This window comes from Ailuropoda melanoleuca, chromosome 3 (genome assembly GCF_002007445.2).
Source record: "Ailuropoda melanoleuca isolate Jingjing chromosome 3, ASM200744v2, whole genome shotgun sequence".
Classification (NCBI taxonomy): Eukaryota; Metazoa; Chordata; class Mammalia; order Carnivora; family Ursidae; genus Ailuropoda; species Ailuropoda melanoleuca.
The window spans coordinates 56627220-56699308 of NC_048220.1; the positions used below are offsets into that span (position 1 = coordinate 56627220).

At 38.4% G+C, this 72089-nt stretch overlaps 1 protein-coding gene and 1 long non-coding RNA gene across 5 annotated transcripts; one reads left to right on the plus strand and one right to left on the minus strand.

Annotated features, from left to right (window-relative positions):
* Positions 1-13585: 13585 nt before the first annotated feature.
* On the plus strand, positions 13586-42843 carry ATP6AP1L (ATPase H+ transporting accessory protein 1 like). 4 transcript variants are annotated; one of them, XM_034656454.1, is made up of 9 exons: positions 13586-13644; positions 14283-14428; positions 14898-14943; positions 22863-22906; positions 23162-23223; positions 24788-25023; positions 30762-30812; positions 33416-33656; positions 38025-42843. In XM_034656454.1, exons 5-9 carry the CDS (start codon positions 23182-23184, stop codon positions 38328-38330), a joined length of 876 nt encoding a protein of 291 aa, XP_034512345.1. In that variant the 5' UTR covers positions 13586-13644; positions 14283-14428; positions 14898-14943; positions 22863-22906; positions 23162-23181; the 3' UTR covers positions 38331-42843. The 4 variants fall into 4 exon arrangements, 3 of the variants coding, with proteins under 3 accessions (XP_034512345.1, XP_019651967.2, XP_002916277.2); XM_019796408.2 differs by lacking the exon at positions 13586-13644 and having other exon boundaries at positions 14003-14428; XR_004624121.1 differs by lacking the exons at positions 13586-13644; positions 14283-14428 and having other exon boundaries at positions 14849-14943; positions 38025-41579; positions 42395-42843.
* LOC117801526 lies at positions 23186-33566 on the minus strand. Its single transcript, XR_004624122.1, has 3 exons — positions 33428-33566; positions 24955-25166; positions 23186-23252 (listed from the first exon to the last, which is right to left on the minus strand). It is a non-coding gene; the product is annotated as an uncharacterized LOC117801526 (long non-coding RNA).
* Positions 42844-72089: the final 29246 nt, after the last annotated feature.

Here is a 72089-nt window from a genome sequence, read left to right on the forward strand (position 1 = left end):
GAATATTTTTATTATCCCCGTTTTACTGAGGGATAGTGCCTCAGTCCATTCATGCTACTATAACAAAATACTCTAGATCGGGTAGCTTATAAATAACGGAAATTTATTTCTTGTGGTTCTGGAGTTAGAAGTCCACAATCAAGGTGCTGGCAGATTTGGTATCTGGTGAGAGCTTACTTCTTGGTTCATAGACCGCTCTCTTTGCTATAATCTCAAATAGCAGAAGGGCCAAGTCAGCTCTTTGGGGGGGCTATTTTTTTTGTTTATTTGTTTTTTCCAGTTTTATTGAGATATAACTGACATATTGGGGTCTTTTTATAAGAGTCCTAATCCCAATTCATGAGGACTGCACCCTTCTGACCTAACCATCTCCCAAAGGCCTACTCCCTACAGCTACTAATAACATCACTGGGAGTAGGTTTCAATATATGAGTTTTGCCTCCTAATCAAGAAGTGTATGAGGATAGTTTGACAAGACAATATAGGGATGTTGAACAGTTCTGAGGGCCCATTTGACACTGTAGTTAGAAAGTTATATCAGTCAGCATGATTTTGTGTATCCTTCAGATTCATTCAGTATAATTACTTAGTAGGTGGAGAGTTCGTTTTAACAGGGCTGGCAGTGGGATCTAGTCAGGTAAATGTGATGGAACAAGGGCAAGGGAGTTGGGAGTGATTGCAAGGGAAGGTTGCAGTGAACCATGAGATTGAAGCTGGAGGAGTAGAGAGCCAGGAATAGTCAGAACACTTCTGAAGACCTGGCCCTACCAGATATGAGAAATTTCTATGAAGCTAGGTAAGATAGTGCAGTTTTAGTACAGAAGAAGGTATGCTGACCAACGAATAGAATAAAGAGGCCAGCAAGAGACTTACGAATGTAGAATACTATTAACTAACGGAATTAGATGTCAGATCAGTGTGTAAAGGGAGGATTGGTGGAGCTGCACAAAATCCGGTTACTCAAAGTAAATTGGATCACCATGTCAGGCTAGAAAGGAAATCAACTCCAGACAGTTTGAGAACCTACATGCCAACAACAAAAATTTTAATTTCTTGATAGAAAACAAAGATGAATATCTTTATGAACTAGGGAAAGAAAGGTATTCCTGAACGGGATAAAAAGAAATGAATTACTGCATTACGTACAGTAAGGGACAAGGAAGGACTCAGCTGTATTGTTTAGGGACAGAATTCAGAATAACTATTATACTATAGTGTTTTCTGGGAGGTATTTTTTTAAAGATATATTTATTTATTTTAGAGAGAGAATGAGAGAGTGAGGGGCAGAGGGAGAGAGAATCTTAAGCACTTCCATGCTCAGTGTGGAGCCCGACACAGGGCTTGATCTCACAACCCTAACATCAGGACCTGAGCCAAAATCAAGAGTTGGATTCTTAACAGGCGCCCCTCTTCTGCTTTTAATAATTGCTTCATAAAGCTGCTCAGACATTCTATTATGCGTGAATATATGAATGTTTCTATATGTTGTTGGGAGTTTTTTAACTATAAATTCAATTTCATTAGGAAATGTAATACTGTATAGATTATTTATTCTAGAGTGGGTTTTGATAATGTGTACCTTTCAAGGAAAGCGTCCATTTTGTCTAAGTTGTCAAATGTATGGCCATAAAGTTATACGTAATATTTCTTTATAATCCTTTTAATATCTATAGATTCATAGTGATGTCTCATCTTCCATTCCTGATACTGGTAAGTTGTGTCTTCCCTCTCTTGTTTATCTGTTCAAAGAACCAGCTTTTGCTTTAACTGATTTTCTCTATTTCTCTGTTTTCAATTTTATTGATTACCGGTCTTTTCTGTATTATTTACTTTCTTCTGCTTGCTTTGGATTTAAATTTGCTCTTCTTTTTCCAGGTTTTCAAAGTGAAAGCTTAGGTCATTGATTTGAGACTTTTGTTCTTTTCTGTATATTTAATGGTATAAATATCTAAGCACTGGTTGAGCTGCATGCCGTGAGTTTTGGCATGTGATATTCTAGTTTTGTTTTTTTTCCCCAAGATTGTATTCATTCTTTTGAAAGAGAGAGAGAGAGCACAAGCAGGAGGAAGGGCAGAGGGAGAGGGACAAGCAGACTCCCTGCTGATCAGGGAGCCCGACTGATCCAGGACCCTGAGGTCATGACCTCAGCTGAAGTCAGATGCTTAGCTAACTGAGCTACCCAGGCTCAGTTTTCTAATTCTTGAATTCTAGTTTTAATTGAATTCAAAATATTTACGAACTTCCCCTTTGAACAATAGATTATTTAGAATTGTATTTCTTAATTTCCAAATATTTAGGGATTTTCCTAATATCTGTGTTGTTCATTTCTAGTTTACTTCCATTATGGTCTAAGAACAGACTTTTTCTTTTATTTTAAAAAATTTTTGTTGAGGTTTGCTTTATAGTCACGCAGGTGAATGTATACTCAAAAAGAAAATATTTCTGCTGATATTGGGAAGAATGTTTTATAAATGTTAATTAGCCCATACTGGTTGATAGTGCAGTTCAGGTCTGCATCCTGTGTTCAGGGTGATAATAGTGATGAGAGGTGGAAGTGGGGGGGGGGAGTGGGGAGTGGGGATCATTGTTGGATGTTGGGTTATGGTTTATTTTAGGTAGTGAGTTTTAGTTATTATATTATTATAAAAACAACAAGGCATAAAACAGTGGTCAGAGTGTGTTACGAATGAAGGATTTTGATTACTATAGCTAAGAAAAGGAAAAACAAGAATTTCATTTTTGTTTTTGGAGCTTTGAGTTTTTTGTTTCCTGATAAAGCATTTATTACTTAATATGAAGCCCAAAAAGGAAGGAATTTTCTTTGACCTTGGGCCTAAATATCTTAAAAGGGCCCTAAACAAGAATCGGGTTTAGGACTCAGAGGGAAAAAAAGAAGGCTACCATGACTTGAAGCATAGCAAGTCAGCAGGAAAATGGAGGAAGGTGAAGTTAGAGACTTGGACAGGGCCAGCTCAAGTGCAACATGTAGGCCAGGATAAGGAGTTTGCACTTTATTCTGAATTTGATGAGAAGCCATTGGAGGGCTACAAGTAAGAGAATGACAAGATCTGATCTACATTTTTTTTTAAGATTGATTTATTTATCTTAAGAGAGAGAGGGAGAGCATTGCAGGAGCAGGGGGAGGGGCAGAGGGACAGGGAGAGAGTGGGAGAGAAGCATAATCCCCACTGAGCAGGGAGCCCAATGCATGGCTTGATCTCATGTTCTTGGGTTCATGACCTGAGCTCAAATCAAGAGTCACACACTTAGCTGACTGAGCCACCCAGGCACCCTGATCTGATCTACATTTTTAAAATATCGCTGTGCCTGCTAAGGAAGGGTGCTACGAAGGGGCAAGAGAGGACTTGGTTTATTCAAGGAAGGAACTGATGCAAATAGCACAGGTCATTGGAGATGAGATGTCATAAAATTCCGAATATAATCTGGACTTAGATCATGATGGAAAGAGCAAAATCATTGACATCACCAGCACCACCATCTCTAATAGGTTTTGAGAGCTGTTTAGGTGCCAGGCATAGGACTTCATGTGCTGAATTTTTTTTAGTCCTCAAAACAACACCTGTGCAGTAGGTGCTATTATTAGCCCCATTGTACAGAGAGGAACTTGAAACTTAAAGAAGTTATCTTACTTAACCAGAACATGTTTGTTTGTTTCTGGATTAGTTATAAAAGCAAAATCTTGATTTTTAAGGAATTTAGAAAAGATTTTAATGTTAAGTAAATAAGACACAAAATTAATGAAAATAATTTTCTAGCCAGCAAAGTAAAAGTAAAGGGTACAGTTCTTAAGATAACAGTATTCTTATTATAAGTTGCAACATGATATCTATAAGTTACCAGAGGTATATGATAACTGATAGACACTTTATGAAAGAATTGTGTTTGGTAATTCTTGAAATTTTGGAGAAGTAGGGTAAGAAGGAGAATAAGTGTTTCCGTTTTCTAGTATTTCCTTCTGAGTAGAAGGAGTTAAATTAGTGTAACTCTTTATTTCTCTGCCAATTTACCCATTCTGTGCCAGCTAAGGATGACATCTGTGATAAATTAGGAAAAGTAGTCTAGGTATGTTCAGCTCTTTTTTCCTTTTTGAGACCCAGCCTCCCCATGGAGTATACCTTTCCTGTTTCATCTGGGATGGGCCCACTGCTGCCATGACAGGCAGTCCTGTCCATCTTCTGCGGGGAGGGGTTTAATTACAATCCATTTTGCTCTGGCACTAAGCTTTGTCTGCCTTCTTGGCATTTCACAGTAATGAGGGTGGTATTTTGGTCTCCACTTGTCTTACCCCTTGTTTTATTTCTCAGTTGGTTTAGCACTCAGGTGAGTCAGAGAGGTATTATTATTTGACTTATCTCAGAGTTCCTCCACCCTCCTAGTTAAGAAAAAAGATTGGTCTTCATAAATTAGATCAGTCAATGAGATTTAGGTCAAGGATGATGCTGAATCTTTGTACCGAATGAGAGAGAAGTTAGCTTTTTGGCAAGAACAGCCAAGGGTTTTAACAATGTTGACGATTTATATTGGAGCATATAGAATAGTTAGAAATGACTCCAAGTGTTTTAAGTATAAAAATTGAGGTATTAGTTGCTATGGAAATGTGATGAGTTGAAATAACAGTTTTAAGTGAGAAAGAGGAAGCAGTAAGAATAAGACCGATGATTACGTGCTCTGTAAAACTACTAGTGATGAATGTTAAGTGCTTCATTTTACCTGATTAAATTATTAAACACAATTTTTCCCTTATCCAAAATGAATGAGATTTCTTATCCTCTCGTTCTAGCTACTTTTGGTGCAGTGAATATTTCTTCTCCTATCTATTCCAAGGTGGAACTAAAGAAATTTACCATATAAACTTAACAATATTCAGACCTGGTCTTTAAAATCTTCTTATTATAATTAAACCTCTGTGTAGGATCTAGGGGAAATTGACAACACTGTTCTTTGATGCCCTTTGTGAAGTTCCTGGAAGGGAGTTACCATTTTAATATGCATATTGAAAGTTATTCTCCAGGTATTCTCTAACTTGGCTGAAAACCAAACGAAAGAAAATAGGCTTTTATTTCACCAGGGACCTTTGATTTGTAAGGAATGATAAGAGATAATTTTTCTCACTAGGAAAAGAAAGATAATTTCTTTCACTCAATGGAATATTAAGTTTTAGAATCTCATTCCCTGAAGAAGTTTGAAGAATCTGGTAGATGGGCCAGATCTGTTCTCTCTGAGTTCAGTGAGGACCAGCTGATTTTCACTTGATGGGGAGTGGCCAGGAGTCAATCTTTCAGCTTTTGCATTCCACAGTAAAGTGAAATTTCACTAAGACTATTTCTAGATTATTTAAATGAGATAATATGTACGTTACTGTAATATAAATATAAAAACTAAAACTTTTTTATATCACTAAAACTTTATTGCTTAAAGGACTTTAAATAAGGTAAAACAGGATCTTTCCCCCTTAAATTAAAAGAAGAAAGAACAAGAGAGAAAAAGGAGTGAGGAACTAGAGGAAGAGAGGAAGAAAAAAAATGAGGGGTTCTGGGTTTACATAGGTACAAAAAAGACAGGAGTAATTTTTCCACTGATTTAACACTGTTGGTTCTAGTAGTCATTACTGATTATTAAGATAACCCAAATGAATGAATCTTTAACCATTTCATAGATACGGTCATTTTTCTTTTTTAAAGGAATGTTTATTCAGTTTATTTAAACGAAAAACAAAACAAAAACAGAAAAACACAGTTTACCCATTTTTCCCATGCTCCACTACCCCGTGCCCCTTGTAACCACCAGTCTGTTCTCTGGATCTATGAGATTCGTTGTTTTGTTTTGTTTTTTACATTCTGCATACAAGAGAGATTATATGGCATTTGTCTTTCTCTAACTTATTTCACCTTGCTTATAATGTCCTTGAGGTCCATCCCTGTTGCTGCAAATGGAAAGATTTAATTCTTTTTTATGGCTGAATAATATTCCATTGTGAATAATATTCCATATAAATATATCATAATTTACTTTTTTAAAAGGTTTTATTTATTTGACAGAGAGAGACACAGCGAGAGAGGGAACACAAGCAGGGGGAGTGGGAGAGCTTCCCTCTGAGCAGGGAGCCCAACGCGGGGCTCGATCCCAGGACCCCCAGGATCATGACCTGAGCCAAAGGCAGATGCCCAACGACTGAGCCACCCAGGCGCCCCAAAATATATAATTTCTTTATCCATTTATTCATCATAGTTAAACATCTTCCAACAACAAACATACAGAAACATACATAGATGTGTGTGTTAAATTAGGTGCCTGACCCTCAGGTCAAGGTTTTAATACAAGCAGGGGAGCTTCCTTCACTTTAAGTCTGGATGTGATCAGCTTCCTCTGAGCTGGGCCCTGGGGTGAGTCCGTCTGAGCAAGAGAGCCCTCCAAGGGGTATTTCTTAGATCTCTACTGTCTTGTAGGTTTCGAAAATGAACCCCATTGTTTTTCAAAATTGGATGTTTTGGGAGCTCATCTCTCAACTACGTGTCTTAAAGGTTGAGATGTCCAATGTGGAATTCAAACTCTTCACTACTCAGAAAGAAATTCTGGGTTTGAGTCCCCCCCCGCCGCCCCCCCCCCAGTTGTGGGTTACCACACCTGGGGTGAGGTTTATGGTGAGATGGTGTCCCAGCTTCTCCTACACATTTTGATTTGGCGTTCTCCTTGTTTGCCTGATGCGTAATCATCACTCAGCCAGCCTTTAGGTTTTTTTTTAAATAGGGACTTCTTTCGTATGTAGTGGTATACTCAGCATGTTTGTGGGAGGAAATGAGTTGAAGATCTTAAAACATAACCATCTTAAACCAGAACCCCACTATGAGTATCATTTTTCATAGTATGTAATGTTCATTTGCCAATGAGTATTTAAAATTTACTCGGATAGGTTTTTTAAGTTAAAATTTCCAATGAATATTAAAATTTACTCACGGAAGTTTTAAGTTAAAATTTCTGAACTTATGTTAACTATTTAGGAGACAACAGCTTGGATTTGTAGCAGGTAGTTACATACAATGCTCTCTTTGAAACTAAGTGTGCTGATTAATTTTTCTCCAAAGAGTCTATTTTGTGTTTATTATAAATGATAGCCTGAACTGTAGGGCAACATTAAAATAACACATATTCTCAATATGAGTTTTACTTAAGTGAATTAAAACTCGGTCTCTGTTGAGGTGGGGATGTGCATGTTCCCAGTGAGTATTTTTGAGAGTGTTGGAGGCCTTTTCTTCCTTAGGACCCAGGTCTGTTAGGTTCTCCCTACTATTTAAACCTCCCTTCCTAGTCCAGGCCTCTAATTATCACACCAAGTTTGGTACTTAGCAAACCCTTCTAATGTTTTCTGCACTATAACTAACAGAAGCCCATTTCAGGCTATGTTAAGAACAAAGCCAAGTTTCTGGAAGGACACTGGGATAAGTCACAGACTTCAGTAGCAAGAGATACATACTGATCTCATTGAGAGAGTAATATCAAGAATTGGAAAGCCACATTAAACTCTTCAAAAGAGTTAGTTATGTCTCATCTCTTGTCTCTTTATTATATAACTGCCTCCCTCTACCCCTCAGCCATTGCTTGGAGCGGAGGTGTGGCCAATATCAGTGGAGGTCACTAGATTGCTATGTGAAACATCCCTAAGGTGTTTACCCCAGCAATTATGTGTTCACATTTCTTCACGTCACTGGGCTAGGAGCCTCATGGGGGTGAGAACTGGATCTTTTTCATCTTGTATTCCTGGCATGTAGTATATGGCGGCGAATATTTGTCTAATGGACAAATTTATGAAAGCGCAGGACTTTAGTCTCAGTTCAGCTTGAGAACCAGGAACATAAATATATGCCACTAATTTGGTATATTGTTTGTGTTCCAAGAAGTCAAAGGGGAATCAAAAATAAGAAAAATTAACATTTAAATCAAAAGCACTTATAAGTATTTCATTTACTAACCTGATTCTAATCAACTCAGAAGTTGATTGGATGAAAATTAGTAGAAATCATGGCAGCAATTAGGCTCTGAACTTAATAAAGTGTCTGTATTAGTCTGTATTCTCCAGAGAAAACAATATATATATATATATATATATATATTTCCATGTNATATATATATATATATATATATATATATATTTCCATGTATGCATATATGACATTAATCCTAATTAATCCCATATTAATCCTATATATGATTTATTATAGGAATTGGCTCTTGCAGTTATAGAGGCTGAGAAATTCCTCTGTCTGTTGCCAGCAAGCCAGAGACCCAGGAGAGCCAATGGTATACTTCCAGTCTTAGTGAGATTGGAGGCAGGAGAAGACTGAATTCCCTGCTCCAAGACAGGTAGAAAGTGAAGTCTCCCTTATTCCACTTTTTTATTCTACTCAGACCTTCAGTAGATTGATTGAGGCCCACTCATGTTGGGGAAAGTGATAAGCTTTACTCAGCCTACTGATACAAGTATTAATCTCATTTAGGAACACTGTCAGAGACACAGCCAGAATAATATTTAACCAAATACCTGGGAACCTTGTGTCCCAGTCAAGTTGACATATATTAACCATCACAGAGTCATACCCCTCTACAAGGGGCAAGAAGTACATAGTCTGGTATTTTGCTAATGAACTGATGTAATTTGGATTTTGTATATTTACGTTTTCAAGATACAGAATTTGATGAAATAGTTGAATTAGTAGATTTTCTAGTTATGTTTGCCTAAATATTCAGGTCCTAGGAGTCATAACCATGTGGCATGAAGTGAGAAGTATGTGACGTTTTTGATATGCTTATTCATTACCCTGTACATTTTATTGAGCATCATCTAGGACCAGCAGTACCTTAGGCTCTAGATGTATCTGTTAGTTAGATGCAGTCCCTGCTGTCTTGGAGCAGGCCTTCCAGTGAAGAAATACTGTAAATAGGTAACAAGAAAATAAATGTCTCATACTTAATGCTATGATGAGGGTAAACAATGCAGGGAGAGGTAGGAGGGTATGAGGTGATCTCTACAGATGGAACAATGTATACAGTTACTGAGGTGCAAAAAAGTTGGCATGTGGAGGGTGTTGAGAAAAATCCAAGCCAGTGTGCTGGAACGTGGTACGGAGAAGGGATGACATAAGATGAAGCAAGAGAGACCAACAAGGGCCAGATCATGCAGGGCTTTGAAGGAGGTGGATGGATTTGGATTTTAAATCAGTGTGCAAAGACCATTGTGAGTGATATAACATTTGTCTACCGTGATTTTTGGTCTGAGAACATTTGGATGATTAGAGTCTGTGGTCTGGCAAATGTTAGTTGTTCCTTCAGGAAAATATTATAATTAAGTTAGGGCCATTTTTTCCCCTTACTATAATACAATTCTATATGGTCACATATGATATTGGGAAGATAGATCTGTGATATTCAAATTTTCAGGTAACACTTAGTAATATATTGTATATCAGAAAATAAAGCAAGCACAAGGTATTTTCAGTTGGAAAGGCAGCAGTATGGATGTACAATCTCCTGTTCTCTCATGAAAACTGTTGGGATATTTTCTACACCCCTCCGCATTTGCTGCATATCTTATGCGGGAGTCACTAACTGTTTTTTGTTTTGGAATATCTTTAGGATGTATGTATAGTGAAAAGCCTGGATGGGTAGAAATAGTGTCTTCGTCTTACAAAGGGCAGATTTACTTATAGCCTTGGAAACTTAGGGTTTCTCTCCCGAAATGAAACCCACTGTGTTTACAAGCAACCATGTGGGCCCAGCTGTATTGCTCCATGACCAAGGGAAATTGACACAGTCACTGATGCTCATGCTGCTTGCTTCTGTGGTGAGTAATAAAGTTCTTTGTCTCTGACCCTGGAGTCCTGTGTCTTCTGCCAGCATCCGTGAAACTGGCAGCTACCTTGTTAGCTTTTCAGTTAGGTAAAATGTCAGACTCTTCATAGTTCTGGACAGGGACCCCTCTGCCATCTGAGCAGGGAGGCATAATGCCAGGCAGGTGATATCCTAGCGCTTTGCAGCCTGCAAGTTATCACATTAACATTTTTGTCACTGCTTTTCTCCTCTAAAGTCACAAGATGAGCTATTCTCTGACAACCACATCTTAAGTGTGATTTCTTTTTTAAAATACATGTGTGAAACCTACTAGCTACTAATTATTTTACCTTAAATATTCTTAACCGAATGGAAGAAAGTGTCAACAACAGAAAGATTGCTATGTTGAAATTTTAGGATTATCAAGTCATAAAATATATTAAAATGAAACTTGATTTAAAATTAAAAATTATGTATACATCTGTGTGCCTGAAGATATAACTGAAACTTATTTCCATGGAAGGATTGTTACATGATAAGCGCTAAACTATGGTTTCTGAGTGTTAATAGAACCATTATTATCACAGTACAGGATTCTTTATGGGCTTGGCTTCTTACCTTCCCCTGACCAGGAATTTGAGGAGCACTGGGTCAGACATTGCTGCTGCTGCCAAGAGAGATTCTGAAGTATTGCTCTGGCAGCTGGAGGAAAAGTTTTATATTTGCACTGTCCAGTACAGTAGCCCCTAGCCACCGGTGGTTACTGACCACTTGAAATTTTGGTTAGTTTGAATTGAGATGTGCGTAAGTATACATTATATACCAGATTTCAGACTTAGAGCAGAGAAAGAAGGTAAAATATCCCATTAATAATTATATTTGAAATAATATTTAAATAGGATAAATATTAAAACTAATTTCACCTTTTTTTTTTTTTAAGATTTATTTATTTATTTACTTGACAGACACAGAGACAGCCAGCGAGAGAGGGAACACAAGCAGGGGGAGTGGGAGAGGAAGAAGCAGGCTCCCATCGGAAGAGCCTGATGTGGGGCTCGATCCCAGAATGCTGGGATCACGCCCTGAGCCGAAGGCAGACGCTTAACGACTGAGCCACCCAGGCGCCCCTAAAACTAATTTCACCTCTTGATTTGTACTTCTTTCATTGTGGCTACTAGAAAATTTTAAATTACATGCGTAGCTGTCATTATATTTCTGTTGAACAATGCTATTCTAAATCCTTGCTACTCACAGGACAGTCGGTAGGCAAGCAGCATCAGCATCATGTGGAAGCTTGTTAGAAATAAAGAAGCTCTTGGCCCACCCCAGACCTACTGGATCAGAATTTGCATTTTAACAAAATCTCATGTGATTTGTATGCATGTTAAAATTTGAGTAGCAGAAATCTCTAAGACTAGGATTGCTAGATTTAGCAAATAAAAATATAAGATGTACAATTAAATTTAATTTTGGATAAACATGATTTTTTTAGTTTAGTATGTCTAAATATTGCATGGAACATATTTGTTATTAAAATTATTGGGTTTTTTTTGAAATTTAGATGTTACTGGGTATCCTGTATTTTATTTGGTAAACCTGCCTAGGATTAAACTTCTCCTTTCCAGACCTGTCTTGCTACTTGAAATTCCACATAATCAGGAAAAAGACAGAAAGGTAAAAGACATGGGGGGTGGAAGTTGGGTAAAATGAAGGAACAGAGAAGAAAAGGAAATACGATGGGAAGTAGGAATAAGATGGGCATGGAAAGGCCACATTGATAGTGGTACCTTTTCTGTTTTATAATATTTCTTAGCATTTTTCTTCCTTAATTCTCCATTTCCATTTCCACCCCCAGCCCCCCCTCCTGAGCCCTAGTCATCGTGCTTTCATCTCCTCTTCTCATTTTCTGTAGGGCTCCCTAGAACCACATTAGAAGATGGTTTGTGTGCAAAGGTGGATAGTAAGGAAGGGGAGAGTGTCCTTAGTTAGGTTCAAGTCCCCAGACTTCCTATAATCCATCATCTCTGAAATGTCACTTACAAATAGCCCCTCTCAGCTACCAGTACTTTGCCATTAAAGAGATCATGGTTATTAAGTGCCAAAAATGCTGATGCTTTCGTTTTGGAGGATTTTCTTTATGATGGCATTTTAATTGTATTTTTTTAATGTAAAACAACTGTTAGGGATTTTGTTGTTTGGTTTGTGTGTTTGCATACATTTTAGGTGGCAGGGGAGTGGGAGTGGAGGCTGGCAAGCAGGGAGTAACAATGGATAGTCTTTATTTAACTAGACATTGAAGTAAGAAAAGGCTTTCATCTATTATATTTATTTATTTAAAATTTTATTTTATTGTGTTACGAACACTTAGCATGAGATCCACCTTTTAACAAATTTTTAAGTGTACAATACCGTATTGTTAACTGTAGGTAGAACCTTGTACAGCAGATCTTTAGAATTTATTGATCTTGCATAACTGAAACTTTATGCCCATTGATTGGTAACTTCCTATTTTCTCCTCCCTCCCCCACTCCCTAGCCCCTGGTAACCACCATTTCACTCTTTGAGTCTGTGCTGTGCCTATTGTAGATACCTCATATAAATGGAATCGTTTGGTATTTGTGACTGGCTTATTTCAATTATAATACCATCCTTAGGGTTCATCCATGTTGTCACATATTGCAGAATTTTCATTTTTTTTAAAGGCTGCATAATATTTTTTATCCACACATCCATCTACAGACACTTAGGTTGTTTTTACATCTTGGCTATTGTGAATATCAGTGCTGTAATGAACATGCAAGCACTAATATTTCTTTGAAATCCTGATTTCAGGTATTTTGGGCAAATACCCGTAAGTGCAATTGCTGGATCATATGGTAGTTCTATTTTTAATATTTTGAGGCATCTCCATATTGTTTTCCACAGCAACTGAACTGTTTTGTATTCCCACCAACAGTGTACAAGGATTCCAATTTCTCCACATCTTTGCCAACACTGTCTGTTCTTTTTTTTACCTTTTTTTCTTTTCTTTTCCTTTCCTTTCCTTCCCTTTACCTTTCTGCTTGCTTTCTTGCTTTCCCTTCTCCTCCTCCTTCTCCTCCCCCTCCTCCGCCTCCCCCTCTTCCTTCTTCTTCTTTTTGATAATAGCCATGCTGACAGGTGTTAAGTGATATCTCTTTGTGGTTTTGATTTGCATTTCCCTGGTGATGAGTGACATTGACCACGCTTTTATATATATGTTTGTAATTTGTATGTCGTCTTTGGAGAAATGTCTTTTCAAGTCTTTAGCCCATTTTTAACTTGGGTTATTTGTGTTCTTTCTGCTCTTGAGTTGTAAGAATACCTTATATATTTTGGAAATTAATGATATTTCATTTGTATGTTTTACAAATCCTTTCATTCTGTGGGTTGCCTTTTACTGTTCATTGTTTCCTTTGCTATACAGGAGCTTTTTAGTCTGATGTAGTTCCACTTTTCTATTTTTGCTTTTATTGTCTGTGCTTTGGTGTCATATCCATGAAATCATCACCAAGAACAGTGTCATGAAACTTTCCCTATGCTTTCTTCTTCTTCTTCTTCTTTTTTTTTTTTAAAGATTTTATTTATTTATTTGACAGAGAGAGAGAGAGAGAGAGAGAGAGAGAAGAGAGTGAGTAGGAGTACACAAGCAGGGGGAGCTGCAGAAGGAGAGAGAGAAGCAGGCTCCCTGCTGAGCAGGGAGCCCAACATGGGGCTGGATCCCAGGACCCCAGGATCATGACCTGAGCTGAAAGCAGATGCCCAAACAACTGAGCCACCCAGGTGCCCCTCCCTTTGCTTTCTTCTAGGTTTTAAGTCTTTAATCTATTTTTAGGTGATTTTTGTGTCTGGTGTGAAGTAAGGCTCCAATTTCATTTTTTGCTTGTGGATATCCAGTTTTCCCAGCACCATTTGTTGGTGAGACTGTCCTTTTCCCACTGTGTGTTCTTGGCACTCTTGCTGAAGAGCAGTTAACTGTGTATGTGTGAATTTATTTCTAGGTGCCTGTATTTTATTCTGTTGCTCTATATGTCACGGTTTTTTTTGTTGTTGTTGTTGTTTTAAGATTTTATTTATTTATTTATTTGACAGACAGAGAGCAAGAGAGAGTGCACAAGCAGAGGGAGCAGCAGGGGAGAGAGAGAAGGAAGCCCAGTGGGGCTCAATCCCAGGATCCTGGGGTCATGACCTGAGCTGAAGGCAGATGCTTAACAGACTGAGCTACCCAAGCGCCCCTATATGTCAGTTTTTAATGGCAATACTGTAATGTTTTAATTACTGTAGCTTTACAATGTATTTTTAAATCAGGAAGTGTGATACTTCTAGCTTTGTTCTTTCTCAAGGTAGATTTGGCTGTTTAGGGCCTCAATATATCTTCACAACAGTTCTTTGAGTTAAGTACTTTTGTCCCCACTCTGCAGATGGGGAAACTGGAGCTTGGAGTGCATTTGAGGACTATCTAACCCCAAAGTCAGTGCTCTTTACCATTACATTCCAGAGCTCTTAGCATATGGAGAGTCATGAATTTAACAGAAAACTGTGAAGTAGGACACATATGTAAAATTAGGTAAGTTTCAGAGATTTTTACTCGTTTATTCGCCTGAAGAATGCATGTAATAATGTATACTTTGTAAATTTTTAGGAGAATTTCATAACTTCCTGAAAAGCAGTATGAGATTCTTATTAAGAGAGTATTGAAACAATGCTGGTTTCTAAAAAGAAGTTAGTTGAAAATCTGCTCCCTAATAATCTTTCATGAATAAGCAAACATCCTAAATAGATGCACTGCTTTCACTCTATACTCTAAATTAAGCAGTATCAGGCCCCTCCCTCCACCCTCTCCCATGCATAATACATTCTGGGAATGTGGTCTTTTTATTGGTTGAATATGTTGTCAGTCACAAGACATGGAAAATACTGCCTCTGCTCTGTTTGCGTTTATGATTTAACAGATGTGCTTGCTTTGAAGAAACTGAATCATTTCTTGATGGGAAGAAAAATCGTGTTTAGTTTTTCACTTATTTTTTTATGTATAGGATTTTCGCTAACTTTGGACCAAATACTTGCCAGGAAGAATGTAAGGTGAGTAATTGCACATTTTTTAATTCAACGCATCTGTGAACTTCAAGGCAAGTGTGAAATTAGATGGTTCTGTAATGTCTTTATATTGTTGCATAGCTATATTTGTTTATAATTCAAATTAGATAGATTAGATCATTGAGTAGCTAATAAAATCATTGAACTAGAGTTTATAAATAAGAGATGAAAATGCAGTCTTTATTAGAAGAGGCAGGAGTTATTCGAAATGCTCAAGAAACATTTGTATTATGTATCGAAGTATGTATCTATGAGAAAATGACTCAAATCAGTGTTCAGGTTTCTTTTATACTTAAAAGTAAATATTAATTTCATGATTTTCTCCTGCCATTGTTATGAGAAAAGAGAGCAAAGAAAAATTTAAAAACCTCAGAAATATATAACCTGTCCTTCAAAGAAAAGGTGTTGAATCATTTTAACTGGTAGGAGACAGTAATTGTTTGGAGTCCGTACTGTTTAAAAATAACAAGCAAAACTTCTATTCCTGTATCCTTTGTTTTTTGGCTCTTCCCATACCGTATAAGGGAAACTATAGAGATTTATCTATAAGGGAGAATATTCAGAATCTGAATAGCAATTAACTTATGTTATATGTCCTAATTGCTCTTTATGTGCCGTCCCAACAAATATATTAGGGGATTTAGTGTGAACACCTAGCACTGACTAGGATGGTCTGCCAAAACTGTGTTCAAGGATCTTGAAGTCACCAGCTGATAAAAACTATTAAGTATAGGCATTTTCTATTTGTTTTTCCCACTGTTTCTAAATCAGTTAATGCTTTCCTTCAAGTTCATTTTCAAATAATAAGAGACCTATACTCCTTAGGTTGTTAAAGCTTAGTAAGGTTTCCTTACTTCGTTTGTACAGAAATGACTGATTTGTTTATTATACTGATAAAATGTACAGCAAATACTATAAAAATCCCAGTTCTGCTTTTGAAGCAAGGTTAATGGGTTTAAATAATCTCAGCTTCAGAAGGGACCCTAGATACCACATCAGTCAATGATCGTTTGAATCTAATAATATAGCATTTTCATTTATATTAATATTGTTGTTTTGTGAATGTCTTTCAAATCATGGATCTGCAATTTAAAATAGCTTTCAGTTTTATGGGTCACTTCAAGGTTCTTAAGTCTCTAGGAAGGATGATTGTATTGTAAGCTTAATACTTGTTTCTTAAGCTTAGAGAGAATAGGGGTCACCACTCTTTCTTTACATATTTCTTCCTCAAATTGGGTTTAAACAATTCCTTAAACAAAAGGAAATATTTTCCTCTTACACAGCGTCCTGTGTGATCTCCCATTTTCGACTTTCCTTTCAAACTTTGTTCATTCATTAATCTGTTCGTTCATTCATGCATGTAGCATGTATGTTTTAATACTGGGTACTTTTAAATAGCTAAGCACTGTGCTAGGTACTGGGTCTACAGTGGTGAGCAAAACAGATATAGTCCCTGCCTTCATGAAGCTTTAAGTCTAATGGAGGAGGTACTCTCATTAATCAAATGTGAGTCATGCTGTGAAAGAAAAGTATGGGAGATTGTGTCCACATATAATGGGCATATCTGAACTGGTCTGAGATGGTAGGAATAGTGTTCTTAAGGAAGTGACATTTAAGCTGTGATCTGTAGCAAGGGTAGAAGTACCTAGGAGGTAGGGGGAAGGGAAAATAGAGAACATTCTAGGTGGAGGGAGCAGCAAGCACTAAGACTCTTATGAGAGAATAGGGAACATGAAGCATTCAAAGAACTGAAGTAAAGACTGCTGGTGTAGCTAGAGCAGACAGGGGAAGAGGTCAGATGAGGTGAGCACACTTAGCAGGTCTTTCAGGGCCTCAGAGACCATGGTGGGAATGTGGTCTTCATCCTGCCCAGAACCATGACAGAGCTGTTCCGCCTTCACCTTCATGAAAGTATTACTTTGCAGACTCATGAGGGACTACCTCATAGTTAAAGAATACGGCACCAGCCACTGCAAGCAGGCTCTTGATTACTTTTCAAAGGTATCGCAGAGATCTGTTTTATTGGACAAGGATTGGAATATTTTAGAGACAGTATAGGTCTTATTTCCTTATTTTTTATTTAAAAAAATTTTTTTGACCAGTGTTTCTCAGTTTATTCACATAGACAACTTTACCAGTTAATTCTCTACAATTCTTACTTTAGTTCAGGGATTATGTAGTGATGTGAAAATGTGTATATATTTTATCTTCGGTTGAGATTATGGTTTCCCATAAAACCTTGTTAAATCAGTCTTATGGGTATGGGAAAGCACTATCTAAATTATAATTTATTTAAAAAAAGAAGTATAGCAGCATTATTGTATGTTCATGATGATAGATTCATTGAGATGAAGATAAACCTTTGTAGTCTTCTAAAAGCTTTTCATTTGTGAACACATGGAAATTTTTCATGAGTAGAGCACAGTTTCAATCTAAGCGTATTAATCAGTTTGGTAGCTCATTTTTCCATCTATCCATCCATCCATGTATTCATTCATTCATTCATTCATATACTTTTATTCAGGAAACCTTTATTAAACTCTACTGCTAACTAGATAATTCCAAATGACTTGATAAATTTTTATCTTATTTAGATAAAATATATCTCATAATTTTCTGTTTTTGTTCACTAAGACATTTTAAAATTGAATACTTAACCCTGTATCATGAAATGTGATTTTTGGATGAATGAAGTTTAAATTAAAGAAATTTTAAAAGTCTCTGTGTGTATGATGATATTATTAGAAAGCTTGAAGCTCTTTAAGAAGTTGCCTGGGTATTAATGTTTCTTTCATGTATTCAGTGACTTTGTAACTTGAAGTACTGAGTTTGGAGTTTAGGTAAGATAGAGATGTTTTAGCCAAAGCACATCTCTTTGTCGTTACATTGGAGCCTCACTTTTGCTGCTCAGGAAATTACATATCTTAGTGCTTCTAGGTGTATTTGGCCTCTGAGAACTGATTTATGCACCCTACTCACCAGAGACTTAGTATAAATCAGAATGCTAATTTATAAATTTTTATTTTTAATTTCTTTTTTCTTTTTTTTTTTTTAAGATTATTTATTTATTTGACAGAGAGAGAGACAGCCAGTGAGAGAGGGAACACAGCAGGGGGAGTGGGAGAGGAAGAAGCAGGCTCCTAGCAGTAGAGCCTGATGCAGGCCTCAATCCCAGAACGCCAGGATCATGCCCTGAGCCGAAGGCAGACGCTTAATGACTGAGCCACCCAGGCGCCCCTAATTTCTAAATTTTTAAAGGAAGTTATCCTTTTTTTTTCTTCTTTTTTTAGAGAGAGAGAAGGAGAGAGAGTGGGGGTGGGTAGGAAGGGGCAGAGGGAGAGAGAGAGAGAGAATGTTAAGCAGGCTCTATGCCCAGCATGGAGCCCTGTGTGGGGCTTGATCCCATGACTCTGAGATCATGACCTGAGCCGAAATCAAGAGTCAGATGCTTAACTGACTTTAAAAAGGTGCCCCAGAAAGCACCTTTTAAAAAAGAATAAATTAGAAAAATCCATCAAGGTAATGTATGTACATGGTTTTAAAAAAATAAAATATTACTAAGACACATCATAAATTATAGAAAAAAACTGCCTCCCAGTTAGTCTGCTTCTCTAGTAACAAACAACTCCCGCATTCCAGAATCATATGATCTCAAACATTTATTTCTCATTCTTGTTACATGTTGATAGCCGTTAAGTGAGCTGTTGCAGACCTGCTCCAGCTGCGTTTCCTATGTCTTGTCATTCCAAGACCTAAACTGAAAGAATAGCCCCTGTTTGGGCACTCCATTTTCGTGGCAGAGAGAAGAGGACAAGGAGGTGGCAGACACATGCAGCACCTCAGAAAGTTTCTGCAGAACTGGTACACTATTGCTCCCACTCATGTTCCATTGACTCGACCAAAACACATAGCCGAGACTTACTTTGGGACAGGAAATATTCTCTACCTATGGGAAGGTGCTGCAAATCCTATGGCCAAGGGCAGGGATATATATACATCTCGGATTGTTTCCAGGGAGTTGGGAACAATCATACAATCCACCACACTGCCACAGTATTTAAATATGTGTAGAGGATTTCTCAATTTACACATTTAATTGTATTTTTTTAAAGAATTATTTGACAGAGAATGAGTGAGGGAGAGCATGAGCGGGGGCAAGAGGCAGAGGGAGAGGGAGAAGCAGACTCCCCTCCAAGGAGGGATCTCGACCTCTATCCCAGGACCCTGGGACTATGACCTGAGCTGAAGGCAGGTGCTTAATTGCCTGAGCCACTTAGGCGCCCCTTGATTTTTTAAAACCATGTACATACATTACTTTGATGGATATTTCTAATTTATTCTTTTTAAATAAATTTTACACATTTTTGACACATTGTCTAACAACTTACTATTATTGCTGACAAGGTTTTTGCCTCCAACACTGCCCTCACTTTTCTTTTCTTCATCCCCCACACCTCTAATGTATAGTTCATTTCTACTTTCAGTTAAATCTGTGCTGGCATCAGTGTGACTATACCTATGTTGTTCGCTGACAAGCCAGGTAGCATAATATAATTGTTTCTTTTTTCTTTGTACAACTCTTTCCTTTTCTCTTGAGTTAAAAATTGCCCTTTTTCATTTGCAATATTCAAAATATATATATTCTTACTTCTTTTCACAAGTCCGCTCATCTAACATGTACTGTAGTGTCTCAAATCCTTTTACCTAGAGCCCTCCCTCTAGGTCTCCTCTTTGGAGCTCTTTTGTCCTCCTACTGCAATCTGGATCGATGCTCTCTAGTCTCATGTGCAATGGGCATTTTGAAGTCTCTCTTCCTCACTCTTTTAAGTTAGAGCCTCTGTTAATTAGTGCCTATGCTTTCCTCCTTCTTGGTTTCCTCTCACTTTGCTGGAGAACATCTTCCTTTAGCTTCCCATGAAAGGGTGTGAGAGATACATTTTCTGAATCCTTGCATGTTTCTTGTTTTTCGTTTTTTGTTTTTTTAATTTCTGGAAACTAATAGGACCTTTACTTTATCCTATTCTCTAAAATGCTACAAGTACCTCATCTCACAAATATGACTCAAAATGAATGACAGAGCTAAATGTAAAAGCTAAACTTTAAAACTTCTAGATAAAACACAGGAGAAAATTTTGTGACGTTATGTTAAGAAAATGGTTTAGACCCGAAAACATAGACAATAAAAGAAGAAAAACAAATACATTAAACTTTATGAAAATTAAAATGTCTCCATTTTGAAAGTCGCCATTTAAGAAAATGAAAAAGCAAGACAGAATGGAAGAAAATGTTTTCAGTGCATATATCTGACACAGGGCTTGTATCCATACAAAGAACTCCTTGAACTTAATAAGAAGAGGACGGTTAACTTAATTAAAAAATTTGATAAAAGATTTAAACATATAATTCACATAAGAAAATGTATGAATGGTCAATAGGCACAAGAAAAGATGGTAACTATCGTTAGTCATCAGGGAAATGGAAAAGAAAACTACAGTGTGAAAGGAATCCATGCCTATGAGAGTGGCCTAAATTAAACAGATTTATAGTACAAATATTACAAGAATGTAGAGCCATAGAAAAGATCATATAGTGAAATTGATTGACAGTTTCATTAAAAGTTAAACTTTTACCGTATGACTCAGCCATTCTTCTGGGTATCTATTCAAGAGAAACAAAAAAATATTCCACATAAGCCCTGTACACAAATATATTTATTTGTAGTAGCTCCAAACTAGAAACACCATAAATGTCCATCAGTGGATGCATAGGCAAACAAAATGTGGTATATCCATACAGTGAAGTATCTCTCAGTAATAAAAAGGAATGAGATATTGATATATATATAACAACATCAGTGAATTCCAATCATTACATTTGGACTGAAAGAAGCCAAACACTAAAGGATATATATGATTCTATTTGTAATTCTAGAAAATGCAAACTAATCTAAAGTGGCAGAAAGCAATTCTTTAGTCTTCCTGTGGCTGAGAGTGGAGAGAACATTTCTCTACTACAAAAGTGCGTGGGGAAACTTTAGTGGTTTGTAAATATTCTGCATCTTTATTATGGTGATATGTCATGGATATATGCATATGCCAAAACTCATCAGATTATGCACACTGAGTGGATGCAGTTTATTGTACTTAAATTATATCTCAGTAAAATTGATAAAGTGAGAATAAGTGTATGCATGCATGAATTTATTAATAGCAATGAGTAGACGTCATGGTCACCAACTTGTCATCTTCAGAAATTCTCATTAGATAATAGAGATCATATTACCAAGAGAATGGTGCATTCAATGTGTAATTGGTTCCATATAATTTATTTTAAAGCACTTTATGTTACAGATTTAGTAACTCTTTAGCTAAAATTATTTTGCATATGGATCATGATATGTAATATGTATATATATTTCTCTAATTGTATGTAATACACTTTATGTAATAATTATACTTATAGGTCTTGGATATTAATTTCTTAAATATAGAGTTTGATCTGCATTTTTATATACTACAAGGTTCAAGTTCTGAAAAATTTTAAATTTTAAACAAAATTTTTATGACATTTATGACACAATTAGAGATTCAAGCACTGACATGATAGTTAATGTTAAAGAAATTATTAATATTTTCTAGATGTAATTGGGCTGTTATTTTAAAAAGTCCTTGTCTTTTAGAAATACATCCTTAAATCATATAATTTCTGATACTTCCTTCAAAATAATACCAGAGAGGGGAAGTGGGTGAGTTCATAGGTGAAACAAGATTGCTCATAACTTGATATTACTAAAGCTAGGTGGTGGGTACAAGTACATTGGGGTGGGAAGAGGACTTATGTTTTTCTGTTTCTATTTGTATGTGCTTACAATATTCCCTGATAAAAAGGTGTGTAGATCTTCTAAGTTAGCAATTTCACTACTAGGAATTTGTCTTAAGGAACTTCTTGGGGGTATGAACAGATAATCCACAATAATGTTCAATGTAGTATTGTTTGTTAATTGGAAATGACCTAAATACTAATAGGAATTTGTTTGAATAAATTGATAACATTTGTATGTTGTAATGCCAACATGGAATTCAAAATTATTTCAGAAAATCATGTTGAGCACCAGGTGATGTATGGAATTGTTGAATCACTGTATTGTACTTCTGAAACTATTATAGCACAGTAAGTTAACTAATGGGAATTAAAATCAAAAGTTAAAAAAGTTGTTTCAGAAAAATATATAATTACATGAGAAAATATTTGTGATATATTTTTTGTTGAAAAAAAATTTTGCAGGCTCCAAAACAGGATGTTTAACATACCTGTTTTTGAATTTTATAAAAAGTATATTTATGTGTGTTGTGTATTACATCTGTGTGTTTGTGTGTGTGTAAAGTGAAACACTGGAAGGATATATATTATAATTTACATCCCCATAATTTTCAGAAATAGCTTTTTGGCAATAGAGTCTGTCTTTTTTTTTAATAAAAAGCAAATATTTTTGCTTTAATATAGTAACAGTACAAGGAGTATAAAATTTCAGTATAAAAGATTTTATTATGTTTCATTATTTGATTATTTGGTTTATTATTTGGTTACTATTTATTTTGGTTAGACCTTAGTGTTTAGCACATTACTTGGCACATGGTAGGCCCTCAATAATAATTAATATTCAATGGATAAGAATTAGGGTTGATATTTACAAATTAAAAAAATTCTGACTTTTTATTTTCTTTGAAGTACATGTATTACTTTTTTAAATCAGAAATTCACTATGAAAAAGTGGACAGTTTTGACGGGTAAGGTTCTGTCTTCTACTCTTGAGATGTAGTAAACTGAAATATCCTCCTTAAAACTTCCTATGAAATCTGAAATATAGATATTTGTTCAGCATCTTTTTATTTTGTTTTTTCTAGTTTCATCTCTCGAACATCTTCAAATAAAGAAGTGGTTATAAACGGTAAGACCTGTATTCGCGCTTATGATTCCTTGAAGGGTTGAGGACAAGGGTGTTGCCTGTGGTGGGCTTCCCTGAATACTGGTGCTTGGAGCAGGAGTCTCTCATGTAAAAATCTCTTTAACTGGTGTATTCTAAATTATGAACCAGAAGGGGCTCAAGCCTGGTATATTTTACAGTGTTTAGCATTTTAGTATCATTCAGGTACATTAATAAATCAGTGACATTTAGCTTTTGTACTCATCATTTATTTGACAGATCACCAGAGTAACGGAGATATGAATCCAATCCAGAATTTCACAACAATACCAATCACACAGGTATGGATATGTGAGGAAACTAGGTTTATCTGTAAAAAAAAAAATTTTTTTTAAAACACTTTTCAATCAGTTCAGAGCAACTGTGAAAATATAAATAATATTTTTGTTAATAACTAACATTCTTGCTTAAGCTTTGGGTGTGGAAATGTATTATGGTAGTCTTCTAGTAAATAAAAAACTAAAGTTTTACTTGCTCTTGTATATTTTCATTCCAATGCTCAGTTTTACTTTTGTTGCTTTCCAAACGGGATCACTATAGTAACGGTTTATCTTTGGTTACTGGTAAGCTTGGATTGCTGCTGTCTCCTTAATTTCTCTTTTATCTGTACTTCTATTGGAGTAATTTGTATGGAATAGTTGATCTAGATAAGTGGGTCTTCTTTCAGATATGGACCTGCCTTTGTGACTTCTGGAGTCAAGTACTGAAGTGCATTGTCTTGGGCTTCCTCAGGTTTCATAAGACGAAGAATCATGTTAGAATACCCTGCTAATTTTTGTATATTACATGATCTGGAGCTGCACTGTCCAAGGCAGTAGCCACCAGCCACATGGGGCTATTTAAATTTAAATTCAAATGAAATAATGTTAAGTGAAATTAAAAATTAATCTCAGGTGCACTGGCCCCGTTTCCAGGGCCATAATAGCTTCAGAAATCCAGTGGCTGCTGCACAGGACAGTGCAGATATACAACTATCCAATATTGCAGAATGTTCTTTTGGATATTAGTGGCCTGGAGAATTAGTCTAGATATCTAGAAACCTCTTGTTATGTTTGTTTGCTTAGCATGTTAATTTCTGTATTTTAAAATCTTGCCTTATGTGGGTTCCTATTTTCTGAAGAGATTACAGCCATTAATTTCATGGCATGGTCAATTTTTGGTTTTGATTACTAGACTTTTTGTTTTTTTTGAGTAGTTTTAGGTTTGCAGAAAAACATGAACAAAATAGAAGTTTCCCATATGCTCCTTCAATCCCTCTTTCCTCCAGTTTCCCCTTTGTTTAACGTCTTGTGTTATTGTGGTACATTCCTTAAAGTTGATGAACCAATATTGATACATTATTATTAACTAAAGTCCATAGTTTGTTTGGATTCACTCTTTGTGTTGTACATTTTATGGGTTTTAACAAACGTATAATGATATCTACCCGCCATTACAGTATTATACAGAATAACACTTTTGTGGCCCTGAAAATCTGTGCTCCACCTGTTCATCCCCACTCTTTCTCCCAGCCTGGTAACTTTTTAAAGTCTATATTGCAAATATCATTATTTGCAAACTCAGCTTTTTAAAAAAATTTTTTTTTTATTTTAACAATTTGGTCCTTCCCAATTTGGGTGCTTTGTGGAACTAGGTTCATATACCTTTCAGGTATACCTGTCAGTTTAGGCTTGTTAACTGATTAAGATGGGTCCCACTATCTCCTTCGTCCCACAGTAGCATGGACTCTGGAGTGAGAGAGATCCAAGTTTCAACAGGTTGTAAATTAGTCCTTTTACTTCCAAGAAGCCTTTTGTGCCATGGAAACAAGCCCATCTCTTAAATTTTGTTTATTTGGTTAACTAGACTCTCAACTACACTCTGAGCAGACAAGGACATTTAGAAAAAGAACCTTGGAATGCATTCAGCCATCATAGCCCAGTTAATGTCTCCATGGATGGAATTCCCTGCATTCTTTTCTGGGCCAAAGGAATAACAATAAAATTTAAGAATCAGACCTGGCTGGACCTTACCGATGAAGCTTTTGGCCAGAAGGCGACAGTGGACATTAACAACTCAAATTGCAGTGAAGAAAGTGCCACGTAAGTTGACTGCTTTGCTGGAGGAGGCCCTTAGGGCGATTGTAGTCTGTTAACTGAGTGGTCAAGTTTTCTGACATTTCAGAAGATGAAGTAGGTTCCTTTGTAGTGAACTTGAAACACATCTCTGATGAAATGTTTAATGTCTAAAATGAAAGATAAAAAGTTAGAAATTAATTTAAAAATTTTTTTCCACAGCTGTTTTCCTGTTACAGTACCTTGAGGAAAAATCAGGGTTGTGAAAGTGAAGGTTTTCCAAATTCATTCTGAAAAATGAACAGGATTCCAGGCTTGGTATCAACTCTAAATGTGAAGTGTCAAACTACTTTTGTCCTAGCAGGGAGGAAATCATGTGTCAGCGAGCAGAGCCATACATCTTCTGGTGGGTGAAACAGAAAAGGCTGACTCTAGCCAGGGCCTGTTTCTGGTTCTAGGGAGTGTTCTGAAGTTGTGGAACGTTGCCAATTTTCAAATGTGCAAGGGTACATTTGAATGGCCATATTCCAGCGAATTCTTTAGAACATTTGTTCAAAATGATTTTAATAATTCCTTTTGACTTGAGATAAGCAGATTAAACAAATGTCCTTTTTGAAGAAGAAATCAATTTCCAGTACCTTTCTCTGTTTTCTAGTCATCCAAGCAAAAATTTTTTGCTTTTATTTGTTTTGGTCAAGGAGGAGTAAGTCTGGTGTATCCCACTTGCTTTCTATAAATCTCCTTGCTTTCAACATTTGCTGGTATAATGAAAGCTTTTGGAAGATTTTCTGCATTTGTCCTGGCTTGGTTTAGATGGGCAGAATGCTTTGTATACTGTGTACTTGTGTGTATGTGTGTGCGTATTCATTTTACATACTTTGGCTAGAAATAGTTTTTTACTCCTGAGCTTTACCCTTCATTTAAAAATTATTGATGATGGGTAAAAATGGATTGTATTAATATTACAAGTTTAGTAAGTATCTTGCTATTCAGGATGATTATCTCTTATTAGGGAATTAGGGAATTGTAAGTATAAGCATCCAGAGTCCTCCCAGATTTGTTTATTCTGTTGCAGCACAGACTACCAAAGAGACTCCAGCACTGCTGAGAGCTCAGGACTCTTTCCTTGGGCTCTAATTAATTCCCTACAGGGCTCTTTATTTGTGGTCGGCTGCCTGGAGAGAGGCTGATTGCCTGGGGATCATCTTGCCTGTCTGTGGCTGACCGGCCCGCCTTGATTCCATTTATTCTGACCCCAGGATATTTGTGGGGAAGATCAGAGCACTACAGTTTTTTTGTTGTTGTTGTTGTGTTTTGGTTTTTTTTGCTGGGCTTTAGAAATCTTAATGATCACTGGGAACACAGAGACAGAAAGAATGAAAACTTGGCTTTTAGTCCCAGTTCTGCTATTGAGCTTTGTGACTTTACAAATAGGAGCCCATAGGATCATCATCTATGAATGGAGATGATGGCATCTATTAATTGTAACAGGCCTGAAGCACTTGCCATGGGCCAAGCTCAGTGCGAGGACTTCCCAGGAACAATATCTGTTATTCCTCACAATACTATTGAGTCACAGACTGTTACCATCCAAAATCAAGGCTCGTAGAGGTTAGGAAATTTGATAAGATCATACAGCTTATTTGGTAATAAAGCTGGTTCCTAAAATGTCATTTTAAAGACATTTTTTCTTGGCCCTGTCTCATAGTATAGTGAAAATCAAATGGGGAAATGTATGCATAAGAACTTTGAGAACTCTTGCTACTCTAAGTAGTAGTATTACCTTCCTAACATAGTAATGATAACTAGAGAAAAATAGTGCCTATGCCTAGTTAACTGGTGGAGAGACCTAGGGAAGCTTTGGTTTTCACAATGCGCAAAGGAATGATTGGGTGGGACCTGATTTTCTTCTTGCACCACCTGTGTATTCTACTAGGATGAGTCCTGAGCAGCATCTACCTCCTGGAGTCCTGGAGGCAAATATGTGGACATCCTGGACAGCCCACCCATGGGGATGAATGGGAGGCTTCCCAGTACATGAGGCGTGCAGGGACCAGTTACTGAGACCATCCCTCATTCCTGTGAATCACGGACATTAGTGAGATGCTTTTGCTGTGCTGGCAAGGAAATCTTATAGTCTCAAGAACCAGAGAGGGAGTTGTTGAAAGAATAAACTCAAGTAAAGACATAACCATGTAAGGTCAAAAGCACAGATTAAAAAAAGGTGACTTTGTTTTAGTGCTTGGAAACAAAATGTTCAGGGAAAGGCAAATTGTTGGCAGACAGATTTGCTACGGAAATCTTTTTAAATAGTGAAAGCCCTACAAATAGAGCATAATCCGAGCATCTGGGGGTATTTTGAATTTAGGCAATTATAGTCTGAAGAATTCAGTCTGTTTTAAACGTGGGAGGTTGGGGCACTTGGAAGAGTGAAAGCAGCTCTTTTTTGAGTGACTTGCTACATTGCATTTCTCCTTCATGTTCCCAGGTTATGGTGCAATGCCTGGCACTTAGAAGAGTCTCAATGAACCCTCGTTGAATTTGCTTTGTTGAAATCAGGCATGTTTTTTACTCTGCAGCAGAGCGTGTTAACAGCTTTCACTGACACCAGGACGGCTGGAGAAAGCTATTGCAGTGTTGTGAGCTTACAGGCCATTGAGCTGCTCCATCAGGAAAAGGGAACAGCAGTTAGGTGGGCTCAGTATGGCTTTGCTTTGAGGTTAAGTTCATCAGCTACGGAGTCAGTTTATGGATAACTAAGCTATTCTGATTCCTTGGAAGAAGTAGAAAAATTTCTGTTAAAGTAGGTGATCAGTCAAATTTGTAAAATACTCTTCAAGAAATAAATTTTGTTTCTTTAAAGTATTTTAAGAACTTTGTAATAGACTATAAGAATATTTTTAGAGAAAGGCCCTTTTGGAGACTTGCTTTACTGAATAAATTAGCCTATAAAGTTTTCATAAATGAATGCTTTAAGGTGTCTAATCTTACAACATTAGGAAATAAAGATTTTCTCTTAGTAACTTTATTTATCTGGTTTCTTTTGTAAATACCTCTTCCCCTTTCCCCATAAATACTATGATGATAAATTTCAGCTCAATCACTGACATTTCTATTTCTTGATAAGACCAAATTAATGAGATTACAATTGTGTGATATTTTTTCAAGCTTGTAATTGGACATCTCATGGCTATCAACTTTTGCTTTTTTTATTTTATAATGTATGTTGAGGTATTAACAACTTCTAGACATTATAATGTCACATAGCTGCGTCATCCTTTCTGTATTTAAATTTTTCACATTTTTTCATTTAGCTTTTTCTCGTTCTTATTTTTCAAACTTATTGAAATATAAATAAAATACACTAAATTGCACATATTTAAAGTACACAATTTGATCAGTTTTGACATATCTGTACACCCACGAAACCATTACTATGATCAAAACAGTAAACATTTCCATCACCCTCAATGTTACCGTCTCTCCCTTTGTAATCTTTCCCTCCTGCCACTCCCAGCCCGCCAGGTAACCACTGATTTGCTCTCTATCGTTATAGGTGAGTTTGCATTTTCTAGAATTTTGTACAAATATAATCATAAGGGACACCTGGGTGGCACAGTTGCTGAAGTGCCTGACTCTTGGTTTCAGCTCAGGTCACGATCTTGTGGTTGTGGGATTGAGCCCTGCCTGCGCTCAGTGTGGAGTCGGCTTCAGAATATTTCTCCTTCTCTCTCTGCCCCTCCCTGCTCACACACACACACTCTCTAAAATGTATAAATAAAATCTTTAATAAATAAGTAAATAGGTATAGACATATGGTGTATACTCTTTTTTAGTCTGGCTTCTATTGCTTAGCATGATGATTTTGATATTCTTCTACATTGTTACACATACGAAAGTGATGTTTCTTTTTACTGGTAAGTAACAAGTGCTCCATTATATGGATAGACCACAACTTATTTATCCATCTACCTCTTGAAGGAAATTTGGTTTTGCCCCAGTTTTTAGATAGCCTTCCAAGGAAAGTTGCTTTAAACATTCATGTACAAGTGTTTGTAGGAGTGTATATTTTCATTTTTTCTTAAATACCTGGGAGTAGAATGGCTAGATCATATGGTATATGTATGTTTAGCTTTTTAAGAAACTGCCAGATTGTTTTTCTAAAGTCATTGTACCATTTACCTTTCCACCAGCATTGTGTGAGGAGGTTCCAGTTGCTTTACATCCTTACTGACACTTGGTATGGTCAGTGACTGTAAAGAAAATATTTTTATGTTTCTGCATGGTTATCAATTCCTGAACAAATTTGACTGGGACTTGGATTAAAGAATAAGCCTTGGAGTTAGTAAGAGATTTACCACTTTAGAAGAATGTGTTTACCTGTCAAGAAGTAATGAACCTCAGGACCATGGAAACATTCCAGTGCTTGGAAACCCACAGAGGCTACTTGTCCTCCTCTTAGAGACAATTCATGGTATTAGACATGCAGCCATTTGTCTCCTTTATGGTGAGCTATTTGTTCCCATCCAAAGGCTGATAAAACTCACCAGCTTCCATTGTGAGGTAGGTACCTAGTACTCTTCTCTTTCCATGTGCCAAGGAAAATTTTCGACACTAAGGAGAAGCAAATGTTTCTTTCCTTCTCTCAGGGAGTGAAGAGGAACCACTGTCTCTCTCTATAAACTCCCAGACTCACATTTTTGGTGTTCCTCACCTCTATTACAAATCCCAGTATGTATAGGATGACATCTGGCTCTCATCATGTTGCCCAGGCAGAAGAATTAGGTTAAAAGGGGAACCAATGTGATTATTGCTATGAATTTAGTAATACTCTGTCTCCCATCCAGGAAATCTTGTGTTAACTTTCAGAAAAGTGTGGATAAATCTGGACATTAAGAGCTTAAGAGTAGGTTCTTCTGCTGCTGCTGCTTCTTCTTCTTTTNTCTGTCTCCCATCCAGGAAATCTTGTGTTAACTTTCAGAAAAGTGTGGATAAATCTGGACATTAAGAGCTTAAGAGTAGGTTCTTCTTCTGCTGCTGCTCCTTCTTCTTCTTTTCTTGAACGAAAGTGTGGGGGAGGTTCAGAGGGAGAGGGAGAGAGAACCCCAAGCAGGCTCCATTCCCATTGAAGAGCCTGATGTGGGCCTTGATCTCATGACCCCAAGATCACCACCTGAATGGAAACCAAGAGTTGAATGCTCAACCGATTCAGCCACCCAGGCACCCCAAGAGTAGGTTCTTAAAAAAGTTTTAATCATTTCGATTACCATACCATGATGCTTTTATTTTACTGTGGTTTTATTTTATATTTTACTGATAAGTAATGATGCTGAACATTTTTTCATGTATTTATTAGCTGTATGTATATCTTCCTTTGTGAAGTGCCTGTCTTCACCATTTTTAAGTTAAGTTGTCTTATTATTGAGTTGTTAGTGTTGTTTATTATATTCTGGATACTAGTTCTTTGTGTATATGTATTGTGGATATTTTCTCTTATTCTGTGGCTTGCCTTTTTTGTTTTCTTAACATTGTCTTTTGAAGAGTAAAGATTTCGAATATAATAGAGTCCAATATATCAATTTTTTCTTTAGAGTTCATACTTCTGTATTTTTTCAAGAAACCGTTGGCTAGTCCAAGATTGCAGAATTGCTCGGTGTTTATAAGTTTTATAGTTTTAGATGTTCCATTTTGAAGTAATTTTTTAGTATAGTGTGAAGTAAAGGTTATTTCTATTTTGATGGTCTATGTTGTTTCTCTTTTCTTAGTTTGTCTCTGAAGTTTGGTGATGCTGAAATCCCCAAAGGTCTTGTCATAAGGTAGGTATGGATACTACTTTGGAATGTCATATTTAGCACATCGCATTGGCTCCATATAATTTATTCATTCAACATGTAGCCCGCTGTGTGCCAAGCACTGTGACACGTGAAATGCCGCATATAACTAACTATACAAAGTCAGCGATATTATGGTAGGATCCTATAGTAATAATTTCTTTAGTTTCTACCAAAGCATCTATATAAATTTTTCCTTCTTCAGTTAGGACTTAGAAATCACATAAACCAGGGGCGCCTGGGTGGCACAGCGGTTAAGCTTCTGCCTTCGGCTCAGGGCATGATCCCGGTGTTACGGGATCGAGCCCCACATCAGGCTCCTCTGCTATGAGCCTGCCTCTTCCTCTCCCACTCCCCCTGCTTGTGTTCCCTCTCTCACTGGCTGTCTCTATTTCTGTCGAATAAATAAATAAAATCTTAAAAAAAAAAAAGAAATCACATAAACCTGAAAATGTGATACTCTTTTCCTCTGAGTAAAGAATAAAATATATGTAGAGCTCCAAAGCTGAAGGTCTCGTTTGAAGTTATTTTCAATGTAGTGCCTTGCAATGAATCCCACTTATCATTTCATTAGAGCAAAAACTCTCTGTTAGCTGAATTTCTCAGCAGACAGCCCAGGCCTACATTTGGCTGTGTTTATGTGTGGAAGAATGCATCTGCCAACAGTGGTTTATTCAAGTAGTTAGGAACTGCTCCAGGAGTGGGGGACAATTTCAAGGCATTACGTTTGTTTTTTTTTTTTTCTTATAAAAATGAAATGTTTCCGTTCCAATAGGAGCAACCTTTTAGTGAAGATAAACAGCTGTGTCTTTAACATTACTTGAAAAAACTAGCAGGGTGTGCTAGGACAGTCTTTCCTAAGCTGTGTTCTATGGAACACTTCTGCTATGTAAAAATATTTATCAGTTTCCCCAGGAAAGGGGTTCTGTGGTCAAATGTGTTTGAGAAAGACTGCATACTATGTCCTCCTCTTGGAGATTCACAGTATAAATTTGTATTTGTTAAAGTTACTGTGAAGACATGCTCTTAAGGAAGATTGCTGCACTTGGTGACTTTGATTAACTTCTCATTTCCTATGTTTACTTTGGAAAGCTCTTTCCTCCGAATATTGCCTCCGTATCATGGAGCACTAGTGTTTCACTGGTCATAATTTAGAAAATACATGTTATCATCTTTCAGAGAAACTTTATAAGGAAAATAGAATCCCACAAGGTGAGCAAACATATATTCAAACACAAATATACATATCTGTTTGATATAGGAATGAGTAGTTTTTATTCAAATAGTACTTTTTTCCCCAAAAGGAAAATAGCTTTATGATTATTATTTTTTTCTGGTGATAAAGGAATGCGGCAGATGCTGTCAGTACCCCATCTGTATCACTTTCGGCTTTTCCATTTGAGAGCACTATAGTCTACCAGCTCAACTTTGAATCGTCAGCCTTTCTTTGCCTAAAAGCTTTCTTTAGCCAAAGGGGTCCACTGCCTCCCATCACTACCCCAGCGGCTCTCAACCAATGACTGAAAGAAGTGTATAAATACCCCAGGTCCCCCACCCTCAGGTCAGATAATAGGTATGTGAACCACCCTGGTTCCCAGGGTACCCCATGGTCATCAAACCCCCCTTGCCCACTGTGGAAACTTGCTTAATAATGTGTCCTTTTGGGATGTCTTCCATTCCTCTGTCATTTCTCTTTTCTCCTTTTGACATATTTTGAATTCCCAAATAAATTTGGGACCACCTCCCCAAATACTTCTTCTGGTTCACATCATTATCTCAGGGTCTGCTTCTTTTGGAGCCCAATACATGACCAGAAAACAAAACAAAACAAAACAAAAAAAACCTATCTTTGAAAGGAACTTGAAAATCATTCATAATTTAACCACCGTTTGTAATCATTATTAACATTTTTATCCCCATCCTTCCAGAATTTTTTTCTATGCAGTCACACTTTTTTTTTAATAAAAAAATGATCATGACATATTATAACCTTTTTATTGCTGGAGAATATTCTATTCTAAAATGGCTAAGAGTAAAGTCTCTCTAGTCTCAAATTGGATGCAGAGCCTAGCTCCAATACTTAATCTCTGAGTAAACTTGCACAGGCCATTTATTTAAACCCCTCTGTGTCTTGATTCCTTGCCTGTGAAGTGAGGATAATATTATTATCTATCTCATGTTAAATAAAATACAAGTAAAGAGCATAGAAGGGTACCTGACACAGTAAAAGCTTTCTTTGGGTTATTACTATTATTTACTTAGTTAATTTTATATTATTATTATTATCCATTTAGTTTTTTTCAACTTTTTTTGCAATATTAGAATCAAGTTTTGATTTTAAAAATGAAAATAAAACAAGCTTTTTGTGTTTTCCTTTTTGAAGGAATTTGTACTGTTCACTTTTGGGGTCTGCCCTGTCATTTGCTTTCATCCGTACCTATCAGGAGACTCTGGTTCAGCCCTAGAAGTTAAACCCTGAGCCAGTTCTACTACCTGACAAAAGAGGGTGCAATTGCACTGCACATAGATCTCCTGTGTCAGCAAATACAAAGTACTTTAGGATTAATGCTGTTTATAATCATTTTCAGATTCACCCTTACCAGTTACAACAAGTTGTACTTCCAGAGCTGGTTTAGTCTGCAGCGAGTCGAGATTATTTTCAATAATTCAATCCAGGCAACTTTTAACGCAACCGGCATATATGCTCCGGCAAGTTACTCCTACCACTGCCAGCGTGTCAGCAGCCTGCAGCGGTATGACGCCCTCTTGTTGCCTAGCTACACGGATGATATGTCAAGCCTGTGGGAGGTCACTTTTGTTGATTTCCAGGTAATAAACTAAAACATATGTTCAGTGCACCTGTATATTTGGTGCCAAAGAAACTCAGTGTTTGAAAACACCTGAAATGTAGACGTTCAGGGAAAAGAGAGGAATGGATATCCACCTTTAGAGTAACATTGGTGTTTTTTCTTTAGCTTCTGAGTCATGAAATGGAATAAGATAGATTATTTCCTCTCCCTGTGTACTACTCACACTCTATGCACCCGCCCCCAACTTGCTTTTATGTTCACATTTATGCAGTCACTAATAATCATCAATGAGGAATACCAGCAGTCTAAGCTGGAGTGAAGCTGTGGCATGAAGCCAGCGACTGACACTTCCTAGAGTGAGAGGCCCTTCTGGGGAGAGGAACTGTTGGATAATTATTTTATTTCCTTCAGGGAGTAGAACAGTGATCCTATCAGGACAGATAAGAAGTACATCTGTAGCATGAGTGACAGCTTTGGCAGTTAGCACAGGAATGGAACTGTCAGCCAGGGAGTCAAAAATATCCCAGAGACCCTCTTGAAAGTATTTGGGGAAAGGCATGGGGGCATTAGATGTGTTTCTTTTCACCCCCAGAATCTCAGGCAGAGAGACATCTGTCAACTTCCTCTGTCCTCTTTACCTGTGAAAAAAGCTCCACTCGTTCTTCCAACTCACTGAAATAGGCAGGATTTTGCCTGTCCCTTTTAGAGACACACTTTCCAATCTTTTCCAAATGTAAATGGATTTACTTCCTCTTCCCCCCAGCTTAGATTTGCAACTTGGGGTAGGGAAAGAGCTTGCATTTTGGAGTTTGAAAGAAAGACTTGATTACAAATTGCTTTTCAGTTACCTGGGTAAACTATTTCACCCTCTTAATTTCTGGCCTTTCTTTTATGGGTGTAAAGAAGTCATGGCCTTTCTATGTGGCAACAGCCAGGACTGTGTCAGGTGTGGATTAATAGTAACTACTACTTATGAGTCCCCCCCGCCCCGCCGTGTGTCAGCACTGTTGTGGTTATTTTACATACTTTGTCTTCAAAACTTATCGTAATGTTGTAAGATTGCTGTTGTTATCCCGGTTTTAAAAATGGGATGACTGACATTCTGATGATTACATAATTTTTCAAAGTGATATAATTGGTAAATGGTAAAAGCAGAATTTGACTTCTGCACTGACTTCAGAGGCACCTTATAATATATATAGTGTATATGTATTTACCAATACTTAAAGAGTATATGTTTTTCTCACTTGCACTTGAAAAAGAGAAGCAGGCACAAAGTAATAATGAAAACAAGGAATAATTCACACATAATCTTGCCTGATAAGAACAGAGGAATCGACTGACTTATACCTCTCCCTTGTTTCAGAAATGATTTAGGGTGACTTAGAGAAACACTGTAAGAAAATTGACTTTGAAAAATGCATAGACCACTTTATACTCATTAGGATGGTTATTATAGGAAAACAAATAAGCAAACCCAAAACAGAAAATAATAAATGTTGGCAAGGATGTGGAGAAATTAGAACCCTTGTACACTGCTGGTAGGAATTTAAAATGGTGTAGCCTCTGTGGAAAATGGTATGGTGGTATGTCCTCCAAAAGTTAAACATAGAATTACCATGTGATTCTGGATATATACCTAAAAGAATTGGAAGCAGGGACTTGAACAAATATTTGTATACCCATGTTCATAGCGGCATTATTGACAATAACCAAAAGATGAAAACAATCCAAATGTTCATTGATGGATGAATGAAAAAGGCTGGTGTATACATGCAATGGAATATTACTCAGCCTTGAAAGGGAGGAAATTCAGATATAGACAACAGTACAAATGAACTTTGATACTCTGCTAAGTGAAATAAAGCAGACACAAAAGGACAAATACTTGTCTGAATTCACTTATATGAAGTATCTACAGTAGTCAGATTTGGAGACAAAAGATAGAATGGTGTTTTGGGAGCCTGGGAGAAGAGGGGCAGGAGGAATTAGTGTTTAATGGAGTTACAGTTTGCAAGATGAAAAGTTCTGGAGATGGATGATGGTGATGGTTGCACAAAAATGTGAATGTACTTAATGCCACTGAACTGTACGCCTAAAAATGGTTAAGATGGCAAATTTTATGTTATGTATATTTTATGATAAAAAATATAAAACAGAAAAATGGGCAAAGACATGTGGCTGAAGAAAACAAAGGAAGAAAAGATCAATTAGAGCCACCAGTGAGGCTGGTACACAAAACCACAAGACCATCCGTCTGATCCAGCTGGAAGCGGCACAGTGATTTGGCCCTGAAGCTTTGGGGCATCCGGTATAAGAAAGAATCGCTCAGTTACGTGTTCTTGGCGTTCATAAGACTACTGGAAGTGTGCTTGTGGGGAGCGCATGGCAGCATGTGCCAGTGTCTGCGACAGCAGCCTTACTGTGCACGCCACAGTGGATGTCACAGGTGGGCCTTGTTAAAACAGGTTGATGTAAACAGATGGCAGAGTGCAAGCTCAGTCCACACAAGAGGTGGTGGTGATAGTGATTCAGGTATGTATGCAAAAGGCTGCATTCCACATAGGTGGCTTTGCCCACCTGATTTATTCTAAGAATAATGTGTAGCGTGATGTCACACACATGGCAAACTGAAATGCCTTTGGTGGGCTGTCTGGGGACTGGTAAAGTGTAGCCAGCATCACAAGGAGTATGTTTATTCAACTCCAGTTAATTTAATTTTTGCTTCTTAGGTATGCATGCTCAGTATTGCTGGATCTTTGATTTTTCAATAGAAGCTAGAAGTCTGCATTTTTTAAATGGGAAATTCTCAGGATATTCAGAACTCTGGGCCTAACAAAACTCCCTGTGGGCTAGATACAGTGTGTGTACAACCAGTAGTCCAGAAAATGGATGGATAACATAACCTTCAAGCATTCTCCACAGATACTGTTCTCAACCAAGTCTTAAGAATTAAGTAACAGTCAATGTGAGGACATTCTCTTTGGCTGGAGTCGCATCATCAAATGAGGCCATCTTTTGTCATTTTGTCAAAAGATTGACTCTTCAGGCACTAGTCTTAAGAGAAGGCCACTTTATGTCTTCATAGAGGGGTGGGCCAAAGATCCAGAAGCCAGGCCAAGAGTCTCCTGGAGCTGTTTTGGATTCAGTGTAGTGCACAGATAATTGGGTGGGCAAGGCCTCTAAAGTCTCTGGTTGCAGTCATAAGCACCCACTTGAGTCATAAAAATGAGTTCTCACTCAAAGCACTCATGGATAATTAAGTTTTCTGATATATCCCTTTGAAACCAACTAGGTGACTGAGGTGATGTGCAGGATTCTATTCTAAAAGCCAGATAAGTGTGGGAGCTGCCTTCTACAAATGACTGTTCTTATTTAGTTACTCTGTAGCTCAGTTTCTTTCATTGTGATAGTATTAAGATACAGAGTCAGTTGTACATTTGAACCTCTTCTAGTTCCAAGTATTTGAGCCACTTCATTTGCACATATGAGAAAGCTCTTCTTTCCATTCTCTGGGCAGGATGCAAACAGGGGCTGATACACAGCTCTTCCAAAAGCAGTACCAAGTCTGTATGGTACAACTGATAAAGAGTGGGAGGTAGTGTCCGGAGGAAGAAGAGACAGAGCATACTAGGACTTGTAGAGCTGTAAACCAAGAAGTGACTCTGAAGCCACCCTGCCTGGGTTTGAATTATAACTTCAGTGCACTTAAATAAGTAATAAAATAAAATAAAATAATAAAATAACTTCACTGTACTTATTGCTGTGTGACTCTGGGCAAGTTACTTAACTTTCCTGTGCCTCAATTTCCTCACCCATAAAATAGTAACTTATTCATAGGCTTTTGTGATTTTGAATGAGTTAAATCTATTACATAAAAATCATCAGTAAGTGTTAGCCTCTATTACCTGTATTTTGCCTCATTGGGGATCATGATATCTTCTCTTATGAGACTCTTCCTGTCTACTTCCTGTCGGTAGAATCAAAGGCAGAGGAAGTGAGACTTAATTTTTCTTTGTGAAATTTATACTAACATTTATAAAATTTTGAGTGCACTTTGAATTTTAGAGACACCACAAAGTTATGTTTTAAACGAACTAGAATATTTCTAAGGATCAGATTAAAAGAGGTTTTATTTCAGAGGCTTGAATCTCATGAGCCTCTTAATTATGATAACCATACATCTCAGAATATCTGGGTCAGTCTTGATTTAAAATTGTTTCACTGTCCCCATAAGCAAACTCACATTTGTTAGGTCATGTGCTCAAATTAGTAAGTACAGCCCCAGTATCTTAAATTTGGTTAGTTAGGAGTGCAGAACCCTCAGCCCAACTGAGAGGTAGATCTTAGGAGAGAGAATATGTCACCTCAGCTCTTTGTCCTGCAGATCCAAGGCTTCGCCATCAAGGGGAGGCAGTTTGCCAAGCCCCAAGACTGTGCCTCCTCCTTCTCACCAGCCATTCTGATCGGCCTGGCCATGTGCCTGCTCCTGCTCCTGGTGCTGGCCTATGCTCTGCACATGCTCACCTACCTGCGCCATCTGGACCGGCACTATGATTTCATCACCTCTCCGGCCCACTTCCCCCAGTTGAAAGCTCGAGGTGCAGCAGAGGAGAAGGAGCTGCTGAGGAGCCAGGGAGTCGAGTGCTATGAATTGAGAAGCCAACAGATCTGCAAAGTTTATGTGGAATAGCACAGGCCTCTCTTCCTCATGGAGTCCACAGTGGGCTCTGAAAGGAGTTATTTCTGTCTGTCCTCTTTGTCTCGTGATAAAAAGTGTTCACCTCATGGCTTGATTAAAAAAATACACGCAGAAAATACATTTTGGCGCATCTACTGGCCTATTTAGATAGACTTGAGACAATGAAAAAGTTGTCCCAGGAACCCCATGGAAATGAATATGATCATTGCCCCAAAACTACTTTGAAAGCAAAGGGATATTTCAAGTTAGGAAGACAGAAAAAACCAATTATGCCGTTTAGAAAGGGGGAAAACATATTTGACCCTCTTTGCTTGTGCCAGTTCAGATGTGATAATATAGAACTAATAAATCCAATGTTATCTGGAAGTTCAGAATTTAAAGTATTTTGAAAGTTTGCATTTTTAGAAATTATATACCAATTTTTGTTTTAAAAATTAGTCTTCTCTTGCCCAGAGCTGTTTAGGGAGGACTCTTGTCAATATGGTAGAACACTCTATTCAAGGGCTTTCTTGTCATTTACTTTGCTGTTCAGAGGCACCCCAGATTGCTGTTCAATTTGTGAAAGAGGGGTGGCAGTCTTGTTTCTTACCTTTTCCATCTGGCTGTGGTGCCTAGGCTTGTCTCATTTGTCTGATGTAGACCTCCATTAACTCTCCTAGGCATCACTTGAAATAAGCAACTGAGCTAAGAACAGTGTGCTTGCTATGCAAACACAGCTTCACGGCAAATCTCCTAAACCCCCTTCCAGTGAGATCGTGTCCCTTAAGCTCTTCTTTAATAGAAATTCTGCAGCCACCACCTCTATAGAGGCTGTAGATTTCTCCATAGTCTTTTCCAGTTCTTGACAGATCCTAAAGATTGGCTTCCCCTGAATTTTCACCAAAGCTTCTGTAATATGCCTTGTGTGTTAAAGAGATCTTATGTGTAAAAAGTACATTGTATTTCCCTAACTAGGGTTCCACACATGAACTAGGCTTCCTAGTTCATGACCTGCACAAACCTTAGAAAGCAGATGGGAATGATGTGGGTAGAGGATCACGCACAGAGAAATGGAATCTTCTGGGCAGCTGTAGTAATGACTTTGCAGTCTAGTACCATCTTTGATGCCAAGTGTGAATGACAATGATTGGGGTTCCTGATAAAACAGTCTTACGTTGGACATTTTTTCTGGCTGCATTATTCTTGGCTGTGAATATAGGTTTGGTTCCAGACCTCTCAGAATTCTGTAAGCTCCTGATACTCTATAGTGAATTCGTTGTTGTTGTTGTTGTTGTTGTTGTTGTTGTTGTTGTTGTTTTAATACCTGGAGTAGATTCTGTATTCTGTAACTAAGAATCTTGATTCATGTACTTATTTGTACTAAAGATGGTTATAGGGAACACACCCTGAAGAATATAGGAATCTAGGATTGATTTTTTTGACTCTGTTTAGCCTAAAACCAAGAAGGACTCTGTTAGCATTGGAAAGTGGGAAATAGATAGCCCACATCATTCCATAATGAAATTTTCATTGTGGTGGTTTTGAGTATCCATTGGTGGTATAAATTGTTGTTGTTGTAGGCTATAGGTACTTGAAGGGTAAACGTAACTTATGGTCCAACTGGGACAGTTTGAAAGTGAAAATGTCATTAATAATTTCAAGATAACAGACATAAGCAGAATTGTGCCCAACCGGGATATATAGTCATCCTAGATATGGTGACTATACCATACAGGTATGGTGACTGCATTATAGGGTGATACCCTGTAAGGTAAGCTTGCTTTGTCTAACTGTGTTGGAGGGCTTACAGAAAGAAAATAATAGCTTAAGATTTAAAATTCACAGCTCAAGTCATGGTAAAAAAAAAAAAATCAGGGAGTTTCTATGACTGATCTACAAGGATCTCATACCTGTTATCAAGGGGCTGACATAGTTGCAAATCAGACACACAGGTCTGATCCTGTAAATTGGTAAAATGCATTTTAGGTAGAATTCAGAGCCTTGCCAGATCTCTTAATGAATATGAGAACACTGTTTACAAAATAGAAGAAACTTGAAATAAGAATGGTAACTTTGGGGATAGTTTAGACAACTTTAAGGATATTGAACCCATAAACTCCACTAATATTTTCTTGCTAGCAGAAGCAACCCTGTAAGATGAAGCTATTTTGACTTCACCAAAGATAGTTATCTTGCCAGGGGGTGCCAGTTTTCCTCAATGTCTCTAGACAACTGGAATCACACTAGCATACCCCAGAGAACCAATTGCAAAGTCAAATATGGGAGAATAAAAATTGGAAGGTTTTGCTAATTTATGCAACAAAAGACAGAGGGATATGAAGGGGAATGGATTCTGGAGGTGCTAGCTCAGAGAGGGAAGTGTATAATTTTATATTGGGCTGAATTTTTTTAAATAGGTTCTCTTACCAGGTTTTGGGTTAAATATTCCGGTTTGAGCAGCTGGCAGTATTTCTAACCATTTACTCAGTTGATTAAGATATGGCCTCAACAGTGACATGCACTAAATGAAATAGACCAGAAATTCATTTGTATGATACAGAGGAAGAAAATAAATTTAACAACTTAGAGAATTGGGATATGGGAATGGATTTATCATGCATGTCCTACTCTCTGTCCCCAAAACTATTTTCCTAGAAGACCTAGAGGACACTTACATTGTCATAGCACTGAACTGAAAAACACTGAGAACATAACATCAGCATTTTTGGAAAAGTGCTCTAGTGGCTGTCCTCTTTAGGCTGTAGATGAAAGCAGGAGATGCTATCCTTGATTCCTTAATCTCAGTGGGAATGCCGGGATCCTGGAGTGGCAGAGGTCATACAGCAGCATAAAAATGTTAGGGGGCTGTAGGGCAGGAATGTTAACCAGATTAGGTCATGTTTGTTAATGGTAAAGTGATCTGTGACAGATGTAGTGGGGCAGTCCACTAAAGAACTCGTGTTCATCTGAATAATCATAATGTTAATAAAATCTAGTCCTCATATAAAAAGGCTTTATTTGAACTATCGTGGTGGAGTCCTAGAGCTGAGTCTGTTGATAACAAGAGAGCTCTTGACTGAAGAAAAGACCTCCTAAAAAAAGCGTCTTTGGTCTTCATATTTAATGTTGAGCATTATCACGAATGATTTTATATTTGTCCATTAGGTAGCTTTCTTTTTTTGTATTACTTCTGGTATGTTCTGATCTTCAGGTAAAGAACTTACACTATTCCCATGGATACCTTGATTATTAACCCGACAGGTATGTGATTATAGTCCTATAATTGTTAATGTTTCAGGAGCATACCCTAAGAGATGTCTGTCTTCCTGGGAGGTCTGAAACAACATGGCAATGAAAATGATGTTTGATATGAGTAGGAGTTGACTGGGCAGGTAATATGGAGAAGGACAGATATGGCAGAAGGAAACACATATGCAAAGACTGGACTTTACCGTGTGAGAATTGTGAATACATGTCTATGGGCAGTCACATATAATGTATTTAAAGGAGTGAAAGATTAACCTGGAAATAATTGAGGGAACAGGTCATTGTGCTGAACTAAAGGCTTTGAACCTTGACCTGAGGTAATGGAAATGTTCCTGAGGAGATTTTGGAGGATTTTAAGCAAGGAGATTACATGGCCGATAAGTATGAGTAGAATAGGGACAGATACTCCATTTAGAAGATTATTGGAATAGTTTAGATGAAAAATAATAGGACATAATCTTAGTGGGGTGAGAGGAAAGAACAAGAAGAGGTATTTAGGAGGTTGGTTCAGTAAGTTTTGGGAACCAACTGGCAAGTCACAGAAATCTGTTGGGTATCTTCTTTGGGGTGCTGGGTGGATGGTGATACCAGTTTCTGCAATCAGAGAAATAGGAGAGGATAGGAGTTTGAGATGTGAGATGTCTGTAGGCAGATCCTATAATAGAGGTCCAGGTAGACAGTTTGGTTTATGAATCTGGGGTAGAATAAAGAGATCTGGACTAGAAATTTGGAAATGTAGCAGATGCTGTCAGTATCCTACCCATATTTCTTTGCCCCTTACTGCATCCTGACCCATCTCTCATTGCCAGTTACTGCCCTCTAAGGCTGCTCTCCGTGTGTTCATGGCAAGCTGGAAGTGCTGAAGATTTAATGCCTCCCAGGAGCAGACTTCATGCAGTGACTCTCAGGAGTTGTGAATAAATACCCCAGCTCATTTTTCCCTTGACTGGAATATTTCTAGAATGTGTTGTATCCCATTTCCTGGAGCTCCCCAGCAGGACTTAGCTCTTTTGCCTATTGCGGTATCTTGCTTGATAATGTTCACTTTATTAACTCCCTTCTCTTCCTTGTCTTCCTTGCTACCCGAATGTTTCCTAATGATGTTATCATTACCTCCAAAATAAACTACTTGTGTTTAAATCCTTGTCTCAGGATCTGCTTCTCAGGAAATCCAAACTAAGACAAGCAGTAATGGGCGTAGAGGGAAAGTTGACTAGTTGACTGCATTTGAAAAATTGCTTATTTTTACAGCTTTTACAGAAACATACTATTCTTTTTTTTTTCTTTTTAAGATTTTATTTATTTATTTGACAGAGATAGAGACAGCCAGTGAGAAAGGGAACACAAGCAGGGGGAGTGGGAGAGGAAGAAGCAGGCTCACAGCGGAGGAGCCTGATGTGGGGCTCGATCCCGTAACGCCGGGATCACGCCCTGAGCCGAAGGCAGACGCTTAACCACTGTGCCACCCAGGCGCCCCAGAAACATACAATTCTTAAAATATAATGCCAGGAACCCTTCCAGGACCCTGGAAGAGAGCTATATAAGTGAGTGTGTGTGTGTGTGTGTGTGTATTTTTACAGAGCTTTGACCTTATACACTGTGGTGGACACTGGTTAAATAGACTCTGTGAGCTTGTCATCTTCATCTTTGATGCGAAAACTTGAAGTTTAGCATAGCAGGCAAAGGGGAAGGGAAAATGGATGTAAGGTGGTGGAGAGCAAGGACAAGCTAGAATCCATGAAGAAGAGCTGGTCCTGTGTCAGTGTTCACTGCCTCCAACTTTGATACAGTAGTGCCCTTTGTTTAAACTGGCCAAGAGCCGAATGAATGGCTCAGGGATTGAAGATGTTGAAGAAAGACCTAAGAGAAGGTAGAGCATCTGCCGGTCTGGGTGCTGCCCTCTGCCAACAAGGTGAGCCAGCAGATAAATGATAATTTTCTTGACCTACAAATATACATTGATCCCACAATGTGAAGGTTAAAAAACAATGTGGCTGCTCCTTCACGTCCACCTTCTAAATCTCATGCAAATAAGTCTCTCTAATACAGCTTACCTTAACCAGAAACATACAGGGAAATTAATTCTGGGAACCATAGTTCAGCTTAGCTATATTTTCCTTCCAGGCAAAATAAACAGCCAGGTACAGTCCCCAAAGTCCTGTCTACAGGGAGGATTTCCCTTTACCACTGTCCATCAAGGCCAACCGGCATGGGGCTGTAGTGCTGTAGCTGCCCAATTTCAGGTTGTGCCTTGCATATATTACGTAGAACCATCTGTAAACCAAGCCTGAGTTTTTTCTTCCTTAGGAACTGCTCACAAAGGACTGTCCATTAGGCCACAGGTGTAGGTTGAGAGAGAGAAGGCAGTTAGTGAGAGTGGGAGGCATGGGCATCTAAATTATATCCTCATGCAACTGACTTTGTGCCTCCAAGACTTGCTTAAGCCTGCTTTCTTTATACAAGTTTTATTTGAGGCTGGAATGCTGCTACTGTGCATGCCTAACTTTGTGGGCTTGGTGAGTCAGACAATATCTACTTCATGATGGGCACCTCAGGTCTCATGGTAACGTGGCCCATGGTCAGATGTTCTATCTCTACTAAGGTCAAGTAGAAAGTCAAAAAGCCAAAAGCTGTTTCTGAAAAGGAGATAGTTATCTTCATAGGATGGGATTGCTCTGCTGAAAAATTCTAGGTCCTAATTGTGACTCACTAATAGGGCCCTGCCACAGTCTCCATACAACATCCCTATCCACCACTGATACTTTAAGCTGACTCTTCATGCACAGCCTCACAACATTGCAGGGTTTGCAATATCCTTCCCCCCTAGAACTAAACATAGTCCCTAAACTCTTGGTGTGTGAATGTTTGATATGGACCCTGTGGTAAGAAGAATGGTGCCTCTCATCCAGGGTTGTCCAAATCCTAACTCCTACACCCGTGAATATGTTAGCTTTCATGGCAGAAGGGGCTCTGCAGATGTGATGAAGTTAAGGGTTTTGAGATGGGGTGATTATCCTGTTTTATTCCAGGTGGACTCAATGTAAACATAAGAGTTTATTTATTTATTTATTTATTTATTTTTTAAGATTTATTTGTTAGAGAGAGTGCAAATGAGGGGAGGGGCAGAGGGAAAGGGAGAAGGAGAGAAGCAGACTCCCTGCTGAGTCTAGAGCCCTATGTGGAGCTCAATTCCATGATCCTGAGATCATGACCTGAGCTGAAATCAAGAGTCAAATGCTTAACTGACTGAGCCACCCAGGTACCCCCATATAAGTCCTTTAAAGAGAAAAAGGGAGACAGGAGAGAGAAAGAGGAGGAGATGGATGTGAGAACAGAAGTAGAGGCTGGAGTAAAACAAGGATGGAGCCATGAAGCAAGAATGTAGGTGGCCTCTAGTAGTTGGAAAATGCAAGGAAAGAAATTCTCCCCTAGAGCCTCCAGAAGAAATGCAACCCTGGGGTGCCTGGGTGGCACAGTGGTTAAGCCTCTGCCTTTGGCTCGGGGAGTGATCCCGGTGTTATGGGATTGAGCCCCACATCAGGCTCCTCTGCTATGAGCCTGCTTCTTCCTCTCCTGCTCCCCCTGCTTGTGTTCCCTCTCTCGCTGGCTGTCTCTATCTCTGTCGAATAAATAAATAAAATATTAAAAAAAAAAAAGAAAGAAATGCAGNTCTCGCTGGCTGTCTCTATCTCTGTCGAATAAATAAATAAAATCTTAAAAAAAAAAAAAAAGAAAGAAATGCAACCCTGCTGACACTTTGATTTTAGGACTGTCGACCTCCAGAACTGTAGGATAACAAATCTGTATTGTTCAGAGCCACTGAGTTAGTGGCAGTATGTCACAGTGGCCATAGGAAACTCTGATGTGAAGCTGGACCCAAGAGGAAATGAAGTGTCTGAGCAGAGTCCTCTTCCTCCCCGTGCGTTCCTCCTGCCCTCCCTGGTCTCCATCATTCTCCACAAGACTGGCTCCAGGCAAACTTACAAAGTATGCAAGTGGGTCCTCATTGCAAGAATTTCCTTCTACCCCTTCTGCTGTGCCCTGTGTCCTTACGTAAACCCTTGGCTACTTGAGGTCCCTTCTGAGAGGCCCCTCTTCTCATCATNGGCTTTCTTTTTTATTTTTTTTTTTTTTTTTTTTTTTTTTTTTAGGATTTGAACTCTAGCGGAAAAATGATAAGCTGTTAATGAAGCAGTGACTTACATTTTCAAATATACTTGAAACACATATTTTCATAGAGTTTTTTTGCAGACTGTCTTAGCCACATAAAAAATTAGTGGTAGAAATTTCAATATTGTGGCAGGCTAAGCCTAGGAATTTTGGAGCCTCTCAAATTATATCGGGTAAATTCCAGTCTATGTGCAGGGCATTTTCTGACTCCTTGTTGCTTATCCCTGATGTCCATTAATGAATGTTTCCTATTGTTGGGTTCGGCAAATCACAAAATCTTCAAAGGTTTATGTCGTTCAAATACAAACTTGTATTAGGGATATGATTTAGGATCCACCACCCACTGAAATAACTAAGTTCTCTTGTCTAGTTCGTTCTACTCTGAAGGTGTGTGGATGTGACTGACACATTTCCTGCTGCTCCATCCTCTGTATCACTCAAAGCAGTGTTGCTGGTCTCCCCAGGACTGGATAGCCAAGGTAAGTAGTTTGTGTTAGTGACTCTGTAAGGACTGTGAGTCCATGCAGGAATGGGAGAGGTACTCATGGGAGATGCACTTCCATCTTTCTCGCCAAGAGATTTTAGTTAAAATTGCACACAAAAGAGATATATATATATATCTTGTTATTGAGATATAATTGGCATCTAACATTTCATGACTTTATTTTTTTTTTAAGATTTTTATTTATTTGTCAGAGAGAGCACAAGCAGGGGAAGTTGCGGGCAGAGGAAGAAGCAGGCCTCCGCTGAGCAGGGAGCCCAGTGCCGGAGGCTCCATCCCACATGACCTGAACCGAAGGCAGACGCTTCACTGAGCCACCCAGGCACCCCATCATTTCATGAGTTTCAAGTATACAATGTGTTGGTTTGATACTCTTTCATACTACAAAATGATTACCACCATAGTATTAGCTGACACCTCCATCATGTCACTTAATTACCATTTTTTGTGTGGTGAGAACAAACAAAGTGTAATCACTTAGGAACTTTCAAGTATATAATACAATATTCTTAACTTTAATAAATATGTACATTAGATCCCCAGATCTTATTCATCCTATAATTAGAAGTTTATCGTTAAAAGAGATACTTTTAAATTGCCACGGTCAGAATGCACCATCTCATACCCTGATGGTGTTTGCAATGCTGTTCTTTGGAGGAAGTCTTTTCTTAGACTTGTTCTTCTGGAATCCTTTTCAGCTGCCAAGTAAACAGTTATGGGGCAGAGCCTGCTGGGGGATGAGAGACCACCTGGAAGAGAGATGAGCCATCTGAGCTGAGGCCATGCTAGACTAGCAAGCCTCCGGCTGACCCAGCAGCTGACCATGGATGTCTAAGTGAGCCCAGCTGAGACCTGAAGAACTGCCAAGCTGAAGTCAGCCTAATTGCCCACCTGCAGAATTCTGAGCTTAAAAAATGGTTGTTTCAGTCACTGGGGTCTTGGAGCGGTTTGTTAGGCAGCCAAAGCTTACTTATTTGTCATCAAGGTTAGAAGCATTTTCAAGTTAGGAGTTATATCCACATCTGAATTATCATACTTGCCATGTAAAAGGAGAGAAAGAGCAGAGGATGAAGCATATATGGAAGAGAAGAGATATAAAAGAAGGAATATATAGTCAGGCTGCTATGACTTTCGGCCCATTCTGGTTGTAATCCAATTTCTTCTCTCACTAAATAGATCAGTTACAATTCAGCAGGCATCTTGTTTTTAAGACTCAGAAACTCCCCACCACTGGTTTAAGTAAAAGGAAATTAGTCTCAAGGGTATCTCATGGATTCCCAAGAGGCTGGATCCCAAGACCTAGGTAGGTCTTCTTGAGTGACTAAACCTGGAATGTGGAACCAAGGGAACTTCTTTCTCTGCTTTGTTGTCTTTCCACCTCTTTCTCTTTGGTGTAAGATTTTCTATAACTTCTGCCCCTTTGCTTTACTTTTTTTCTTCTCAGTTCTCTGCTTGCCCATAGCTTCAGTGTGCCTATTCCAAAACAGCAGCCTCAGCTTCTAGTCTTCATGACCTTCTAGTTCACTTTCCATAAACTCAAATTCCCAGTGAGAGAGAATCCGGTTGGTCTTCTGTGGTCCAGTTAGGTATGCTTCAGTGGTAATTGGCAGGGCCAATAAAAATATCCTTTTGTTGACATTGGGCAGGCATCTTTTGTAAGAAACAGGGGATTCAATTGCTCTTCTTAATGTCTACTGTTGGCAGGAGTCACCACCCTGAGTTTCTGGAATTCCTTTTCTACAAATCACCAGTAGATTTTTACCTTTGCCTTCCACTGGAGGATGGCCTTCTGCATCCTTCTATGGAGGAATATGAATGAGAATGATCAGCAGTTTCATTTCCTGATCAGGATGGGGCAGGGATTAGAACACCTTTCTTAGCCCAGTGCCGTGCCTCATATGCATTTATGGTACTTCTGGTGTCCCGAGTTTTAGTAGTTCCTGCCTCTCCTTCATATAAGGCTAGCTTCCAATGCTATAATGTTCTATTCAGCATCTGGGTCTTTTTTTTGGTTTTTTAATTCTGTTTTGTTTTGTTTTGTTTTATAACAGTCAAAATCTAAAAGGCTGCTGGTTGAGACACTCTCTAGTGGCAATTTATAGTTACATGGGTTTTATGGACTCGACATTTTTCAAAAACAAATCTGAGTATTGACATATGGTTACCAGGTCTATATTTTGCCACATAAGGTCATTACAAGCTCCCATATTCAATTCAATCATCATCATTTAATGTTGGATTGAAACCTAGGAAATTGCCATTTTTGTAAGTCAAAAACAGTTAAATATTGGCAATTTCCTGTGGTTCAGTATAGTATATTACAGCATATTTTAACTTGAGAACTATAGAAAGGATATAATCTTATAAAAAAAGATTAGCCTTTACAATGCATTTCTTTAACTTTACAAAAAATGCACTATACTTTCCTTAATTTTCTTGTTTCATGATGGACCATGAAAACTTCATCATGGTATGGCACTAGTTTTTGATGTTTTTTTAATCTTAATTTAAATTTAATTTTGTTGTTGTTTTTAGTTTCCAGATTTTATTTAAATTCCAGTTGGTTAACATTGATGTGGGTTTTTTTGTTTTTTTTTTAAACACAGGTCTAGTGAAACATGTCTATGTGATCCTCCTAACATGACTTTCATCCCTGAGAATGCTTTTTCCCTAGCCTCTGAGGTAGGGTTCTGGCCCTCCCTCGGTCCAAAGTTATTCTCAAAGAGCAGTTGTGTTCTCTAAGGCCCTCTTAAGCTGTTGTTGGGTGAATCCTTCACTTGTACCCACCTTGAGTATTTGGGAGACATGTTTGCAACACCCAGCTCATTGCCCCATTCCCCCTCATACACTACATGGTCACATTTACAAAAGGAGCCTCACCAAGCTCCCATGGCTCCTCAGTGAAATATGCAAACCATTTTTTCTATCAACCGGGAGTTAAAGATTCTTCCCTTGGATTGCGTCTTTTTACACAACTTTTCTATCATCTCAGACAACTCCCTCATCACCCTCTATTTCCTACCCAAGGGATCTTCGTCTCTCTTATAAGCAAGATCCAGACAGATTGTATAACAAACTGGCTTTAGCTATTAAAAACATCTTTTTAGCTCTTGGCACAACAAGCAAAACCACTCCTGATGAAAAGAAAGTCTCTCTCTCCCATATGGTTCTCTGAAGAAGTACAATTTTCTGAATTTACTGTACATGTGAAAACAATAAACAATTTGCATTTATTTCTTTTTCTAATAATTCAAACTCTAACCTGAGGGTTTTTAAAGAATAGATTTAGTAATTTCTACGTTGCATTTTCTGAAATATTATTGATTCTCAGTGAAGTAACAAAGCCTTAGCCAAATGTTTCAGTTTATCTTTCTTTTTTTGTGTGAATCTGCAAATGCGTCAGAAAAACGTTTACTGTAATGTTAGAATGTGCATGTGTTGGCATTAAAAGTGTGGTTTTGTCCCTACGGGGAATCAAATAGAAGCAAAATTACAGTTAATTCCTGGTATCTGTGGTAATGGAGAACAGACTGAGTTTGTACCAAATAATATTTGAAAAATTTATTTTAGAAATTAAGTTGAACCTTGTTCTTCATTAAAGCTGCCAGAGATCCACAAGTGGTCAAGTTGTTCTTCTCTCTCCTGCTGGCTCAGCCAGATTCTGGGGTAGAAAAATGGCCAACAGGAAAGAAAGGTAGAACCAAAGACTTATTCACAAATCTCATGGTCATTAGATTTTCTCAACATGTTGACTACAGCTCTTTTGTGGGAAAAGGAAACCACTCTGTAGTGAAAGAAGAGGACAGCCTTTCTACTCCTCTGGTAAGGCATCTTGTCTTTCCTTATGATTTAAGAGATGATCGTCCACCAAAATTCATGTTACCTCCTTTCCAAATTCAGTTTTCAGTTAATAACTGGAAAAAGTAGACAGATTTCAGAGAATTCTGAAGCCTCTTTAAAGTTACTCTCTCAGAAATGAAAGATTTGAAATGTATCTGAATGGGAAGAATGCCACCACAGAACCATCTACTTCTAGCCAGTAGCCTGCAAGAGAAAGGATTTATTTCATCTGGTTCAGTCTCTGACCCTTTGGGAGAGGAGATGATACACATGCTCCCTGTGGCCTCTTGGCTCCCACAAGGGTTTTCAGTACAGCACAGGGACATGGCCTCACTTATTCTGGATCTGTAATATTTCCTGAATGCAAAGAACTCACATGCTTGCAGGGACAAGAGTGCATTGCCCTTGTGGTGTCCAGATGTGATGCTCCAATGTCAGCCATTAATTTGTTCTGAAACTATTGTTATCTGTTGAAGAAGTTTTAGAAAATGACTTACAGTTTTAAAAAATCCTGGAGAATTTTGCAACTCTCTGCCATTCATAGCAGTAATCTTGACACAACTCTGCAAACGCTTTGGAGATATATGAAATTGTGTATATATATATATATATATATAGTTATGGTAGGGATACGAGAAACCTTAGTTAACTACATTAGAGAAACTCAAAATACAAAATGAAATGACTGTTTTAAATAAGGCTGGATATCATAATTAGTCCCAGATGGTTCCTTTGTAGTCAGGAGAGTTCTCCCAAACAGCCACATTTCTTTGTTTGAATGTCACAATTGAAACTGAATTAGTCTTCTGCACTGTGTTCTCATCCTCCCAGATTCTTGGGGATTTTACAGTGTAGGGTTTGTGAGATGGCCACTGAGACAAAAAAATTGTGTCCTCCGTAATGTGCTCTTTACAAGGCAGCAGATGGTCTTACAACCAACCTCTGCAACCTCAGAACCAAGGGTTTCTCTTTTCTTCCACTTTTCTGTATTTGCTTTCGGTAATGGAAAACATTTTCTTTTTCTATGGTTCATCTCCTCAGGTGCCCAATGTCCTGGAGGAACAGGCCTCAGAGGTCTCAGGCTATCATCCTCAATTGCTGTAGGAAACCAGAGTCATCACCAAATAGGGAGCTCTGATTCTCATGGAGAATACTGGGTGGATCAGGGAGAGGTGTCTTTGAGCGAATTCTGTTTGCCATGGAAAACCAGGGAAAATCAAACCAAAGGAAACACAGTTGATTGCCAAAGAGGGCGTTGTCTTTAGTCCTTTCCAAGAGACATCAGTTGTTTCTAGATATCTCTAACAGAAAACTTGTCAGAATAAATAAATTTGTTTCCAGTTCTGTCCTACTAATAAGTTTTGCCAATTAAATTGTTTAATTGCTTGCAGTCATCAGTAAGGAAAATGTAGACACACCCAGTCTTTTCCTATAAATGATTCCCCCAAATCGGCATTTATTTGTTTTGGGATCCAACGTTCCTTTTAAACATTTTCAGAATGTTTCCCTTTTAAATGGATGGATTAACACACACAATCTGTTTCTTCCTTACTCAGAGGAAACTAAGTTAATGATTCATTGCTTTTCATCAGCTGGTACTTGATTCAGAGCAGGGTGAAGCGGACCTTATCTCCAAGATGTGGGTGGTGGACTTCTTAAAGTCCATGTGACAATTAACAATAGAGTAAGGCATTTTGTATCTAGTTAGATATGTTTGTATTTAGAGTCAAGGAAATGATATTTATTAGGTAATACTTGGGTAAAAAAAATAGTGCTACTTCCTTCCTCTCTCTAGATCTATGTATTCATTATATGTGCTTTTTAATTTTTAGTTAGTAATACAATAAAATACAGCCTATTTTGTAATAAATGCGATGCATAGGAGACCAGTGAATCACACTAAAACTAAGGCTTTTCATGTACTAGAGATTACTCATTTCATGTAACTATCAGCTCTTCAGGAGAAAACTGGGGCTGTTTCCCAGACCATGTGAAACAAAACCACCCCTTAGTTTTGTATGAGATATGTAGTGGACTAAGCAAAATACAGTTCCTCTTTTGAAATATCTGGATAATTGCTGAAATTCTCTACTTTCCTCTTTAGTGGATATAGAACCCAAACTTGCCATTTTGAACTAGATTTATCTGTTTCACTTGCTGATATAAAAACACTTTATTTCTGTTTTTAATCCCCCATAACTTGTAATTTCCGATAGGGCATCTTGTTTTTATAGCTAATTTGAAACGAATTATCAATATTGAACAACTAGCAAAATGTTCATCAGCACACATTGATCAATTAGCACAACTGTCATCAGCTTGGTGTTCTCTTATTAATGTCAAGGTGATACTGATTATGCAGTCAGGGATTATCAAATGCCTGAGTAGCAAAACAGCATCCAAATTACAGTGACTATCTTAAATTATAGTACATATTTTATTAATATTCATATATTTTTTAACATACCACACATACTTTTGATTTCGGGCTCTGTGCTTGTAAGTTCATATAGAGTCACATGGCCCTGTTATTATATTTAATAATTTGTTGCTGGAGCTGATTTCTCAACTGCAGCTTTTTGCTTTTTTTTTTNTTTTTTTTTTTTTTTTTTTTTTTTTTTTTTTAGTTTAGGAGCACTAAAAAGTTGGTATTAGAAGTGTGAGAAACTGGGCAAGTTATTTAAATTAGTTTTATATTATTTAAGACTACAAATGCTATAAGACAAAGCAAATATGAAATGTCTGTTATTAATGCTGTATAGCATTTGTCACCCTTAAAATAGATATTTAGAATAAGTGATCTCTCGGGGTGCCTGGGTGGCACAGCGGTTAAACGTCTGCCTTCGGCTCAGGGCGTGATCCCAGCATTCTGGGATCGAGCCCCACATCAGGCTCTTCCGCTATGAGCCTGCTTCTTCCTCTCCCACTCCCCCTGCTTGTGTTCCCTCTCTCGCTGGCTGTCTCTATCCCTGTCAAATAAATAAATAAAATCTTTAAAAAAAAAGAATAAGTGATCTCTCATTCATTCATTCACTCATTTATTTGTTCATTTATTCAACAAATGGATATTAAGCACTTATTATGGCTACACTCTGGTAGGTGGTGAGACACACTGATGAGAAAATTTAGATACGGGCCTTGCTTAGAGTCTGATGGAATAGTAAGTAATATTTATTGAGCATCTAATCTCCAATTACCTTGAGAATATTGACAATCCATGAATCTGACAACCATTCAGTTATAATGCGGAATCTATAATTTTGGTGGAAGTCAAGGTGATGAAAGTCTTCCTATTTCTCTCTCACACCCTTGCACCTGGAGAGCAGACGGCTGGGAAAGGGAACATGGGAGCAATGTGAATGGAAACGTAGGTAGCTGCTGCTGGTAGGAATGGGTTTATTTTTCTTGAAGGGTAAGGGTGGCTATATGTGCGCAAGGCATACTATGAAGGTGATGGTTATGTTCAGATTAAGGAAATGCAAAGCTCAAATCTCCTTTCCTTTCAGTGATTGAAGGAAAGTCAGCACCAGTTTGGGAAATATGAACCCCCAAAAAATACTTCTGAGGTCTTTTGTTTGGAGGGTCTTGCATTTTTTTCCTTGCCTAAAAAATGTGTTTCCTCTAGATTCTTTATTCATGGAATGAGGAGTAAAAGAGATTCCTTGAGGCCAATGAAATAAAGGAAGTCCGTTTTCTGAAGGGAATTCATGTGGTAACCCCTCTCTCATCTCTGGAATTTCCTGGGCTTGCCACTAAACGAGTGGATAATAATCTTACACATACTTGTGTTTCTAAGTGGGCAACTCATTTGGACATGCTGAGTACCATCCTTGGTGCAGGAGATTTGTTATGGGACTAAAGAGAGTAACGATAGATTATTTGAGTAGATTTTAGTGCAAAATTCTTTTTAGGATTTGATATGAGCTATCACTTACCTATGAAGTGAGTTATGGATGTGTTAAACTGTGTGGGTTTTCTGATCCATGAGTGAAAACAGATTGAGAATTGAGAGCTGAGACTATATTGATGTTCACCCCACTATGCAGAGATGTTTCAGGCATTAAAGAGGTTTTGAGGTGCAGGCTTATTGTACATCTTTGGAAATATTTTGATGAAAAACGTCAGAAACATATAACTGACACTGGGTAAAGAGGCGTATTAGGAGAGCCTCGCAGTGTCAGTGAGCACAGGGAGACAGCAGAGTCTGAAGCTTGGGAGATAATTTTTGGAAAATGTAGTTCATCTGAGGAAGAGGGAAGGCAGGATAACCTGATGAACTGGACACAGAGCTGGTGCTCTTGACACTGATGAATGGCAAACTATATGTACTGCCAAAATGACTCTTTTTTAAAATTTTTAAAAATTTTTAATTTTTTTAAGAGTTATTTATTTTAAAGAGAGAGAGGAGAGAGAGTACGAGAGTGCTTGTGAGTGGGGGGCAGGGCAGAGGGAGAGGAAGAGAGAGAGAGAAGCAGATTCCCCGTTGAGCTCGATCCCATGACCCTGAGATCATGACCTGAGCCGAAATCAAGAGTTGGATGTTTAACCGACTGAGCCACCCAGGTGCCCCAGAAAATGACTCTTTTAACCTGGACCTTGATTCCCAAGAAGAGCAGATGGACAGAGAGAAGTTCCAGAAAGGAGCAATTCAAATGGGGAAAGTAAGAAATGTTTCAAAGAAACAAGTGAGTAGAAGAATTAAATGTGAAAATATGAGCATAAGGAGCTCATTATCTGCTTCAATCTATTATATCTATATACTATGTATAACCTATTATATATATTTCCGATATATATTCCAAATATATATATTACATACACATATGTAATATATATGTATATATTCCAAATATATATGTAATTTTTTTCCAGAAGGAATGGGGTACTTTAAATAGGGTAAGAATGCTGAGAAGGAGAAAGAGTAATAATATTTAAGACTTAGAGTAAAGTTCCTTCAAGAGGAGGACTATTTTAGCTCATCCAGTAGGTAACACTGTCAGGGATCAAGGGATCTAGCATGTGGTCCCACATATAGAGCTTTCTCCATACCCATCTCAGAAGCAGTGGCTCCCTGACCCCTCAGATCACACACCGTGTGACTTCTTATGGGGGTATGTCCAGAACCTTGTCTTCTGACCACTTCATCCGCTCTCATCTGAGGGCATGAAGGACCACGTCAAGGCTGCCGTTTCCACATTGACGGTGTGCTGCTACACAGGTTCTGAGATGAGTGAGATGCAGGATTGAGGCTTGCCAGGTGACATGCAGGATACATAATAAGCATCTGCAAGAGTTAAGAAACCGCAGTGGCTTCCTTACAAATTGGTTTGACTGCATGTTCACATACAACTTAGATACTGAACAATACATTTTTTTAAAGTGTTCAATTCATTTTGAATAACCTGACAGATATTTAATAAATATTTGAAATGAGTCCATTATAAAGTAGTGTTTATTACATGTGTGGTATGTTCCCAGAACTTTGATAGAACTGTAGGGAATTCTTTAAAAACCTCCAAGAAGTTTGTAATTTTGTTGACTTGTTTAAAAATGGATGTACTAAATTCTTAAATTTTTTATTTAACAAACATTTTATAGAAAGTACTGTGTGCCGGGGATTTTTCTAAGTGCTTTACAGATATTAACTCCTGTATTCATCTAGATTAAATGACCCAGTGATTGGAAGTGCATTTATGAAGGACTTTTATAGATAAGCCTTCTTGAACAGAGGGAATACAAAAGGTTGGATATGTACTGTGAACATATGAAAGCCTAGAAATGGACTGTGATTTACTATTTTTCATGTCCAGAGCCCACTCTATGTAAATTTGTCAAGTAAGCAAAATTTGCCTACATGTTACTCTGCCTTCAGATATAAACTGAGCCCTTAGTTTGTTTTTCGCTTCTTTCAGTCTCTCATTCTAGTTTCCTGGTTGAGTTTATCTACATGTGATTTCTGGGGTAGGCCATGCACTGATGCCAGTTTTGGGTGCCAAGAATTATGGTAAACTGTTCAAGGGGATCCCTGGGATGTGTTTTGAGAAGGTGTCCAATGACTCTCCTTGCATCTGAAGTTTCTGACTTTTATCAATGGAAGATGTGAATTTAACCAATTACCATGATGGTTAGGGTAGTGCTGACTAGAAGTACCCATTACCTTTCATGAGAACACTCAGAGCCATGGGTGAATTATGTTGATGAGTTGGCTTGCAGGAACGTCTGTTTACCCACAAGATGGCCTAAAATATTCTAACTGAAGTTACACTCCCCGTGCTCCATTCCCTAACAGAACAGACATTCTTCTAGAGGAGGCGCCAACCTGATCCCATCCAAATTCAGTGTCATTCCGAGAATAGCTAACAACCACTGCTAAATATTTCCCAAGTTAGCCCAGCTAAAAATAGTGTCTTACTTCTAGAGCTCTGACATGAGGAACTCAACACCCTGTTGGAGTCAGATAAGCTGAACTTTTTTTTGAGAGCTTTGTCCAAGTGAGACTGAGGAGGGTGGAGTCTGAGAAAGATTCAGGTTGACTGGGAGTCTAGTAAGACCCCCTGTATCATCTGTGACATGGCATTGAGTGATGCTGTATGAGACCAGAAGTGCTTGTGAGCATGCCTAAATGCTGAATCGACCCCTGTCAGTGCCTTGGGCACCAAAGAGACTTCCTTTAACTCTGTCCAAAAACCAAATTGAAGTTTCACTTTTCCGATCTTGTGGTTCTTAAACATTAGATGATACTCTAGGATACCTCTCCTACTTGTTGTGCTACAATTAGTTGAAAAGTTAAATCTCCATCTTGCTTTCTTTAAGAGAAAAATGTGTTTTCTTCTTAAGAGGTTCAAGTTATAAGGGCTTATTACTAGTCCCCAAATTTACTATCGCCTTGCAATTGGTATGGTACTGGATCCTCCCAAGGACATTGAAAGAGCAAGAATTATCATCCCATTTTTATTAATGAGAAATAGAGGCTCAGATAGGTACCTACTAATGGTTCATACTTAGCAAATAGTAGCAGATTTTGAACTAGACCCCGGATCTTTGGACTTCCTTGTGTGATATTGCCATTACTTAATACTTAAGTGTCCAAAGGCTGGTCCCCACCGCCTCCTGCTCATGTATCTATCTGCTTTAGTTTGGCAAGGAAAAAGGCTTTGGGGCTAGGAATGGGTCTCTAAACACAGCACAATGCTTGAGGCAAATGGTCTAATTTTTCCCAGTACCAAAAAGGATCATTTCTATAATATTTCTTATATGATTCTCTGTAACCCACAAGAGTATCACAATATTTTTTGGTCTGAAGTACAAACTATTGTTTCGGCATGGCTGCATTTGTTTTACATAGATGGTTTGTGTTTAGACTGCCTTGTTCTTTCTTCTCTGGCCTAAATTATTCCTTCCAAGTTGGAAAGTTTTTTTCTTCTTTGGCATCCATTAAAAATCATCAGCAACATGGCCACCCTCCAGAAACACTTCTGTAATGCCAACCACAGGACTCAACGTCTAAAAATACGAATTGAAAATGAGATTTAAGTTAAGGCCCAGAAAGACATCTTTCCATGTGTCTTTTCTAGAATTTGGTAAAACCTATCCTAGGGAAAAGTGTGAAATACATGAAACCTTTATTTCTACACCCTACAAAAACTTTGGCCGAGTCATTAGTGAGAGCTTGTCCTTTTCAACCTCTCTCCTATTAGCCACTTTTCATCTATTGACTTAAGGTTATGTAAGTTCAGAAGAGATTCTCATTCTATCCAGAGCCCACAGCTGAGCAGCCTTACTGGGAAGAAGCAGGGCTCCTCCGTGATGATTCCCAAGCTATTGAAGTTTATATTTTCATTTGGCCATCATTTCTGTTTCCTTTATGGAACTGATTAAATTCACCAAATGATGAAACATGAAATAAAATAGTTTGGGAAAAGTGTGGGCAGTTTAAAATTTCTTTGACATTTAGTGGGGAAACTAAAATTTAAAGAATATATATATACATAAGCTGGGATTTCCTCACCCTTCCTTCCATCTAAAACCCCCTTCCAGTTCATTTCATAAGAATGATTATATCCTATAATAAACCATTCTTAGTTGCGTTTTATGTCTTTACTCAGCTTTTTCCTACATTTTTCATCTTCTGACTTTCAAGTACACAGTCTAATGATAAAGCCCTGTATACCCAGTCCAATCACTTGTAATTCCTTAAATGCTCCAAATTTGGCATGTTTCTCCTCCTCCCTCCCTCTCCTTTTTCTTCTCTCCCTCCCTCTTTCCCTCTCTCCTTTCCTTTTTGCACACAAAGTAGCATAGAAATTCTTAGGGCAGACTGTGAGGGATTAGTAATAGTTAAAATTACCTTTTCCAGAAGATGTAAAAATAAAAGACTGAATCCAAAGGTGAGACAGTAAACCCATTTAATATGTAATGATTGCTGACTTTTTTTTCTTATTGCATTTTCTAATTTTCATAGCTTTTATATGTGGTTGGAAAAATGTACTGAACATTAATTCTGGAGAACAACAGTTCTGCAGCTGTTCTGTCTCCTCAGTAGTCCGTAAACCTCATGGCACCACATTTCTCAGCCTCACTCAGATTGAGATTTAGATGAATGGATTTAATCACTCAGCCAGGTTTGGAATCTGTCAGCCTTATTGCTACTTTTGAAAGAAACCTTGGTTTCTCTCTTCTAAAGTTGACTATCTTTATCTACTGAGGATTATTGTGGATTCGCACAAACCTAAAACTTAATTATTTTTTCCCAGAAAATTTTGTTCTCTCTTAGTCTTTTGGACTCAGACATTTCTGGCAGACTTTTGTGTGCACAAACTATGATGTCACAAAGTTATAGATTTTAAACTTTTGTGGCAGCCCTTAGGCTGTATCTGTAGTTTTTCAATAAGGGAGTGTTAGCTTTTGTCCCAGGCTGAACCTAGACTGATCAGTTTTCAAAATGTTGACTTTTCCCTTGCTAAGGAGTCCATGCTAGTAGCCATCAAACCAAAAGCAGGATTCACAAGTCTGTGGCTCATAGCCCATAGGTTTTTGGGTTTTTGTGTGTGTGTGTGTGTGTGTGTGTGTGTGTGTGTGTTTTGTTCTGTTTCCTTTCCTTTCTTCCCATTCATGTTTTGCCCTATTAGACCCCTACTGTTTTTTTAAATTTATTCAGGTATGATAGACAAATAAAAAGTATATATTTAAAGTTCAATAGGTTAATTTGATATACATATATATTGTGAGATGATTACGTGTGTGTGTGTGTGTGTGTGTGTGGTGAAACTACTTAAGATCTATTCTTTAAGCAAATTTCAAGTACACAATTCATTACCATTAATGATAGTCATCATGCTGTACATTATGTCTCCAAACTTACCTATCTTATGACTGAAACTTTGTACCCTTTGACCAACATCTCCCCATATCTCCACCCCTCAGCCTGTGATAACCACGATTCTCTCTGCTTCTGTAAAAAAAGTTCTGTTCAACTTTTTTAGATTCTACTTACAAGTGGTACCAGGCAGTATTTGGCTTTCTCTATGTGGCTTATTTCACTTAACATAATGTCTTCCAGTTCACCCATGTTGTTGCATTTCTTTTTCTCAGTTTGAATAATATTCCATTCTGTGTGTGTGTGTGTGTGTGTGTGTGTGTATGTGTGTGTGTGTATGTGTGTATTACATTTTCTTTATCCATTCATCTGTTGACACCTAGGTTGTTTCCAAATCTTGTCTATTGTAAATAATTCCCATGTCATGGGAGTGCAGATATCTCTTTGAGATAGTGATTTTATTTCCTTTGGATATATACCCAGAAGTGGAATTGCTGGATTATATGGTAGTTCTATTTTTAATTTTTTGAGGAATCTCAGTACTATTTCCATGAAGGCTATACCCGTATACTCTCCCATCAACAGTGTAAAAGGGTTCCCTTTCTTTACCAGAACTTGTTATAATTTGACTTTTTGGTAATAATCATCCTAATAGGTGTGAGACGATATTTCATTATGGTTTTGATTTGCATTTATTTGGTGATTAGTGATGTTAAGCACCTTATTACGTACGTGTTGGCCATTTGTATGTCTTCTTTGGAAAAACATCTATGTTTTTGCCCACTTTTTAATCTGTTTATTTGTTGTTATTGTTACTGTTTTTTGTTTGTTTGTTTTTGCTGTTGAGTTGCATGAGTTCTTTATATATTTTGGATACTAACCTCTTACCAGATATGGTTTGCAAATATTTTCTTCCATTGCATGGGTTGCCTTTTCATTTTGTTGATTGTTTCTTTTGCTGTGCAGAATCTTTTTAGTTTGATGTAATTCCATTTGTTTACTTTTACTTTTGTTGCTTTTGCTTTTCACCTCAAATCCAAAAAATCATCACTAAGACTGATGTCAAGCAGCTTTTTCCCTGTGCTTCTTTCTAGGAGTTTTATGGTTTTAGGTCTTATGTTTAGATTTTTAAACCATTTTTATAATTTTAATTCCATTGTAATTAATATACAGAGTTATATTTGTTTCAGGTGTACAATGTAGTGATTCAACAATTCCATATATTACTTAGTGCTCTTTAAGATAAATGTACTTGTAATCCCCTTCACATGTTTCCCCCATCCCCACTCCCACCTCCCCTCTGGCAACCATCAGTTTGTTCTCTATAGTTAAGAATCTGTTTTTTGGCTTATCTCTTTTTTTTCCTTTGTTCATTTGTTTTGTATGTTAAATTCTACATATGAGTGAAATCATATGGTACTTGTCTTTCTCTGATTTATTTTGCTTAGCCTTATACTCTCTAGATCCATCCATGTTGTTGCAAATGGCAAGATTTCATCCTTTTTATGGCTGAATAATGTTCTTGTGTGTGTGTGTGTGTGTGTGTGTGTGTGTGTGTGTGTGTATACCATATCTTCTTTATCCATTTTTCTATCAATGGACACTGAGGGTGCTTCTGTAATTTAGCTATTGTACACAATGCTACAATAAACGTAGGGGTGCATATATCCTTTTAATAAGTGTTTTTATATTCTTTGGGTAACTATACCCAGTAGTGTGATTACTGGATTATAGGGTAGTTCTATTTTTTAATGTTTTGAGTAATCTCCATATTATCTTCCACAGTGGCTGCACCAGTTTGCATCCCCACCAGCAGTGCACAAGGGGGTTCCTATTTCTCCATATCCTCACCAACACTTGTTGTTTCTTGTGTTTTTGATTTTAGCTATTCTGACAGGTATGAGGTGATATCTCATTGTGGTTTTGGTTTGTATTTCCCTGATGATGAACAATGTTGAACATCTGTTCATGTGTCTGTTGGCCATCTGGTTGCCTTCTTTGGTGAAATGTTCATGTCTTCTAGCCCATTTTTAATTGGATTATTTGTTTCTTTGGTGTTGTGTTTTATCAATTTTTTAATATATTTTGGGTACTAAACCTTTATTGGATATGTCATTTGCAAATATCATCTCCTATTCTTTTAGTAGTAAGTTGTCTTTTAGTTTTTTTGCTTGTTTCCTTTGCTGTGCAGAAGCTATTTATTTTGATATAGTCTCAATAGTTTATTTTTGCTTTTGTCTCCCTTTCTTCAGGAGACGTATCTAGAAAGATATTATTGTTGATGTCAGAGAAATTAATATCTGTGCTCTCTTCTAGGATTTTTATGGTTTCAGGTCTCATATTTAGGTTTTTAATCCATTTTTAGTTTATTTCTGTGTATGGTGTAAGAAAGTGATCCGGTTTTTTGTTTTTGTTTTTGTTTTTTGTATATAGCTGTCCAGTGTTCCCAACACCATTTGTTGAAGAGACTGTCTTTTTCCCACTACATATTCTTGCCTATTTTGTTGAAGATTAATTGACCATGTAATTGTGGGTTTATTTCTGGGCTTTCTATTCTGTTCTATTGATCTATGTGTCTGTTTTTGTGCCAGTACCACACTGTTTTGATTACTACAGCTTTGTAATGTAACTTGAAGTCCAGAATTGTGATGCTTCCAGCTTTTTTTTTTCTTCTTTTTTTTCAGATGGCTTTGGCTGTTAGGGGTCTTTTGTGGTTCATTTCATACAAGTTTCAGAGTTGTTTGTTCTAGTTCTGTGAAAAGTGCTGTTGGTATTTTGATAGGGATTACACTGAATGTGTAGATTGCTTTGGGTGGTATAGACATTTTAACAATATTTGTTCTTCTAATCCATGAGCATAGGATGTCTTTCTATTTCTTTGTGACATCTTCAATTTCCTTCATCAGTGTTTTATAATTTTTAGAGTACAGTTCTTTCACCTCTTTGATTAACTTTATTCCTAGGCATTTTATCTTATTTTATTATTTTATTTTATCTTTGGTGCAATTCTAAATAGGATTGTTTTCTTAATTTCTCTTTCTGTTGCTTCATTATTAGTGTATAGAAATACAACAGATTTCTGAACTATTGATTTTGTATTCTGCTGCCTTACTGAATTCATTTATCGGTTCTAGTAGTTTCTTGGTGGAGTCTTTAGGATTTTCTAAATATAGTATTTAGTTTTAGGTCTTATGTTTAAATTTTTAATCCATCTGAGTTGGTTTTTGTGTATTTATGTATGACGTAAGATAAGAGTTCAGTTTCATTCTTTTCCATATAGATATCCATTTTTCCCACTCTCATTTATTGGGTGAGAGCCTGAGATGCATCCACCTGTGGGCAGCCCATGTCCTGTGGGATGGCACACAGTTGGGCCTCATAGATGATCTATCACATAGTTTGCTCTCATTTGGTGAACTGAACATGTGGCTTGTCAGAAACATTTTTCGCCAGTGTTTTAGCATGTGCCTTGTAAGGGAAATTTAATCCAGATGTGTCGAAGATTCATTTACACTTAAATCATTAAAGCATTGTTCTGAGGTTTTGATGCCTAACAAGTCTTTTGACTTTTTCCAAGCCGTCCTAAATGCTTTGCCAAGGGCAAATCTAATGCCCAGCACCAGAAAATTCATGTTTTCTCCTTGAGTCTAAAATCCTTGCTTATATCTCAGGGAAAAGGTTTTTTAGCAGTCAACATCTACCTGCCCCTGTTTCTAAGTGTCTCAGAGGAGCGGAGCTCTGGGAGGGTAAAGTATGATTTGGCATGCTTTACACATCTGGCCCCAATCTGGGCCTGTTTTCTAACTTGGCAGGAGGTACAGGATGTATTTTACTTTCATCTACCTCTGTTTCATTGGAGACATTGTGCGATGCAAACCCCAGACGATTCTGAGTTCATTTGGTCAATGAAAATGGAAAGGAAGAAGCCTCTCTTCATTGCAAGGATTTGGGGTAAACATATTCAGAGCATGAATGCATAGAGAAGCATTATGTTTTTATTGTTTACAAGACAAGAGCCAAGCCACCACGGATGAATCTGCATTTTACCAATAGGCTTACATCCCTCACCTGGCTAATAATTTCAGTTACCTCAGTTATGGTTAGGGCTGGTCCTAGGGTAATGTGGTGATGCTGATAAGGCTGGCACCAGAAGGAACCTCTTTTAGTATCTTTCCCTTTCTTGTTCCCTTTTGACATTTACCTTTAACTCTTTCCCTGTGCTCAGAAATTGCCCCAGGTCCTTCTGGGCATCCAGGAAAACATGAGCTAAATTAAGTCCTATGAAATTCCTACTGAGAATACACCATTTCCGTAGGACAGATGACAGCTTGAGACAGGGATTATGTTCTTTCACTTCTGTATCCCTGGTGTTTAGGAAAGTACCTGGGCATACAATCAGTGCTCAAGTCATGTTTGCTGAATAAATTTAGTATCTTTGTACATGGGGAAGTCATGCTAAATTCAAAAGGCTGAACTCCTGACCATGAAATTTCAGCTGTTAACCTAATCTCAACAAACAGCCTGTCTTTCTATATTTGGTATAGAGTTTCATCCATTCAAACCTCAAATCCACAGCAGGAACTACACCAACTAATGGCAGCCCATGGGGCATTGTTTTTTGTTTTTTTAAGTTTTTTTTTATTATATTATGTTAGTCACCATACAGTACATCCCCGGTTTCCGATGTAAAGTTCGATGATTCATTAGTTGCGTAAAACACCCAGTGCACCATGCAATACGTGCCCTCCTTACTACCCATCACCAGTCTATCCCATTCCCCCACCTCCCTCCCCTCTGAGGCCCTCAGTTTGTTTCTCATAGTCCATAGTCTATCATGCTTCATTCCCCCTTCTGATTACCCCCCCTTTCTTTATCCCTTTCTTCCCCATGGGGCATTGTTTTTGAGTGGAAATCTTTCCACTACCCTCAAGCACCCATGGAATACAGGAAATGTAGGAAATGTCCAACACTTGGGACAGAATGAGGCTGAGGCTTCTTTGCTGATTGGCTTGCCCTCATGTTGAGGCAATGTGTGGGTCCACTTATTACCTGTGAGATTCTGGTCCTTTATCTGTAGGTTGAAGTTCTCACCTCTGTAATGAGAGGTGTAGACTAGTTCAGTCGTTCTATCTATACCATTCATTTCATATGTCACTTTTTGTGAAGGTAGTCAGACTTCGGAAATTATTAAGCTTCAGGTTATTTGGGACAGGGACACAGTCAATCTTTTTCTGGCTATCCCTTCTGGTTTCTCTACTATGGTTTTGAAAGTTCATGTAAGCCAATTTAGCCAATGCCAATGCCAGTCTCTTTTGGTGTTTACAGGCCACTTCCAACAGTTAGAAGTAAGTGGGAACTGGATAGCTCCTTCCCCCACCCTACTTACCAGGTGTTAGGAATAGTGAAATCAAGTCTTAGATGTAATCCTACTATAATTTAACATTTTTTAGCAAGCAGTCAATGTAATTGGCTTGATGACATCTTTGTCCTTCTAGGCACTCAGGCCAAACACTTTGCATAAATATTCATTCACATCAAGGCAGATAAAGCAGTATTCGTGAATGGGGGGAAAAGCCCTCTAGTTTGAGGAGGCAAAGAAGTCCTTCATCAAGTGGCAAAGACTGGACCAGACTTAGGGTCTCACATTGAGAGGGAACATGACAAATTTTTATCCTTTTTCACAAGGTTAAGGTGCCTGCATACAATTTCCATCTGGCCACTATCTAGAACACCATTTTACCAATGAAAATATTATCTAACAACTTTACGTGAATTCTATCTTCTAGTGCAGATTTGAAAAGCCATATTGAAAGCTGCTTGCAGTAGCCTTCTCAGAGAATGTCTGATTAGGGTCTTATTTTAAATGCTAAGTAATCACTCCTTGAGGAGTTCTGGTTAGTTAAGGTTCACATACAAATACATTGCTCTGTTTGTGTGCAAGTATTTTAAAATAAATTAGATTCTATAACATTAGCCTTGAGAACTGATAAATTTTATGATCCTATCAATAAAAATGTGATTAGCCTCCTTCTATATGTATGTAAAAGTCTGAAATGTCAAACTGAAACAATTTTGAACCCAGATTAGTTGCATTGTTCTTTAACTTAACATCCAACAATATATAAAATGATCTCGGGCATCTGCTATTTTTAATGTGTTTATTTTAAAAGAAAAATGGAAATAATACTTTTAAAAATGAAATTATTTATGTAATCAGTTTATTATTCACAACATAGTTAACATAGATATTTTTGAAGTCTTAAAATGAAATATTTTTGAATAAGTTATTTTGATAGTTTTCAAAATTATATAAAATGACATCTTCGTGAAATCATGTATTTGTATAAGGAAATGCGTTTTAGTCACAGCAGGGAAATTTCATCTAATTCATTCAAGCATGACTCTTACATTTATTAAGAGTTTGGTAATTGTATTCTCCTAGTAGAAGATTCTTTTGTTCTGTCATTATATATTGTCATTTTTAGATATAAAACTAATTTATGTCATATCTTGCCAAAAAAAAAATGGGCCACATTTCCAAGCAACACATTATTATTCATACTTCAAGCATTTTTTTCCTATTATAAAAAGATCCTCCCTTTATCAGCCATGCATGAATCTGGACTTCAAAGAAAATAGATGTATGCATGTGACGGTTAAATGTGGAGGCAGGACGACTTGCCTCATTCATCTGTAATTCCCTCTGAGTGCCTACTATGTGCCAGGTTTTATGCTGAGCACAGGATTGGATGTGTGAATGTAGCAAGATGCCAACAGATGTGTACCTAGTGTCCTGGGGCTATGGCCAAGTACCAAAGGAGAGATGTACATTGGTTTAATGGGCCAGATGACAACCTTTGTGTCTTCCCACTCTGAGTTCCACTGTGAGGTTAGGGGCTGTCTTGCTAATTTTGTTTTTAGTGAGGGGGAGAGGGGGTAAATAAAATAGGACAGCAATTAATTCTGTGTGTAAGATACTGTATACGTTTAACCTCATACATAAAGACAGAGTGAAACAATCTTCTATGTGCCAGGCATATATAGAAGTCTCCCTGGGAGATCACACACACGCTCTCAGTGTTTTAAATGCCACCCATATGCTGATGATGTCAAAATATTAATCTATAGTTCTCATTTTTCAGACTTGTACATGCACACTCATGTCTTCTGGGCCCTCCATGTAGACATGGTTCAAAAACCTCAAATTCAAGGTGAACCAAGGTGTTGCCCATCTAGACCTGTGGGCCTCAGTAAATGGTAGACCCAGGACTGAAGCAGAAACTTGGGAGCTCTTCTAGACTTTTCCCACTCTTTCAGATCCATGTCCAATCCACTATTATATCCTCCTGATTCTAGTTCCTAAATAATTGTGATCACTTTCTCCTCTTTATCCCTGTCATTTCTATTTTAATGCAGTGTCCCCATTGCAGACCACCTGAAGAACCAGAAGAACCGCCTGTCTGATCTGTCTCCTCCATCTCTCTTCCTCAAAGTCAAACTCCACACAGCCGAGAGCATGATTTATTAAAAACACAAATATGACCAGGCTACTTCTTCATTGATATCTCTTCAATGGCTCTACTTCAATTATAGCAGCAATGTTGATATTATGGGGGGGAGCCCATCAGTTTGTTGTGAAATCAGTTTAGTCACTTGTGATCAGAGTTTTAAGGAAAGTTAAATAGGATAGATTAGAATAGAATATACTAGACAACAGTGATCCCCACATAGTGAGAGTAAGTGATGCTTGCAAAACTTTTGTTGGAAAGTGTGTGTGTGTGTGTGTGTGTGTGTGTGTGTGTGTGTTGTGGGGCTGGGTGACTATGAAAAATGCACTTCATTTTTCTTTTTAACTGGGAATTCTGATTTAGCAAAAATGAAAGCTACTGAACTAAAAGAACTTCTCAAAATTTGCTATAGAAATACACTTAAGGACTGAAGAGGATGAATACAATCCCCAGGGAAAATAGGGATATCCTCTTTATAAGTAAAAAAAAAAAAAAAAATTCCTGTATTATCTTTACAATTTACTCATCAAATTTTACATTCTTCTTACTAACAGATCTACATTTGTCTTATCATAAATGCAATGCTTTACATTACTTACATGTGTTTCTTTACCCTGAGGCTTTGCATAGTCCTGTCACAGCACCTCGGGGTCCTCATTCCTTGTCTCAGAAAGCAGACTGAATGTTAATGGTCAAGCTGCTCAGCATGGGCTATGCTGTCTTTTGATGACCTACCCCTGTCTGCGGGGAGTCCTTTGCCTGATACTTTGGGTTCCAGAAATACCCAGCTGGCCTTGTGTCTCTCTGTCTCTCCCCTTCCATGACTATGACCTTCATACCTTTGCCCTTCCTCTAGCCTCTGTCTCAAATGTCCTCCCTCTTGTCCTCCTCCAGGATTTTTCCCCTTCTTATGTTAGAGCTCAACTAAGGAGTCATTCCCCTGTGGGAAGCCATGCTGACCCACATTATCTGCTGAGGTGACCAGGCTGCTGCATTACTCTGTCCCAAGCTCGCAGAAAGAGGTGCAATGACATAGAATACAATCATGTTGAAAAGTATAGATCCTGGTGACTCTGTCATCAGCGTGGCACAATTGAATATTTATTTCCTGATGTGTTATTGCAGCAGAATGTTACCTTGGAATAGTAATTTGTGTTTTGCCTGTTGGATTTTCCCATCTTTCCTTTTAAGCACTTAGCTGACAGGCCCTTTGGAATCATTACCTCTGGGAGGAAAGTAGAAACTCTGTAGAGTGAAATCTGCCTGCCTTTTGTCAAGTAATCACATGAAGTGTACTGGATGGAGAGAAAAGAGCGGGGTTGTGGGGGCACCTTTGTGGACAAGTAGAAAGGGAAAAGAGAGACTCCCAAAAGGGGAGATGGGAGAGGTTGGTAAATATGGGCAGGCCCTTGGCCAGCAGGAAGACATCAGAGGTAGCCGCATGGTGTGTTGATCACATGGTCTCCAACCTTGGCAAAGGCTCCTCATCCTGCAGAGAGGCAAGGAGGTGGCAGAGCTTCCGGCCTAGTGGGGAATCATGTGGCCTGAGACATGAGGCCCTTCAACAGAATCCAGAGCATCAGAGCAGGCAGGCGCCAAATGAAGAAGGCCTCCTGGTGTCCTTGATCTATAGAAGGCTCAGCCCTGAGAGGTAGGGAGTCCAATAGTGACTGTGTTACATTTACAGGGGGCTTGAGTTGTGCTTCAATTGATTTAAAGAACAGGTAAGTGTCCCCTCATACCTAGGTTTGTAGACTGTTTCATGTCCATCATAGTATCTTTTTTTTTTTTCGCTTTATATTTGATATTTTTTTCTTACCCCATGAATAGCTGACATTTGGAAAAGTTTGTGCCTTACGTACATTGGCTCATTGAGTTCCCACAGTAGTTCTTATAAGGTTGACCCCCACTGCCACCTTTATTTTACAAATGATAAAGTGACAACTTAAAAAAAAAAAACCTGTCCTAAATTCTGGCCAAGTGCTGGAATCTGGATTTAAACCGAAGCCAGCTAGATCTGGAGTCTGTGCATTCACCCCTACACCATCCTGCCTCACCTGTGCTGGGTTTCTGGTGGATGGTATCCCTTTGAGGACCATACCTTGTGCTCCCGTCTTCTTCATAGTGCTTAACTCAGTGAGGGACATTGGAGGTGATCAACAAATATGACTTGGCATCATAGGCACTTACGCTCCTGTGGAAGGAGCCCAGATCCTCAATCTTGGCCCCCATCTGATATTGTTTGGCCAAGAGGAGAAGGGTGGTTCAAGATGAACTCTTTTCCATCTCAAGCCCCCCACTCTACTTCCCTTTCTATTGCCTGCCCAGCCACAGGTAGAACCATAGCTGGCTTAACCACAAGTTGGTTGTGTGTCCTTTCTATGGTTTTGGTCTTTAAGGTTCTGTGAGAGGGTGTTTAGTGAAGAGCTGAGGGCATTCCAAAACTGAATCCCGCAGTTACTCTGCTTTCCCTCACAAACTTCCTCCCAGGAGCCTCCTTAGTGCTTGGGGACAGGAACCCAGGGGATCTTCAGGTGAATAGCAAGGATATTTGGGGCTGTGATGGTCAAAGAAGGAATCCCTGAGGAAAGTTTTGCTTGTGATTTGTCAGAAGACATTTACAAGTCTCTTCCAGTGTAGAGAGATAAAGCTCCCGTAGACAGCCAGATTCCCTCGCAAACTCATACTTATTTCCTGGGGAAGAGGATGCATTCAGCTTTTGTGACTTGATTTGAAACCACTGAAACTGAGTGTGCCACCAGGACAGGAGCACTCTATGCAGGGGCTGTCTGCACAACAAGGGCAACAGTGTGAATCTTCACTGCACACCACATCAGGGCCCAGCCAGGGAGGACAGAAGGGTGATTCATGCCCATCTGGGGCTGCTACACGTTGTGAACTCCAGGAAGAAGAAGTGTGACTGAGGGCCTTTGTAGCTCAGGGGCTGGAAGATGAAATATGAACCCCTTCTGTTTCCTTGCCTTGTTCTCACCTAAGCCCAAGAAATGGATTGAGCTCAAGTCTGGGGAGATAGTCGAGCACGCTGTTTCTGGAAGGTCCCAACAGGACTGTGGGACTTTTTCTGCTAACCATTGTCAGGCTCACCCCAACCTGTTCAGTGTCAGGAATGTCAGACCTCCTTTCAAAATCAGAGCAACTCATCAAACGCAAATGAGCACAGGTTGAATCAGTCTCTCCCTGAGGATTCAACCTTGATTGTTTGGGATGTAGAATTGGGTGGTTTCTGAAAAGTGTTCATGCAGCTGCAGATGATGCTGGGGAATCTATCATAGTTACGTGCCGAACATTTGATTCTGCAGCCTGTGTGCTGGCCGTACTCTCAAGCAAGAGAAGGAGTGTTATTAATAATAGGTTGTGTCTCTTAAGGATTCCTGGAGAGAGCTGGTCATGAGCTAGTCTTCTGGCCTTTGCTTTAGGTTCCATATTTGTTCAGTTGTACGAATCTATCCCCTCCCCAAATCTAGTAAGAGGGCCCAAGAGAGTCTTTGTTTCTTCATGATAACACCACTTTTTAAACATGAGAGTTGCAGGGCCCTCATTCACACAGCCCCGCTCTGTATTTGGAAGCCAGCCTCAAGGTAACTTCCTGCTGCGCAGGTGGCCCATAGCAGGAGGATCCCAGGTTTGATGTTGGGCACAATGGTCATCCCACTGCCCCCCACCTGGATGGACACAGGCTGACAGCCCCCTCCTTGGCTTGGTGCTGGGAAAGCCCTTGGGACCCTGTGGATGGAGTGATGGGGGAGACACACATTTACCTCTGCCCTCTTCCCCAGCATCAGACTCTACTGTGGCTGCTTCAGAGTGTGTATTTCTGCAGATGTGTCTTTGGTTCTCAAGAGGCAGAGTGTTGGCTGGTCCAGTGCTGGGGGCTGCCAGCAGGGATGTCATGTGTTCTGTGTGTTTTGTGTGTGTGTGATTTTAATGTTCCCAGCTGGAGTTTTCCTGTTCATTGCAACAAGGCTTCTCTTCTGTATATGCTTAGCTTTTTTCTGTCAATGAAGGAGAAAGTTGGTTATAAGGGGACTGAATAAGGAAAGAAGAGCAGATGCTCTCTCACGCTCTTCCCCCACGATCAACATGCCTTCTGCCCTGCTTTTCCTGGCAGGACTCAGCTCTGCTCTGAGCGGTCCAAGCCTGGGAACTGGCTGGCCACATCCGGGATCTGTTTTGGAGCTCAGCTCTGGACCACATGGGGAAAGCATCCCCCACAGGAGGGTTGTGGTCTCCCATTGAGGGCAGAACGGGAATGGTCTCTCTGAAGGGCAGAGGATGCCTTCACCAAAAATGGGTTTGAACCCTTCCTCCTTCATGGAGTCTGGGGCTGAATTCTTAAATGATGCAATGGGAGAATGATGGGGAAAAAAGGAGACACACATGAGCTTGATTCTTCTGTAGTGTGTCCCCTTCATTCCCCACATTATATGCATGAGATGAGATGTGGACCTGAGTGTCTGGCCCTCATTGCATACCACACCGCTTCTACCCTCCTTAGGCCTGTGTTCATATTTTCTTTGCAATCATGTCCCGGGCCACACTTCTAATCTAAAATTTCGTGAATTCTAACCACTGATCTATGCCCTAATTTTGATGTAATCTTCTTACCCAGGTTGATAATAGTATCTCATTTATGGATATTTCTACTTATGGGCAAGCCTAGCTAATTTTTTTCTCTTAACTTTTGGCTTAAAGGACAAGATATGAGCTTTTGTCAGAGATGATCTCTCCAGGCCTAAGTCTAAACCATCGATCCTCTCTCAGAGAATGAGGGCTAGTTCTTGAATTTTGGACACTTAGCATTTACTAGGGGACAGTAGGAGAATGGAGGGAGTGAACATCAAAGCGCAGTATTGAACGCCATGGTGGGCAGATTTGCCAAGGCCTGGAAATGATTTCCTTTTCCTAGTACTAGGGCAATTGGTCCAACTTGCCAAAACCAGTTTGCCAATTGTTAAATGACCAATTTGCGGAATTTACCAAAGTTACTAATTTACCAAATTACATTTATGCATTTGTAAAGACTTGAGCAATTGGCACAGGCTGGGTTTGCTGGGCCTGAAAAAGCACTGGGGGAGTCAGAAGCGATGGTCCCTGGAAACAGGCCTGCAGCTGACACACAGGAGCCTCCAGGGGGCGCCACTGACCAG

Excerpts from the sequence above, each read along its gene's own strand:
- ATP6AP1L (XM_002916231.4), top strand. The coding sequence starts at position 14,849 with ATGGGAAGAAAAATCGTGTTTAGTTTTTCACTTATTTTTTTATGTATA. Across the intron at positions 22,907-23,161 it reads TAAAGAAGTGGTTATAAACG|ATCACCAGAGTAACGGAGAT; the intron begins GTAAGACCTGTA and ends TTTATTTGACAG. Across the intron at positions 25,024-30,761 it reads TGCAGTGAAGAAAGTGCCAC|TTTGTCTCTGAAGTTTGGTG; the intron begins GTAAGTTGACTG and ends CTCTTTTCTTAG.